General features: G+C 47.9%; 1 protein-coding gene across 2 annotated transcripts; it reads left to right on the top strand.

Moving 5' to 3' along the window:
• Positions 1 to 19736: 19736 nt before the first annotated feature.
• Positions 19737 to 54060, top strand: LOC149308616 (BTB/POZ domain-containing protein KCTD12-like). Of its 2 annotated transcripts, XM_089536114.1 has the most exons (5): positions 19737 to 19929; positions 25456 to 26353; positions 42898 to 42954; positions 48547 to 48672; positions 52675 to 54060. In XM_089536114.1, exons 2-5 carry the CDS (start codon positions 25480 to 25482, stop codon positions 53256 to 53258), a joined length of 1641 nt encoding a protein of 546 aa, XP_089392240.1. In that variant the 5' UTR covers positions 19737 to 19929; positions 25456 to 25479; the 3' UTR covers positions 53259 to 54060. The 2 variants fall into 2 exon arrangements, with proteins under 2 accessions (XP_089392240.1, XP_089392241.1); XM_089536115.1 differs by lacking the exons at positions 42898 to 42954; positions 48547 to 48672; positions 52675 to 54060 and having other exon boundaries at positions 25456 to 30228.
• Positions 54061 to 70958: the final 16898 nt, after the last annotated feature.

The following is a 70958-nucleotide window of genomic DNA, read 5'->3' as shown; positions in this document are numbered from 1 at the left end:
TCTTTTGTGTTCGAACACATTTTCCTTCTAAAGCAGAGGTGGGGAACCAGTTTTTAAAGGTCTGCGCATGGAAACCAGTCTCCCGATGTCCTTCAGCAGCAGCATCAAAGTCCCTTTAGTGGTCCTGCCTTGGCTGCATGGCTTTGGGTCCTATTTCTCAACCCTAACCCTAGCCTTAATCCTAACCCCACCTTTACCTCAACCTTAACTTTAACCTTAATCTTAACCCTAACCCTAAACTTACCTCAACCCTAAACTTATCCTTAAGCTTAACCCTAGCCTTACCCTGACCCTAACGCTATTGGTACTTCTAACTAGAGTAAGCACCACTGCATCCATGGCATTTACTTAAGAGCTGATCCACGCTTTAACAGTTGATTCAGTGGAATTGAACCTCAGTCATATTAGTTGCGATTACTAGTAGGATCCAGGCTTTGGGTCGGAGCAAATCAAGCCTGTTATGGAAACTTCCCATCCCTTGGTATGTGATTATGGGCCACAGCATGTTCACAAACACTCACAGCCCATTTTACACTTGAGAGATCTGGCCTTTGGCGATGGCAAGGAGAGCCATTGCTTTCCTATTAGAACAGGAAACCACAGAGAGATGGCCAAGGTTTCTCCTGCCAAGGGAAACGGAGGCTAAATAATGTTCTGGGGATAATAATAACCTTATGAGATGCTGAAAATAGCCACAGCCTGGAACCAGCTTGACCCACCAAATTCACCGCCATAAACAGCCCCAAGGAAGGGGTCCCTTGTCTTGCGTCCCACAGCAAATGGAGATTGCCTTCCCAGATGTTTCCTTCCTTGCAAGCAAGTCCAAGGCTTTGTAGGCCATTGCCTTTCTTCTGGCAGAAAGGTTTGGGCTGTGACTCTGGGGATCGAGTTCGAATTCCCGCTCGGCCGTGCAGACCCTCTGGGCGACACCTTGGGCAATGAATAAGCCACACTCTCGGCTGCGGGGGATGCAGTGGCAAACCTCCTCGGAACAAACCGTGCCAAGAAAACCCCATGGCAGCGGTCACCGTGGTCAGAAATGACCTCAAAGCACATAACAAAAGGGCAGCCAAAGTAATCCCAGACTTGACTGACCCCTCTATGGGAAAAAGATGGCAGCATTTGGGGCCGTTTGATTTAGGGGGGGAAAGGGAAAGTAAGGGAAACATGATAGAGGTGTATAAAATTGCGCAAGGCTTGGGGAAACTGAGACGCTTTTCTGACATGCAAACCCAGCGCAGTCATCAATGAAGCTGAATGGCAGGAGGAAAGGAAGGACCAATGGATCTTACTGCCCAAGATCTGACTGGCCTTGGGTTTCTAGGGCCTGGAAAAGTTACTTTTTTCATGGGGGAACGACAGCTCTGCTCACATTCCTTGTTGCCCCATAATGACTTGGCTCCTTTTCCCATACTTGCATGTTTCCCAAGATACTTATTTTATTAAAACATAATGGCCAGTTGCATTTGTATGTGGAATTCCCTCCATTGAGCTTGCATGGCTCTCTCCCTCCCTGAATTATCCTGACGCCAACCCTGCGAGGTCGCTTGGGCCGAAGGAGTCTGGGAGCTGTAGTGCCAAAAGGTAACTTTTCCAGACTCTGGGGGAAAGGCTCCACCTCTTCTTCCCCTGCATTAAACCCCTTGAGAAGATAGGATTCAAAGCTATAGCTGTGTTAGTCTGTAGGATCAGTATGTAGAGAATCTCAACATCAGTGAGATGGGAACTTAGCCTCACCCTCGCAGAGTTATCTGGCAGTTTCACAGTGTGGGCTCACTGCGCAACCCAGCGCCCATCAATGCGTCACGTCACGCAAAATGTGTGCAGCGGTTGCACACTGCTTTCTGTGCAACTCTGCAACCTTCAGCTCAACAATGCAATGCAACAGGCTGCTAAATATGTCAAAATAGGAGAGGTTTTATTCCTGGGGGTCTTGCGCTGATGCTAGAAAGGGGTCAGAGCCGCATGCAAGATGCGGGCTGCACTTCCCACACCCCTTTCTGTGTTGCAGAATTGATTTGTCTCCTTTTCTTGTTGCCTTCTTTAATAAAAAGTCTGTTTTCTCAATTGCCCTCGTGTGTGTGTGTGTGTGTGTGCTCAAAGCACAACCGGCTCTTTGCAATAGATTGAACCTAAGTCATTATCGATTTAAAAAGAGATACAGATAACAGGAGGTAAATAAGTTATCATGAGAAGCCACCCGAATCTTAAATTGCATCCTTCCAAATCCAACATCCTACTGTTTTCTGATACAGTCAACCTATTAACCATGCTGAATCAAAGTATAGTGTCATATGAGAAGAAAAAGCAAATGGTTTATGATGTTAAAACAACATTAGACGAGAAAGACGGTTTAAAACGTATTAGTTTTAAATGCGCCACTTCATTAAAAGCTCCTTTGTCAGCGGCCGGTCAATCGTAAAAACCCCTCTTGAATAGAGCGGTCTTGCTTTGCTGGAAGAAGATTGACACAGTGCTTTACATACTTTTTCGTCGATTTATTATTGTATGTACAGCACTGTGCAAATCTACAGTGCTATATAAATGAAGTTTAATAATAATAATAATAGAAGGACCCTGGCCTAGTAGTCTTCTTTGGCAATGACTTTTGAGGCCACCAAAAAGACCCTTTAGGATCCCAAAAGCCATGTATGTATATATGTCGTTTTGTGTCCTGCTCTGGGTACCAATTTTTGGAATAGCAGGAGGCAGAAGGTCACCCGAAGGAGGGTTCCTTTATTTCCGAACGCTTTGCACAGTGGGATCAATAGGCAGGACGCCCAAAATAGCAACGCCGGACAGACTCGGGGTGAATGGCACCGGCTTCCTTCCAAGCCGGCAATGCATAGACGGCACAACTGAGCCAAGAAACCCGAACCGTTCCCTGCAGAGAGCGCAGCTGCCATGGGGAACGCCACACCATCCGGTTTTTCCTCTGGGTCAAGAAAGGGCTGGGCATGAGCAGCGCATGGGGTCTCCGAGAGGCTGCAAAACACTTCAGACGGCTGCAAAAGCACCTTTCTTCTCTCTATCTCCTTCTTTCTCTTAATCCTTCTCTCTCATTCTTCTTCTCTGCCAGTCCCAACAAAATGAACCAGAGGAGTCTCTGCAACTGGACTGAACCCAAAGCCATTAAACTTGGCTCTCAGAAGCTGGGAAATGGTTAGCGCAGCAGTTGCTCTGCGTCGGTGTGTCTGTTTTTTGTGTGTCTCGCTATTAGATTTCCCAGCTCACAGCCATAAGTTATTGTATAAGTAAACTATAATGTTGTTTGCTGCTTAATTTGGCCTTTGCATTGCCATCCCAGCCTCCGCAGCGCGCCTTCCAACATTTCGTAGGTAAAAGACTGGGACACATTTTGCCAAGCTCCTTCAGATTGTGGTCAAGACGGCAACAGCTTTTCAGTGAGGAGGAATAACACACAACACAGGAAAGACCAAATGCACTTTGCATTTGGTTGAAGCTATATGGAAGGGTAAGGTTCAGCCTCCTCTTCTCCTCTCCTTCTATTGAATTACCTGACTATCAACCACTTTGGCATTTTGACCTCCATTTGCAGCAACTGGAGTAAGCTGGGGATAAAGGGAGAGGAAGGAAGGGAAACTGGGGCACGCTAAAATAGATCAACTGACCTGAAATGTGCCGCTTCGTTGCTTTCTCCACTCTCCCTCTTTTCTATGCTGTGGCATTAATGCAATTATTTCTTTGAAAGCACTTGCAAAATGTCATTTACACCACCGATAAGACACAACAGCATTGTGGATGTTGTTGTTGTTGCCCAAGACATTTCTGACTTATGGCAACCCTAAAGTGACCCTATCATGGCAAGGTTTGTTCAGAGGTGTTTTTGCCATTGCCTTCCCTTGAGGCAGAGTGTGACTTATTGCCTAAGGTCACCCAGTGGGTTTAATGGTCAAGCTGGGAACTGAATCCTGTTGAGTCCAACACTCAAACTACTATGCCATGATGGCTCTCCAAAGGTCCATGGGGTTTTCTTGGCATGATTTATTCAGAGGAGGTTTGCTATTGCCATCCTACGAGGCTGAGAGTATGTGACTTACCCAAGGTCTCCCAGTGGGTTTCATAGTTGAGCCAGGAATTGAACCCAGAGTCGTAGTCCAATGCTCAAACCATTGCGACATGCTGTCTGTAGTCAATCCAAAGGGAACGTTTGCAAGCGCTGGTGTGTTTGTGTGAAATCTGTGAAATATCATTGCATGATTCTATGAAATCTGCCAAAGGCACCTGGAACCATTTCAGAAAGAGAAGGACAAATGGGAGAAATGGAAGAGTTGGAACCTGGAAGCATGTCTCCTGGGTCCTGCGGCGGTGGAGACATCTCTGTGCATGTCTTGCCAAGCCATTAAACCTGCATGGCATTGACTCTTTGCTCTCCCTGCCCTTTACACCGATGCCATAAAGAAGAAGAAATGCTGCTTTTTTGCCATCTCCTCCACATCAATTTTATCTGGGACGGGAGGAGGATAGGTCAAAGACGTGTTTGAATCCCAGAAGGAAAGAACCAAAGGTTCAGTGTTGCTTAAAAGGAGGCAAAGCTGGATGCAAAAGTGCATCGCTTCTGAGGTATTTCGGTTCCAACTCTTTGCATTGTGTGGGTGTATCCGCACAATTATAGTAGTGCATAAAACCTTCTCTGGAAACTTCTGGATTAAAAGACTTGCAGCCCGTTTGCAACATTGCTGAGGAAGCAAAAGTCTTCCATTTATTTGACTTGTTGAACCTTCGCTTAACCTCTTGGCAAGGAACGGAGGCGGTTTCATTGCCTTGTCGTTAATGCAGGACCCTTATTAATAGGGGGAATAATGGGCAAGGGTTGCATTTAGCACCGAAAGAAATTATTCCCCGGGAAGCTGTTGCAACGAGGCAACTTTCTGGATTTATCTGTTTCAAGGTATTGATGAGATGCCTTCGTTTGTCGGTTGATTGATTGATATCCAGGCTTTCTGCCAAAGTGGGAGAAACGTTTTGGAAGCAATGAACACTTAACCCAATGAAAGCATTACTATAAAACAATTAAAGGATTACTATAGAAGACCTTAAGCACATGCGACATATTGCAAATGCAGAAAACCCCGTACGCAGCCTTCTATCCTAACTAGTTAAAGGCTTACCAAATTTGCAGATGACACCAAATTGGGAGAAGTGGCTAATACCCCAGGATAAGAATTCAAAAGGGCCTTACAAGATTAGAAAGCAGGGCCCAAATGAACAAAATGGATTTAAACAGGGAGAAATGTAGGATACTACACTTGGGCTGTAAAAAATGAAAGGCACAGACATAGCATGGCTTGGCGGGAGTCCATGCGAAAGGGACCCAGGAGCCCCGATAGTCCTAATCCTGCTCCGTATCCAAATATTTCAGAGCGCCACACCATAAAATGAATTTAAACCACCTTAAAATACGAAGTGAGAGAACAAGAGTCCTCAAATTATATCAAACACATTTTTTAAAGTGGTAGAATGCAATGATGCAGCCGTTGCAGAGATGGCCTTCTGATTAAAGAACAGCGCGAACAACAAAACTGGAATGTGCGAGTGAGATTATGCGCAGAGCCGCACTAAAAAAAACCCAAAGTTGACTTGGGTGCAAATGAAATTACAAGGACAGTGTCATCCGTCATTGACTCTGTGCATCTGCAATGGCCATGCGCTTCCCATGAGATTGCAGCATGCCAGTCGATGGCTGGAAGGGAAGGCACATAGATAGGTGGTGCTTCTAGTACTTTGCAGCCAGGTGTATCTGACGCCAGGCGATGCTGGCAGGGCTGCTGTGGGAGAGGCTCAGGTATCCCTTTGCTGCATCTGTCCATCCTGGATCCTGACTCTTCATCAGGCTTTGGGCCGCCTGCCGCAGTCTTGCACTGCGTCAAGGGAGGACTTCAAGCGCATGTTTATTGTTATCTGAACGATAAAAATATATATAACAGGGCTGGGCCTAAGGGCCACTTATTCACTCCTCCTCCGGCATTTTACGGCTCCTTGTCTCAACATCTCAAACCATCCATCATGCCACCGGTGCCACTTTATGGGCCGGGGAGCAAAGCCTTGGGCACGGCTTGGGCGAGGGATTTATGGCCGGCCTGTTTTATGGGATGCTTTATAGGGAGCCGTTAAGCGGATGGAGGACCCTGGAACCATCTTGTAAATATTCATGCAATTGAATTCTATGGAGGGAGGGAGACGGAGAGGTCCTCCTGGTTCTGCTGAGTCAGGAGCATGGAAATAATGAGATACTATTATTATTATCATCATCATCATCATCATCATCATCATCATCATCATTATCCTACTTTCCTCCCAGTATAGAGACTCAAGGCATATATCTTGGTGATGTTGCCGTTGTTCACCTTCAAGTTGTTTTCAGTGTATGGAGACCCTATCTGGGGCTGAGAATAAGTGACTTGCCCAGCATCACCCAATGGGTTTCCATGCCCAAGGAAGGATTCGAACCCGGGTCCCCAGAACGGTAGTCCGCCACTCAAGGCACCGCACCAGTCTGGCTCCACATAATGGGGATACTGGGAATCTTTCTCTGTGGACAGAAGCCCATGTGAGTATTTGGGAGCTGCTGGGGAGAAGTGGGTCTAAAGCTGGGGAGCAAAGCCACACTTCCAGAAAACTAGGGACACATTGCACAACAAATGCTCTTAAGCGCAACTAGTGGCTACAAACAAGGGTTTGACAAAGTTCCTTCTTCTTGCATTGCCTTCTAACTGTAGCTTTAAAGTAACTGGCAGCTAAAAAGGTCATTTCAAAGAGCGCAGCTATTTCGTTGGGATAACAAGTAAAGTGTGCTAGCTATTTTCAAAGGGCACTTAAAGACGCAAAGAAATGCTTCAAAGAGCATTTATTATTGTTGTTATTGTTATTGTTATTATTATGCTTTATATAGCGCCGTAGATTTACACAGCACTGTACATACAAACCATAAAATGAGTAGAGTAAATTTAGACATGCATTTGGCTCACCACGATGAGCAACAAAAAAGAGGTTGCTTTCTGGGCATTGTAATAAATAAGCAGAAGGGATTTAGGTTCCTTCTGAAGGAATTAGGAATCCAGTGTGCTCCCATTTAGTCCCAAAGGTACTGTCATGTCCTTTTGCTAGAAGATCCCTTGGCTTCCAGAGGTAGGTAGAGTAACATGGAAGGTCAGTGGTTCAGGTTTCACTGGTATCAGTATCTGGATTGCAGAAAATGGAAAGATGTGACCCCACTCCCTTGACTTATCCGGAAGCGGATTTTATTTTATATTGGGGTGCCCCACTTAGCGATAAAGCAAGAAAGAAGGATTGGAAGGGGAGAAAACTCACCCCCAAAATCTCTCTCCTGGCCTTTGTGTCCTCCATTTCTCTTTGTTCTGATCCAAATGTGATCCATTGGCCTGAGATCCAACATACTGGCTTCAGAAGCATAAATCTATATGTGCAGAGCTATGCGCAGGAGCCCTGGCAGCACAGTGGTTCAATGCCTGTCCTGCAGCCACTCACTCAAAACCATAAGGTTGCAGGTTCAAGACCAGCAAAAGGGCTCAAGCTCGACTCAGGCTGGCATCCTTCCTCCGTCGGTGGCTAAAAGGACTCCCCAGATTGTCTGTTGGGGGCAATGAGCTTACACTTTGTAAACCGCTGAGACACTGCTAGTTTGATATGAAGCAGTATATAAATGAAGCTGTTTGTTTGTTTGTGTGTTTGAATTATTTGTGCTACACAACCCTTGCTTCGGATGGCACACTTGTGCGACAAGATGTGGAAACCAAGCACGTCACCACATGCACAACCTAAGCTGCAATGCGCAATGCAAAAGCCCTTGTCAAAGGCTGCGTCCACACTGGAGACTTAACCCGCTTTGGCACCACTCCAACTTCCAGAACGCCATAGCCTTGAGCTTGAATAAAGAATCCCCATCTCTAGGTTCAAACCTTGACCAGAAAGAAGAAGAAGCAGAAGGCCAGGGATGGGAAGAAGGGCAGCTATGGAAGAACTGGGGAAGATCCTGAAGAGCAAAGACACACAACGGAGCCCTAAAGGCAGAATGGCCCAGGCCATTGCATTCCCCATCATCCCCATGAATGGATGTGAGAGCTGGACAGTGAAGGAAGCAGACATAAAGAAAAGCAACTCCTTTGAAAGCTGTGGTTTAGGATTTAGGATGATCCCATGGAGAGCCAAGAAGACCAACAAGTGGGTTCTTGAACAGATCAGAGTAAGGCTTTCCTTGGAAGCAAAGATGGCCAAGTTGAGACTATCGTTCTTTGGCCACAGAATAAGAAGGCAGGGATCACTAGAAAAACAATAATGCTAGGAAATGTAGAAGGTAGAAGAAAGAGAGAAAGACCACAAAGCAGATGGAGAGACTCAGTCAAGGGGTTGTTATGGGCAAAGGCTGATTGCAGGATCTGGGCAAGAATGCGGTGGAGGAGAGGGAGCCTTGGAGACATCTCTTCCATGGAGTCGCCATGCGTCAGAACTGACCCGAGGGCAGCTAACAACAACAAACAAATAAATCTCACAAAACTACAAATGCAAGAATTCTATTACATGGAGCCATGGCAGTTAAAGCAGCATCGCACTGGTTTAGTTCCGCAGTGTAGATGCAACCTCAGTGCCACTGCCTAATCTTGCTTTTTAAGTTCCCAGATTTCCAGGCCTGGCCTTGAGTTGCAAGGCCTGGCTCAACCTCTCCAGAGGACCATTCACACCATAAAATTATAGCACTAGGATTCCACTTTAACAGCCATGATTCTGCCCCATGGATTTAGGGAGGGGGGCATTGAAGAGTTCTCAGCCAGAGATAGCTATAGCACACATCCAGGGGAGCTGCGCTGGCCATGCAGCAAAGTACAATAACCCCCCAAAGCCACAAAATAGAGATATTTTTATTGGACCAACCCAAAAGAGGAAGAGGAGGGAGAAGAAGAGGTCGTCCCAGTCTCTCACAGCAGTTGTTTCCATGAAGTCCCAGCGATCCTGCCTTGTGTCAATGCGGGACAATGGAGAAGAGATACGTCCACGGCGGCCTCACGTTCTCTTTCAACATCCTCTTTGGTGGCTGATTAAGGGAATGACAAACGATTTTGCAAGTTCCAAAGGAGCAGCAGATGTTGCATGTGCTCCGCCTGGTTCCCGGGACGTGGCCCTCATTGAAAACCAGAGCACATAGGAAGGATATGGAGAGCGGAAACTGCAGGAGGAGATGAGCTGCCTGGCATGATTGTGGGCACATTTGGAAAGGCTGCAAAAAAGGCCCCTTAGGTCCTGCAAGGATCCAAGTTGCAGTCCTAGTGAAGAAGCACCATTTCATTTCAGAAAAAGAGTGGTTAGGTTTGCCAGGTGAAATAAGGAGCAGTCAGTCATAACTAGCTTTACCTTTACCTTTAGAAAGGTGATATCTAATGTAATTACCTTTAGAAGAGGGAATTGCAGCAGATGCTTGCAACCGAGCGCAAACTACTTTTACACTGTGAACTGGATTTGCAGCAGTTAAAGTAAGATGAAGGCAACAGGGAAAAGTGGGAGGAGGAGGAGAAGAGATAAACCGGGACATTTTTAAAAGCAGCGGAAAAAATGGAACGGTAGAGGATTAATCAGAGACAGAGACAGCGGCACAACAATATTGGCGAGGAATCACAATAGAGAAGGCGCCAGAAATGCCATGTATGAATGGTGTGAATAGAATCATGTATTCAAAACATACGCGACATATGATATATTTCCTGTATCGTCTCCTGCATCGAAATATAGCGCATTATGTGGCAGCCAAGGGGCATTGAAGATGCCATGCTGGTTACTCTTGCAAGGTCAAGATTGGTCAGGAAATAAGACAACGTAAAGGCAGTGCCTTTAAAATTCCCCAAATGTCACAAGAGAAGGGCTTCGTTGGCCATTTGGGCGCTGCCAAGGGTTGGCACGGTGCCGTCGGATTTGTTATAATCATGACTTAATTAGCAATATGAAAGTGCCCCGATGCCCTGGCAAGGGGCCATGTTTGTACAAAAGCAGATGTGGAAAGGGCTGGTCTTCTCCATTGAACCTCGGTTGCTCAGGTGCGCAGAGGATGCTCTGGAACGTGCACCTGCGCAGGTTTGCAAAGGTCCCTTCCTGAGCCTGTGGCTGCGTCCACACTGGAGAAATAACCCGGTTTGGCACTGCTTTATCTCCTTCTGGCTCTGCTCTGGGCCCCACAACATACTCCAACTCCCAGAATTCCATAGTCTTCAGCCAGATGCTGAAAAGTGGTGCCAAACCAGGTTATTTCTCCAGTGTGGATGCAGCCCCAGCCTGCCGCCTTACTTTCTTGTAATAGGCATGATGTGGGTTGGCATCAGTGGTGTGAATCAGAGCGTGTGATGCATGGAGTGCTAGGTGCGTCCTGCTCAGTGCGCTGGACAAACAATGTCTTTAGCTCACTAGCAGCATCCAGAGCATTGCATGTGCAGCAGAGTGTAAATTACTCCGTCCTGCAATGTCTCTTCCCCTCCTTCTCTGTGTGCAGCACAGGAATAATGCATTATTCCTTGTGTGATTTACTGCAACCGGAGCAAGGCAGCTGCCGCCGCCATTTCTGCAAAGCCTGCGGCTCCTCGCAGTTTAATCCCTTCTTCTCTCTCCAGTAAATCACTCCCTTTGGAGGAACTGAGGCTTTAGCACAGTCCCCTCTTAAGCCTTCTTCATGCACCCAATTTGTCTGGACTCGAAAGCAAGAGGGCATGGGGTTGTCGGGTCAAGAGTGTCCCAGGCCTTGGGATTTCGGGGCCCGGTCCCAAGCAATAGGGACAAACCTTTGCAATGTCACGGGGTGCAGGCCCACAGGTCTTTCCCCAAGCAGTGGGCAGCCAAACTCTGCAAAAATAACCAAACCCATTTTTGTTGGAAACGTTTGCATGGAAGTTGCTTGCTCCCTTCTCAGGAGGACTTGGATTCCAGCACTGGCTTGGTGTTGGAAAATTTGTTGTTTGGTGACCTTTCCAACTGTATGAGTCCATACCCTTTAACTGTCCCAATGTGGTATGATAATCCGGATTGCTCCTCTGCTGTCCCAGTTTTTAGCTGCTTTAAAAATGTCTTGGCTTTTCTCTCCTCCTCCCGCTTTCTCTGATCAGCCTCAGCTCACTTCAGTTGCTGCAAACTGAATTCAATGCGCAAAAGTCATTTGTACTCCATTTACTCAGCAGTTGGAAGAGGAGAAAGAAGAGAGGAAGGACCAAAATCCTGACCTTCCCTCTCAATTTGGGCAAAAGCAAAAACCCTCATTAATAACTTTTCCCATCTTGACCACATTCTGATGTTGCTTGACCACACATATCCTAGTGAAATGTTGCTGAGTCTGTTAGATGGCCTTTGGTGACCATTCCAGCTCTATGAGTTCCGTTCATCTGAAAACTGGACTTTCTTTGGCTTGTGCTGAATATTCTCCTGCAAACCTCTTTGAAATGTGAAGAAATGCCCCTTTTTGTCTGCAGAGTCCTCTGGTGCCATGCGCCTGCTGCCTGGCAAGTAGCTTAACCATCCACACATCCATAGACCAACCTGCTTGCAAACCTGCCATTCCCTCCAAGAAGGTGACCTAATTTCTTATGGCACATGTCAGAGGGGAGACCCATGGGACCGACCCTTCGCTTCGGTAGCCGAGTGAGAGCATCTTGATGAGGCTGTCAGAAAAAACACACAGCTGTCGGTGGCAAAATGCAAAAGCAGAGCTGGCAGCCCCCAAATTTGGCTGCAGATCCCCCAAAGCAGCTGGGGTTGCCCAGCAGACACCACTCTCCTTCCTTCGCAAGGCAGTTTTGTGGCTGCAATGAAATTACGAGGCAGGGATGCTGGAACTGGGGTGAAAGGGCCAGTATTGTGCATTGTGAGATGTGTGCAAAAGCCAAACCCATTGGCAAAGCCCTTGGGAAACGTTAGCCATCAGCTCAGGCCAGATGTTGAGTTTCTTGGGCACCGGCAAAGAGATGCCAGTTTACCGTTGCAAGAAAGATGTAGACTCCCAGGTCGAAGTCCATCTTGTGGCGATGGCTTTATTGGGCCAAGCGAAAGGAGCATAACACGCATCAGTGTGGTTTGTTTATGCTTTTAGATTGGTCCCAGTAAAGGCATTAGCAACACAAGATAGCATTGGGATGAACCTTATTTAGTGTGTGTGTGTCTGTGTGTGTTTGTGTTTTATGACCAATATGGCTGCCTTTACAGGGACTCCAAGTCTGGAAAGACAAACATCGCCATCTATTCTCACTCTTTTAGCAGCCCATAAGCATTCATTTTTTATAGACGCTCGATTTCAAGGAAACATATTTTTGGAAATACGGTCATCTCATATTAATGTGTCTGCCTGGCCCACATCCTTATCCTATGTTCTTCTCCTTCCTTTTTTCTCCTTTATTTCTTCTTCTCCACCCTCATTGTTTTCTAAGTCTTTGTTCCTTTTTTGTTGTTGTTGTTTAAATCCTACGTTGGAGATCCAAACCAAGAAACAGCCAAGGAGGGATCACGCACCATGCTCATGGCTCCCTGCTGAAACAATGAAGGTTACAAAGTGCACCTCATGGTGATTGATGCGTCAGGGATGAGGTCTGCAATGGGAAAACCTGTTTAAAGGAAGGGCTGATGTAGCTCAATGGGGCGCATGTGCCAACGTTGTGCGGAGGCACAACTGACTTACATCCCATTTACTGGATTAGTGTAACATGTGTTACGTGGGGCTGCCTTCGAAACGTGTTCGGAAACATCGCCTGTCCCAAAAGGATGTGGCCATCAGATGCTTGACAGGGCCCAGTGGCTGGGAACATGTGGCTTTTCTGGTACAACTGCTTCAGTAGTGGTTTCCAGGCATTAATTGAGGTACCGTTTATTATGACCTCTGGAGCTCTATGTGGCTTGAGCCAAAGCTACTTGAAGGGCTGTGTTCTCCTGTGCAAACCTACCTGGGTTGTGGGATCTTCAGGAGAGGCCTTTCTCAAAGTCATGCGTACCATATGCAAAGGCATGCTTAGAGATGCTGCACATGAGAGAGGGACTTATGGGTGGCTGCTCCCAGGCTCTGGAACTCCTTGCTTCTCTGGCTCTGTTCTCCTTTGTGACCAAGAGATCCCTCCCGGATTCAGTCACAGGTATCTCTTTGACTAGATGTCAGGGAGCCAGGGATGCTGAGGATTTTGAGAGAATTTTGAAGTTTCTCTGAAGATGCCAAAGCCATAGATGCAGCAGGCGAAACGTCAGGAATAAACTCTTCTAGAACATGGCCACAGACCCACAAAACACTTTTGAAAGAGTGTCTGTGAGGTAGAGGAAACCATCCTGGATAAGGTGGATAAAAAGGCCAGGGTCCTAGGTTGCCTGATATAAGGTACTTCCATCAGAGTTACACCTGGGTTGTATGACGCAGACCTTGGCTATGGCTGTGCAGCGGAACCCACGAACCAAATACGTAACTGAATGTGCAACCAAATGCTCAAGAGCGCTGCAAGCTCGCCTCCGATTTTGCAACCTCGAGATGAAGTCGGATGTCCCACTGCTTTTCTCGGGGAATGTATGCCTATGCCAGGCTTAGAAAAGGTTTCTGGCCATTGTGCACAAGGCGGCTTTTGATGATCCTCCACCAGGATCATCTCCTTTTGCTCCCAAAGAGATCTCTGCAAGGAATGGCTGAGAACTGGGTCCCAACAGGTGATGCCCAGCGACTCTTTCCTCCTGTTGCCATCCTGGCCCTGGCTTGCTCTCTCTGCCTCCCCCTTACTCTGGGTTTGTGTTCGGTGGATGAGTCTCGCATGCCCCAGATAATTCGCTCAGCGTAATCCTCTTTCCTCCTCCTCTTCCTCCTCCCTTCTTCCCTCATCCTCCATTTTTCATAAGGGCTTTCCATCGCGCTCGGCTAACCTCCTCTCGGTTGCAATGGAAAATCAAGGAGACTGGAGATGCTGCTGAGTCTCTCTCTAGTGTTTGCTCATGGGCAGAAAACTCACAGACACTATTCCTGCCAAAAGAAACGCACCATCCAACACACAACCCCCAACTCAGAGACACACACACACAGCTGTGCTAGATGCCAAAGGTGCGAGGAAGAGGAAGAGGATGCTGGTTTTGCGCCACCCCAGTGACAGATGGCACCTAATTCTAGGAACAGATTGTGCTGCTTGCCGCTTGGAGGGTCATCTGTCCAGTCTTTCTTTGGACTCTGGCCGTTGGACGGCAAAGGGAACGGAAGCCCAGCTCCAACAAGCAATGGGCAGAACCTTTGCTTGCTTCCAAAGTGTTGGGCCAAAAGATCACCCAACGCTGTGTGTTACGTTGTGCCACTGGAAATCCAACCCTGGTGGGTTGTGCAACTTCACCTGGAGGGATTTCTATTGGGAAAGGGAAAGAACACACACCTTGGACCCAAAGCTTGAAGGTTCTTTGGGAGCTAAGTGAACAAACTGAAAAAAGCACACATTAATTGTGATCCTACATCACTTCAGCACAGTGTAGATATTTGCAAGCAGAGCTACATTATGCAGCCTCTGTACTGAATGCCAATGGAGCGCAGCATCTGTGGGTCAATGGCCAAGCAATGACTGAGAAGCCATTCTGAGATTGCAGTCCACAATGCGTAAAGGCAATGCGTAGAAGCAATGCACATTCACACATTGCTCGGTGCACTTAATTTGCATTGCCCCAGTGGTCCCACATGAGCAACAAAATGAGTTGGATGCAACCTACCCACATGGCTCCCCCCAAAAATCAGTTATGGCTGCATGCGCCATTAACAGGATGTCAGCCTTTTTGTGCAGAAAACTGCATTTTCTATGCAACAACAACAACAATAATAATATTTTTCTGTTCAGAAATGTGATTTTTATGTGCCAAAAAGCATGTGGAGAAAATGCAGTTTTCTGTGCCTAACTAAATAAATAAGCAAATTCATACTTTTTTGCACAAAATTAGTCCTAAACTGCAAGATTCCTGTCTTTCTGAGATTCTTCTCTTTGGGGTTTCCCAGCTTTTGGGCATTTTGCATCTATTGTCCCAGTATTTTGAAATATTATTTGCATCCCTTGCCTGTGTACACACAAACACACACAAACACAAATCGTGGACCCACAGAGCCCCAAATGAGAACAGGGCATCCATTTAAATCCCCCTGGTTATTAAAACGGAGCAGGAGGCACCCAGCATGTGGCATCTTTTTGCGATCGGAGCACAATCTTGTGATATCTCCCAAACGATGGCATGGGACTCATGTACAAAACCAGCTTTTGTTCACCTAATGCGCATAGCTCCAGAATTTCACAACTGCTGTCCACGCATAAGGAGTGGAACAAGACTGACCTTTGCGCTCTCGTCATCGGGATCCGAATGCGAAGTCTTGATGGCTTTGTTTTTGAGAAACACTGACGAATGGCCCTGAAATGAAGGGAAATTTCACTTAATGCAATCGATTCACACAGATCCAGATATTGCGAGGGGAAAGAGAGCATTGTATCGATGACGTTTCCCATGTTTATCCCAGTTTGGCTTGCAAGGTTGGGGAATGGCGGGCCAGTTTGATCGTTCTTCTTCTAAAATGTCAACCATGTGGTTGGACTGCAACTCCCATCAGTCCTTTCTACTGGCTGTGCTGGCTAGGACTGCTGGGACTTGCAATCCATCAACGCCATCCGTTTTGTATCAAAACAGACTGAATAGGGCTATTCCTTTGCATGGTAAATCCATGACATCCATCATGGCTGGTCTGTGTCTGTGTCTTCAGGTTGATTCTGACTTATGCTATTCCTGTCTAAGGGGTCTTCTTGGTGGGATTTATTCGGGGCAAGGTTTGCCATTGCTGAGGCTGAGAGAGTGTGACCTGCCTCCCCATGGGTTTCTATGGCCAAGCGGGGATTTGAACCCTGGTTTTCTGGACAGTCAAGCTGCAGAACCACATTGGCTCTAAACAATACAGTTTTCCTGGCTTGATTTCATCCAAGGAGGTTTGCCACCTTTGCCTTCCTCTGAGGCTGAGAGAGTGTGGCCCAATGGGTTTCCATGGCTGAGCTGGGATTTGGACCCTGGTCTTCTGGATGAGTCCCTGTCCGGCATTTAAACCACTGGTTCAGTTATGTACATACAGCCCAATAGTCAAGGCTCAGATATGTATATGTATATATCTGAGCCTTGGTCAAGCCACAGTTCCCAGGATGCCGTGGCACTTAAAAGGCTGCATCCACACTGGGGGAATAACCTGGTTTGGCACCACTTTGATTGCCTTGGCTCTCGGCTATGGAATTCTGGGAGTTGGAGTTTGTTGACTTGACCATCCAGAAAATCAGGGTTCATGACAAGATGCCAACCCTATATATATGAGCCTCTGCGATCGTTTTAGGGGGACACAGCCAGATGGTCATCTGATCCTGCCCATTCCCCATGAAACATGGAATTGTTGTTATTGTCGTTGTTGTTGTCTCCAGAGACTGTATAGTAATCCTGGTGGTGCTGCTCAGAGTAGCCTCGGTTCGCGTGCAGAGCTGAATTGCAGCCATGCAGTGTCTCTAGTGTGCAGAGATCCTTTTAAAAACGCCTCTTCACCCTCAATCTTCCTGTTGCAGAGCAATGCCTGGCCTCCTCCTGCATTAGGTTGGTTTGCCTTCATTGCACCTTTTCTCCAAAGCATCTGAAGCCAGAGGTGTCTGCAGAAGGCTGGATGGATCTCTTCCCTTTTTATTTTTGGAAGCATTTCTATCTCGCTCTATCTCTCTTTCTTTTTGCAATGTTCTGGAAGCCATCTGCATTCTTAGGCCCTGGGGATTAATCGCTTTTTGGTGGAGCCGGCTGCGTTTATTGAGACGCATGGCAAGGCCTTAAAAGGATTGAGAGAAGGCAGATGTTCCAGGGAGGGAAAAGGAGAAAAAGGAGAAGAGCTGGGATGCACATTGCAGAAGTAGCTTGGTTTGGCACCGCTTTGATTGCTTTGGCTCACGGCTATGGAATTCTGGGAGTTGGAGTTTGTTGTGGGCCCAGAGCGGAGCTCCGCTCTGGGCCCCACAACAAACTCCAACTCCCAGAATTCCATAGCCGTGAGCCAAGGCAATCAAAGCGGTGACAAAACGGGTTATTTCTCCAGTGTGGATACAAAGGCAAAAGCAAATGGATGGTAGAAGCGGAAGCCAAAGGTCTCTCACTGACAATTAGCCCTAACAGGGGAATGGATCCTCCATGTTGAAGAGCACTGCACCTCCGAAGTCTGGGGTAAACAAGAAGGGAACGGTCCTCCTTCTCAGGCCCTGTTTGTAAGCATCCTGGCGCCTGGTTAATCCGGCCCTTGAGTCGTTTCATTCTTGGTACTCCAGATGCCAGCTCCCACAACATATAAAATATGGAGGCAACTTGAGGCCCATGTTGAGGTCTTTAAACAGAGGCTGGATGGCCATCTGTCAATGGGGATGTTTTGACTGAGAGTTCCTGCATGGCAGAAAGGGGTCAGACTAAGTCTGGCACCTTGGATGTTCCTTTACTGGTCAAATCTAACACATGGAGTTGATGCATTGCCTTACTCACATGGAAACCATCGTCCGCCACATGCTCACCTTTGTCATTTGTTGAGTCAACCCAACTCATGGCGACCCTGTGAATGAGACACTTCCAAGACTCCCATTCGCCATTGTTCTGCTTAGGTCCTATAGGTTCAGGCCTCTTGTTGTTGTTGTTGTATGCCTTCAAGTTGTTTCCCACTTATGGTGACCCTAAGGCGAACCACCTATTCTGGGTTTGCCATGGCCATCTTCTGATGCTGAGAGAGCATGGCTTGCCCAAGTTTACATGGCTGGTTTACGTGGCCCAGCCAGAATTCAAACCCAGGTCTCCAGAGTCCTGGCCCAATGCTCTAACCACTATGCCATGCTGGCTGCCAGACTGAGTCCAGCCGTCATGTTCTTTCTTTCTTTCTTTCTTTCTTTCTTTCTTTCTTTCTTTCTCCTTCCTTCTCTCTGCCTGCAGTGAAACATGTCTGTGCTCCCAACAAACTTGCCATTCAGCAAATCAAAATGGAGCCTGGAAGAAGACCAAGACTTGAAATTAAGGAAGGAAGTAGATCAGATCCTGAAGTGGAAAGTGTATATCTTTGAATGCCAAAGTCAGGAACATCTGTGCCGCTTTATTTCCAGATTCCTTGTATAGCAGTGAAAGTTGGGCAGCAAAGAAAGCGGACAGGAATTAATGCAATTGAAAAGTGTTGCCGGAAGAGGGTTCTATGGATGCTGTGGATTGCCAACAAGACAAACATGGGTTCTAGAGCAGATCCAGAGCGCCAGCATGGTTTAGTGGTTTGGGAGCTGGACTATGCCCCTGGAGAGCATGGTTTTATCCTGTTAAAATCCAGCTTTCATAGCCTCACGTGGCTGAGTTCCCCCCAAATTCCTTCCTCCATTGTTTGCTCTTTTAGGCCCAGCTGGGGATCTTTTCACAGACTTGCAGCCGAAATGCCATCTCAGGAAGAAAAGTGGGTTGCTGTTTTCTTGCATCAGATCAGAGAGGTTTTGGAGTTCTCTGTCCTGATCCTGAAGGAGACAAAAAAGAGAGACGGCTTGAAGGGCTCCTCAATCCTCACCAAAAGGGAAAGCCAGGTGTCCTCCATTCCAGACTGGCCAGAGAGTGTGACCTCCCAGGAAAGCCATGGCGAAGGGGGCCAGAGGATGTGCCAGATTCAGAGCCACGCATGACGACTTAGTGCTCCTCGACCAAGGACTGAACTTCCGAACTGCTCCCAGTAGTAAGAATGATAATAATAGAAGTAAAAAAAGTGCTCCGGGTGAATATGACGCTGGGATGACGCAGTGGGCAAACTTCTGACTTGGTCCTGACAAGAGTCTTGTTTTCATGTGGATCTAACTCAGGGCTGGACCAAGGGTGGCCAGAGGCCATGGGTCTGGACCCGCAGAGGCTCTTTTCTCGGCCACCTTGACCGTCATGGCTGCCCATGGCACAAGGTCTGTGGTGCTACATCTCCCAGCCCAGGTTCTCCAAAGGTCATGGAGTGGCCCAGCAGTGGCCAGCTGTGTCCCCACATCGAGAAAATGCCCTCCTCCTGGACCTTGGCAGAACCTCCTTCAGCCCTTTCTTCGCCTGCTTGCTCCTTCACCCCTTTCCTCCAGAGACTATAAACCCAGGCTAGAGGGACATCTCTCCCAGGAGTGCTTTGAGGGTGAGTTCCTGCATGGCAGAAGAAGGGGCTGGGCTGGGGCTGGGCCCTTCTTGGGATCTCTCCCAACTCTGGGAGGCTGTGGTCCTAAATGTCTCAGTGAAGGAGCGTTTGGCTGGAAGGGGAACAGTTCTGGGTCAATGGACCATTGCACAAGACACTGGGGATCCTTGGCCTATAGAGGGTCATTGCAGGACACTTGCCCATAGGGAATCATTGGGGAAGAGTTGCCCATAGAGAATTGCTGGGGAATGCTTGCCCATAGGGAAGCATAGGGAATCCTTGCCTATAGGGATACATTGGGGAAGAGTTGCCCATAGAGAACCATAGGGGATGCTTGGGCCAAAGGTGCCCAGTGCTGCTCTCTGTGCCAGCCCTGCTGCCCTGGGCCTGGGTCCATCCCCTCCTCCTCCTCCTCCTCCTAGTCTTTCTCCTCCCGAAGGAGAAGGAGGGAAGGGGGGAAGGCAGGAGGAGGAGGAGGAGGAGGAGGAGGCAGGCAGGGCTCCTCCTCGGATAAAAGCCCGGCAGCGAAGGGCTGGAGGAGCAGCAGCTGCAGGGGCCTCTCTCTCTCTCTCTCTCTCGCCCGGAGGAAGGAAGCAAGGAAGGACGGAGGGGTCGGAGCCCTTGGCCCTTGGATGCCCGGCAGCAGCAGCAGCAGCAGCAGCAGGAGGAGGAGGCAGGGGAAGAAGGGGGCCCCGCTGGGCCTGGGCATCCTCCGCCTGGCATGAGAGCCAGCTGCTGAGCCCTCCATCGGCGGAAAGGTAGGAGCCCGGGGGGGGGGCTGGGAAGACCACTCCCGTCTCAAAGGGGGGCTCCAGAGAGGCGGAATTGGAGGGCGACCCCCCTTGTGCCCCCCTCTCTTTTGGCCCCGATCCCTAAAGAGAGCGAGGCAGGCAGGGAGGGAGGGAGGGAGGGAGGGAGGGGGCTTCTTCAGGGCTTGAGCTGCCCCCTCCAGCCCCCCCCCCCGATCCATCCCAGGCGTCGGCACCAGGAGGGACTGAGGCGGGGTGGGCTCCCATTGCCAGGGGCTCCTTCCTCCAAATCCCCAGCCAGCCCCCGAAACTCTGGAGGAGACCCACCCGCCCTAGCTTTGCCTTTCCTCGCCCTGCACCCTCCTCCGTCCCCTTCCTTTCTTCAAACGGTGCTCGGGAGCCATGTCTTGCCTTCCTCCTCCTCCTCCTCCGGAGCCTTTCCTTTCTCAGCCTCGGAGCCTGGCCCCCTCCCGGCCCTGGAAGGAAGCCCTTCTTCTCCCCAAAGATCCAGGGCCTGGGTCTATCGGGGGTCTCTTTTGGGGGGCAGGAGGGGTCTCCAGGGGGGATCGGGTCCCCAGGTTGAGTTGGGGTCCATGAACTGGAGGTTTGGATCTGGGCCCTTTGCCAGCCCCTTGCCATCTTTGCAGAAAGAGGGTTGGGTGCCCAAGAGGAAGGCAAGGCAGAGAGGGCACTGGGGGCATGTTGGGGGGGAGGACAGGGAGACCCATAGCAGACCCAAAGGGTCCCAGAGGGAGACCTTTCTAGGGCCAAAAGGCAGGAGGGGTCTCCTTTGGGTCCCCCCAGGTTTCCTGGGCCCTACAGAGGCCTCCCTATGGGGCCCTTGGGCTTCTCTTCTTGCAGGGGTGGCATCTCCTTCCTCCTTCTCTTGCCCAAAGGCTTGGAAGATGCAGGGTCTGGGTTTGTTGCGGGCCTTCAAGTGGTTTTCAGCTTATGGCCAACCTTAAGGCAAACCTATCCGGGGTTTTACCTGGCCAGGATTGCTCAGAGGAGGCTGAGAGAGTGTGACTTCTTGCCCAAGGTCACTCAATGGGTTTCAATGGCTGAGCTGGGAATCAAGCCCTGGCCTCCGGAGTCATAGTCCAAGACTCAGAGCCACTACAGCCACAATGGCCCTAGAGAGCCCAGACGGGGCCAGAAGAAACCCCTCGTTTTTGCACACCTCAAAGCCCCTTCCTTGGGTTGTGGACTTTGGGGCCAGAGATCTGCCTCCAGCCAATGATGCCCCATAGCTCTTGCCCAGAGAAAGGGCCAGGGTCACTACTTCTAGGTGGACCGACTGGCATGGCTCCAGAGGGCAAGAGAGAGTGACCTCTGGAAGCAATTTGCAGCCCTAGAGAAGCTCCTTACTACTCGGTGGATGTGTTTGTGTGTGTGTGGCCTCTTACTTAAAAAGTGCTTTTGCTGTCTAGCCATCTGGCACCGTCTCCGTTGTTGGAGTGACCCAGAGCATACTATATATGAGAGAGGAGTCTTGGTTTGTGCCACCCAAGGGTCCGGGTCCAGAGAGTGTGACCTTTAAAGACCCCTCTGTGCTTCTCTTCCAAGAGCAGACCCTCTCCTCCTCTTCCTCCTCCTTTTCTTCTTCTTCCTTCCATGCCAAAAGCCGCTTTCCTTTTGTTTTCATTTCTGGGAGATATATTTCTATCGATTTTGTCAAACCGTTTTTCCAATAGCAGTCGCAGGCCGCGTCTCACGGACAATAAAAAACAGCCCCCAGAAATCATAAGCGCCAAACAGCTTAAGGACAACAAGCGAAAGATGGACGGCGTTGCGACTCTTGGCCATTTTTGTGGCCCTGAGCCAACGCATTTGGAGAGACAGAGAAAAGCAGGGTGCTTGGAAAGGAAGGCTTGGCTCCCTCAAAGAATCATTCTTCCCCAACCCAAAGAATTCATAAATTCCTGGCATTGCAGGAGTCGAGACGTTGAAAATCATCCGCGTCTTGAACTTTGATATTTGTTGTCTTCCAAGGGTGCTAACTTTGCCTTTTGCCCCTTTCCTCTGGTTGCCTGGACTCCATTTCTAAAGGCTCGGCTGGTAGTTTTCAGTTGCAGCAATGCTTGAAATTTGGGAACTGGAGGAATAATTTATTGGGGGGCAGGATCCTTATTTGCAAGGGTCCTCATTTTGTTGCTCCACCGCGGTCATATCCCTGGCATTCGCCCAAGGAATTTGGACTTGGGATTTGGGTTCCCTGGATCTTGGGTTTTTGGAAAAGGGGCAGATTTGGGGAAGGAAGGAGGGTACTCCTTTTGAATATGGTTACATTGCTATGGCAGCTGTTGGTTAGATCCTCATGGGCGAATGTGGAGGCATCACTAATTTTAGGTAACCACCATTTGCAGAAATGGGCATTTTCTGTCTTTCTTGATGCTAAGGCCTCCAGAAAGGCTGCGCAGTACAAACCGAGTCTCCTTTATCCAGAATGACAAAATCTTAATATCCCGAAATCCAGCGTTCTCCACTTGGGTGGCTGAGATAGTGCCAGCTTTGCTTTCTGATGCTCCGATGTACACACACTTTGTTTCATGCACAGAATGATGAAAAGTATTGTGTATCAGATTAACTTCAGGCTCTGTGCATAAGGTTTATCTGAAACAGAGATGAACGTCCTGTTGAGACTCGGGTGCCATGCCTCTCTAAGACCTCTCATTATATCTATGCAAAGATTGCAAAATCTGAAAACGCTCCAAAGTCCCAAACACTTCTGGCCCCAAGCGTTTCGGATAAAGTCAAGTCTAGGAAAGCATGGTCAAGATTTGCAGCCCTATAGGACTCCTTCTGCAGGCAAAGTAGAAAGGCCGTTAAGGCTATATCCGCACTGCAGAAATGATCCAGTTTGACACCACGTTAATTGCCCTGGCTCAATGCTATACAATTTTGGGAATTGTAGTTTTGTGAAACATTTAGCCTTCTCTGTCAGGGAGCTTTGGTGCCGCAACAAACTACAGTTCCCATAATCCCATAGCATTGAGCCATGGTGGTTAAAGTGACACCAAACTGGATTATTTCTGCAGTGCGGATGTGGCTGTATAGTGAAACAGCAGAAGGGAGCGCATTTGATAATTCCCATAGGGTTCCATTCTGCATTATTAGGGGAGCACTTTCTTTAGTTGCAGAAACTAATTCTGGATTTTGCAGGCCCTCTTGAGCCCACATTTTCCAGCATTGTTCGAAGGGCTTGCAACTGATCTGTATATCGTTTCTTGTGGGTTTTTCAGGCTATGTGGCCATGCTCTGGACACTCTTTCTAAGCATTCCTTAAAACTAAGGAAACACAGCTTTTTGAGGCTTCATGTTTTGAAGGTCTGGCTGAAAACAAAACATTTCTGCTGCTCTTGCACGCCCCTCTAGTTACACTTTTGGTTGCTGCTGAAACAGCGTCCCTTAATCCCTTTGCAAAAACACCCGCAAGGGACACCGGGCGCATGATCCCTGTCTCTGCGCTGAGGCCAAAGTCCAGGGGGTTGTGTCCATCCCTGGCTGACCACTGCTCTGCTTTTGGCTTGGCTTGGGCCATTGTTCGGGTGGGGAATGGCTGCGTCTGCCCAAAGTGTGGAATTTGCACTTCACAGCATTTCCTTCCATGCTGCAAATCCTGGCTTCTCCTCTTGGCTTGGCTGGACTTAGTTATTGGATATTTTGAGGATAAAATGCCACATCCTGCAACTATTCCCATTTGGCATCCTGCATCCTAATGCCTGTGGCATTTACACAAGAGGAGTAAATCACTGCCTTGTCTGTTTGTTAATCGGGCAAGTTCTGAGTTGTTAGCAGTGAACGCTGTAGTACTAATAGGATGAGATCATGCCCTCCCTTGTTATGAGACATCAACTTAACTCTGACTCAGGGCAAGCCTTTCCCCATTGGTTTCTTGGCCAGATTTCTCCAGAGGAAGATAGTCATTGTCTCCTTCTGAGGCTGGGTTTCCACAACTGAGTAGGGATTTGAACCCAAAGTCCTAGTCCAGCCATTAGACCATACGGACTCTATTAGGGAAAAGGTGTTCTCTAGGTAATGCTTGTTTTTCCCCTGGGGATATTTGCCACTGCCTTCCTCTGAGGCCAAAGGGTGGACCTACCCAAAGTCACCCAGACAGTTTCAGGGGTTGTCTTGAGTGGAGATTCGAACCTTGGTCTCCTGAAGTCCTGGTCTGGCATGCAATCTATTATATCTGACTGGCTCTCTTAAGCCTTCACATGGACTCTAATTTATGGTGACGCAACCCTAGGATTTTCTCGGCCGGAGGAGGGTTGCCATTGCTTTCCTCTGAGGCAGAGAGTGTGTGACTTGCCAAAGGTCAGCCAGTGGGTTTCATTGTCGAGCCAGGAATTGAACCCAGAGTCCTAGTCCAATACTCAAACCATTCAACTCCATTTGCTCTTTTGATGCTGTCTGTGCTGTGAGCTCATGGCATGCTGCCTTCAGAGGTGAGCCAGAGAAGGGAAAGGACCCCAAATCCTTTGGGGGTGCAGGATGGAGCAGGCTGCAACGGTCTTTGCTCCGGCCGTACTGCAAATCCTGCTCTGATTCAGCCAGAATGCAAAGCACCTGGCTCTCCCTCTGCAGTGGTTTCGGCGCATGGGATGCAAAGGGAGGGAAACATCGAAGTAGTATCTCTTCCCAAGGCTTCCTCTTAGTGGCTGCACCCAGGTTTTGTTGACCATGCAGGTCCCAATCTGGAAACAGTAATAAGATGTTGTGATGGTGGGTTGGGTTGGTGGGGGAGAGATGTGTCCACGTTTCCAGGAGACTGGCGCTACTTTAATCCTTTTGTTATGGCTAGTAAATGAGGAGGGCAACGGCAAACCCCCTCCAGACAAACCTTTCCAAGAAAACCCCCATGAGAGGCTCACCTTAGCGTTGCCATAAGTCGCAAAGGACTTGAAGGCACACCACAGAAACCACCGACTAAATCAGAGGCTGCTTCAGGGTGGTCCTAAACCTTGCAGAGCTGCTTGATATTTAAAAATGGAATTGCCAAAAATGAGCAGGAGCCTTTCGTTTGAAAAAGAGTTTTTTTCAAAATAAAATAAAATAAAATACAGATTGCTATATTAAATTGCAAATGGCAGCTATATTGCAGCACGTTAACAGAGGCATTCTCCCTTCTCTCATGATGATGGAGGCAAATTCAGTTTACTAGAGCCTGGGGAAGTTACCTTTATGGACTACAACCCCCATAATCATCTTGACCATCTGTTATGATGCCTTGACATCCTGGGAGTTGTAGTACCAGTAGCCTTCAGAGGACATGGGCAGCTTGGATCTCGAGGAGAGTTACTCCTCTGTTGCTAATGGATCTGAAATGTGATCAGGTGGGTTTTACAACCTTGTTTCCAAGTCCCCACATAGACTCTGCCAGCATTGCTTTTCCTCTGACCGTCTTAACTGACAATCAAAACAACATCCCAAAGCAAAATGTAGGCCTGTGACTCTTGCATCATTGTTTTGTGCTTTCTAAAAATTGCTGTCGTGAGGTTAACATCTCCTTGGCTCTTCTTTCTCTCACAGGTGGTGAGGAGGAAGGGACCAACAATGGCCTTGGCGGACAACGCAGGTTGTGCCAAACCCACGGAGGACATGGTCTTCCCGGAGATCGTGGAGCTGAATGTGGGCGGCCAGGTCTACATCACGCGCCACAGCACCCTGGTCAGCATCCCTGGCTCCTTGCTCTGGGAGATGTTCACCCAGAAGAGCAGCCGGTCCTTGGCCCGGGACAGCCGGGGGCGCTTCTTCGTGGACCGGGACGGCTTCCTCTTCCGCTATATCCTAGACTTCATGCGAGACCAAGAGCTTGTCCTTCCAGAACACTTTCCCGAACGGGGCCGGCTCCAGCGGGAGGCGGAATACTTCAAGCTGCCGGAGCTGGTCAAGTCCTTGGCCCCGAAGATCAGCAAGCAGAACTCCATTGGGGACGAGCCTTGCCAGAGCGACCCTGAGGAGCTCTCCCCGAGCATCGACACGGCTCGAAACCTGGTGGCGGTCGGGGCGGCCCTCGGGGGCCAAGCAGGAGGCTCCGCAGCCCCCATGGTGGCAGGCAGCTCCGGCCAAGACCTCCGGCGGTCGGGCTTCATCACCATTGGCTACCGGGGCTCCTACACCTTGGGCCGAGACAGCCAAACGGACGCCAAATTCCGCCGTGTGGCCCGGATTATGGTGTGCGGCAAGACCTCCCTGGCCAAAGAAGTCTTTGGGGAGACCTTGAATGAGAGCAGGGACCCCGACCGGCCGCCAGAGCGCTACACATCCCGCTACTACCTCAAATTCACCTTCCTGGAGCAGGCCTTTGACAAACTGGCCGACGCAGGCTTCCACATGGTGGCTTGCAACTCCACGGGGACCTGCGCATTTGCCCACGAACAGACGGACGACAAGATCTGGACCTCTTACACCGAATATGTTTTCTACCGTGAGTGACACTTTAAACCAAAAACAACCCACCCATCCCTTGAACAAAACCTTGCCCTGAAAGGCAGTTTCCCCTTCAACCGATCCTCTCTCTAGAACCCAGGCACCGTTGAACCCTCGAAACTTGGACCTCCTCTCCTCCCTCGCTTTCCAAACTGTGAACCCTCTTGGCTTCTCCTGAACCACACCGGCCCTTCCTCCCAACAGTAGTGCGCAGCTTTTCCCTGGATCATGGATGCGGACGCTGTTTTGTGTGTCTCTGTCGGGATCCGGCAGTGGCGGGGAGATTTCTGTCCTGGGTTGTGTGGGGAGGGATAATCTGCCAGTATTAACCAGGAATGCAACATTTTGGGGTGCATTGGGATGGGATGGGCACTCATGCTGTGCAGCTGTCGCTTGTTGCTCTTTGCCTGCGCGGGCCGCATTTGCTTAGGCCTGCGCTAAGGGATTTGGGGGGGAAGGATCTTGCTTGGTGGAGTTGGCAGGAGTTGACCAAAAGAGCAAAAAGTTTAGAGATCCTCCCTAGATATTCCCAACAGCCTCAGTTAAGCAGCTTAGTGCATAGACTGCCAGGACGCGAGAGCACATGCTTTCTTCCCGTGTGATTGTTGCCCCATCTCTCCTGTCATATGCAATGGCATCCCACCCTTTCCACCTGAACTAGATCTCCCTGGTTTGGAAAATCCCATCGTCCTGGGTATGGTGGTCCTGCATTGCACCCAGACGGTCCCAGATTGGGCGGCCTGCTCTCTCTTGTTCAAAGGATTCTAGGTAGGATAGTGTGCATGTGTCTGAGGAAGAACCTTTGGGTCCTGGGAGGCAGTAGTGACCAGTGGCTTACCTGTCTGTGGGATGCTGAATTGGCTTTGGGTCTTAGTAGGAACTATCCAAGGTGGAATGAACCCTCTCCTCCCAAATAGGCTGAGAACGTCTTATAGCTTCTCTTAAGTTCATACTAAACTGCAGAGTGGCTTCACACAAACACACATACACATGCCATCGAGACGGAAGCTATCAGCTGCAATTGTTGGGTTGGTGGTGTAAGTGCAAAGAATACTGAACTAAGTGTGCCTGTGGCCTGACACCATAGAAAATGGAATATGCAGAAGATGGTGGGGATACCCAGCAGAGCCAGACATGGCGAAATGAGCCAACTGCAACTTCTGGTATCTCTGATTTGGAAAGAGAAGGATTTGGGGTGTTTCAAGATACATAGGATTGCATTCTCCCTTCTCTTGTGTCAGGCTCATTGAAGAGGTGGCCAGGAGGGAGAGGTCCTTAGCCGTTCACCCAACAACCACTTCTCCCTAGAGCCCGGAGGCATTACTATTTGGGACTACTGTGCCCAGATTCTGCCAGCCATCATGGTCTCATGTATCTCATGACTGCTGACCCAGATGAAAAGGGCTGAAGCCATGGGGAGGGAGGTTTCATAGGTAGTCCTGTTCCTCTGCAAGATGCAGTTTCTCTGTCTTATGAACCGACACATGAAGATCTCACCTGGAAACCATGCGAGGGCTGATGTTACTGGCCACTGAGAGAGCCAGAGTTTTTGGATGCTGGTCCAAAGGGCAAATGCAATCCTGTGTAGGAGACTCACTGGCCTCTCCTTCCAGCTCTTGCATAACCTTCCTATCCCAAAGAAGGGAAAGCAGGAGCCAGACACCATTAACTGGGATTAGCATTGTTACCCAGTCTTTGATTGATTATCAGTTTATGGGGAGTCGGGGAAGAGGAGGAATCCACTTGCATTTGTCTGATCGTTGGCCCCCAGATGTGATGTTGGGTTGGCCGTTCCTGCATTCATCCTCCTTTGGAACTCTCAGCTATTTTAGCCGGGGGAATTCAGGAGTTTTGGACCCCTAAAAGCCGGTCTCCAGAGACCACCTTCCATGTCAATAGGGCAGTCAATCCATTCCAGGTTCCAGTCCAAACCTTAAAGAAGCTATAACCTGTTGCAAGGCTAGGGTTCCGTAACCTGGAGAACTGGCCCTATAATAACCATCATTAGAGGCAAGTAAGGAAAAAGCTGATTTGGGGATGTGGGAGAGGTACACAAGTGTGTGTGTGTGTGTGTGGGAGAGAGAGAGAGAGATCTGAAGGGGCCAAGACCCTCATGCCTGCTATGTCTTTGTAATGCAGACCTTCCAGGTCTTTCTGGGTGCTTAGCAAATGAAAGAGGATCTCTGAAGCTCTTGCGATCCTCCTTGTCTGGTACCCCACTTATCACTGTGGCCATGTGCCTCTTGGGATGCCCTTGTGCAGAAGGGAAAGGAGCACCAGACCGCCTCCAATGCCACCATCATGGCTTCCCTGATGGTTTTCAATGGTCCAGTGCCTCTGAACATGGAGGTCCTACACAATCATTATCGGGAAATGGATCACAATGGGGGTGGCTTCCCAGATGCGGTTTTGTAACGCAGAACATCTCCCTGGGTGGCTCTTAAGAAAAAGCCATCTTTGCTTTTTGTTCGGGGTGAGAAGAGGGATTTGGGGTCATGTACAGAAGTGGGCGCATAGCTCCGCATCCACGCAGGTGGGCTGTGGGGATGTACCTGGGGTGGGTTTTGGGGAACATGAGCGGCCCCTTGGAGAGCCCTTCCCCTGAGATGTAAGCATTAGCGCCTTTTAGGTAGTTTTCACTGTAGAGTAGGAAGGAAAGGCCATACATACCGAGTGATGCAGAAGTCCCTGGCTTTTCACAAAAACTGGCTTGCGTTTTGCAGCAGTAAGCGGCGTTTCCAGCATTAGGACGACTTCTTTTTTTGAATTCACAAGAAGGGCAGGGAGGGTTTTTAAAAAAGCCATTTTGCCCCCCAAACTTTGGCAGCAACTTTTTCGAAACAGACTCTTTCTTATCTGTATAGCACCGCACTGTGTATTTATGGACTGGAGGGTGGGATCGGGGAGGGGGAGATAGCGCTGGCCGGCTGATGCTTTCGCAAGCCTTGGGAGACGCCATGTAATAAAGGAACGACAAAACAAGAGCCACATTCTCTCCTCTTGCTTTTCCCCTCTTTGGGGGTGAGGAAAAGAGAAAGAAAACCCCTTCTCCTCACCCCCACATTGTGGCTTTAGCATCCCTGCATAAACTGTTGCCATCTTTGTGAGATGGAAACCACTGAGCCAGAAATGCTTTGCAGGAATGACTGGCATGCGGACACTCCCCTCCCTCGCCTTGCAAAATATTTGCAGAGATGGTGCTCTTCTCCTTCCAAAGTAGACCGAAAAGCCTTGCATAAACCAAAGCTTAGGGCATGATGTTCTGGAAGGCCCATAAGAAGCGTTCTGCCACATGCGCAAAAGTGTACCATTTGTCTTCATTTTCAGGCTGGCAGAGATTAAATGGTCACAGATGCCTCAGAGGAAGGAGATTTCGGCAAGAGAGGCCAGGTGAAGGACTGGATGGCTTGGCAAATAGAGAAGCCCTAGGAAGGTGGTGCCATTCAAAGCATTAAAATGGAGGGTGGGGAAAACGCTATTAATAATACTTAGTGTTCCCGCCGTACCTTTTGGACTAAAGGGACTACAAGTACAAGTTAAATACAAGTATTTAACACGAAAAGAAAAGCGTATTCAATGAAGCAGCCTAATTGAAAAACGATCGACCAACTGAGCAGTTCTCTTAAAAGCAAACAGCAAGGAGAAGCGACGTAGGAGCTAAGTCTCTCCTTGGCCTCATTCCCACTTAACAAAGAAAGCAGTTTGTGATCCGAATCAATGGATCGATTCGACAACGGAGTGTGGTTCACACTACATTTGCCCCGGTCGCATTTTCCCCCTTCAAAAATAACCCACTTGTGGTTCAGATTCATGAATGAATTGGTTCAAAATGGACCTGCTCCGGCTGAGAGAAGGGTGGTTCTGCAGCCTTGAACTGAATAAAGATCTCCTGCATCAGACAAAAGTGTCCAGCCGCTTCCATAGGGAATGTGTGTCAGCAAAAGACGCTTCCAAGCTCTTGGCCCAAGTGTTTCCTGTGCCCCTGAGCAGCAACAGAGCGCCTTTCCTTTTATGATTACCAAACGATGGATTGCAAGCGGCCCCACCTTCCCAAGCCAGAAAGAAGGGCGAGGGGCAGGTTTGCCAAGTTCATAGCTCTTTCCACACAAGAATCCAGAAGGTTGAAGGGACAGGTCTGCTTATGCCATGGAGCCCAGCCATGGCTGGTGGAAGCGAGGTTGGGGTGGCCCCAAGATTTAATGCCAAGGGTGCAAGTTGCAATGGCTCCATGAACAGGTCCAGGCCAATGCATGGGGTGCGGATCTGGGGGGCAGCTTTCTCGATCCTGGACCCCTTCCTTTCAACCAAGGTAAAGCTGAGGTTATTATGTTGGCCCAAGTTTCCATTTAGCAACAGTCAAAGCAACTCACATAACACAATGCACTCGATACTAGGGCACCATATATAAAAACCAAGGCAGTTGGTTAAGCCCACCAATTTTTAAGAATTGTAAAGCAGGAAGTCCACTTGTCTGGTTACCATTTTTCAGACACTTTGGCAGAATGGGTGAAATATACTGGGGCAAGAATGCAACCAGATGCCATTTGGAGTGCATCTCCCATCAGCTCAAGCCATCTTCAGTAGTTATGGGAGGTGTAGTCCAGCAACATCGGGAGAGACGTGTGTTCTGCTGTAATGACAAAAATACATCACTAGAAAGAACTACACCAACTCCGCTTGCAAAGTAAGCCAAGCTCTCATGCTGAATGAATCACACTAATCCAAACAGTTTCCACACGCTGCCTATCGCCATCTCTCTCGTTCTCAGTTGCCACTTTTGGAGAAGGGCTGGGAGTCATGCAGAACGCCAAAACTCTCCCAGCTTTTGGAAGAAGGGCCTGGTTCACACTAGCCGTCTCCGAAGCTTATGTGAGGCATTGACTGAGATCCTGTTGGGGTCTTATGCATCCATGGACATTTTTGTCTCATGCAGAGCCACCATACTCAGCTATAGTCGTGAAAGTAGAGTTGAGCATGAGGCACATAGGACTACACATGCACATTGTGTTGTGCACTGAGCTTTACACTGTTGCTATTCAACAAAAGGATTGCACAAATCAGGGTGTAGCTCCTCATGTAAAGACTGAACGAAGTCAAGCAGCTCCGGTTTAGTCTCTTGGCCACATCTGTATGTCTCTGTTCCAGAGAAGATGCCAGCCACAGATGCAGGCAAAATATCAGGAATAAACTCTTCCAGAACGCAGCCACATAACCCAAAAACCCACAAAAAACAATGCTTTGTTAGATTATCTTGCAGGGCTTTTTTTTGGGGGGGGGGAATGCTGCCCCCTTATCCCCCAGATAGTTTGAATTAGCTTGGGACAGTGGTCCCCAAACCTTGGTCCTCCAGCTGCTTTGGACTCCAGTTGCCAGAAGCCCCAGCCAGTTTGGCCCACGGTCAAGGATTCTTGGAACTGAAGTCCAAAACACCCGGAGGACCAAAATTTGAGGACCACTGGTTTGGGAATAATAACACACAAGGATGTTTCTGCAATCCAGTGACCAGAAGGGACACTGAATTGTGCTGGAAAAGAATGAGAGTCTTTTCTAAGAAAGACTCCACCCAAAAGAGGCACCATCCAAGAATAAGTCACCGTCTCTGTGGTTACACTTTGCAGAACTCCATTTGTGAAACTATGAGCTCAGCGTCTCTGTTGTGCAATGTGTAAAAAAGCATAACTGTCTGCAGAAGGGGACTTGTGTGTGTTGTGACACCGACATGGATATATGGCCAATACTTGCAGCCAGGGCCATCTATTTAAAGGCGATGCTTTTGCCAGCTGGAACAGCCCAGACATCTTGAATTTTGGGTATGGCAGGTGGTGGCGGTGGCACCATGCTTGGAACAAAATTGTTCCCAAATTTCATCCCCTCCTGGGTCACTGTTCAGTTTGGCCCTCCTGGCAAGGTGAGTCTGGATAGAGATGCAACTCAGTGTTGAGTGATGCTCCACCAGGCACCAGATGGGAGACCTTTGGTCCTCCATGCATGCAAAACTAGCACTCCTTTGCCATTGGCCATGCTGGGAGATGAAGCTGAGCCACATCTGGAGGAACAAAGCTTCCCCGCCGCAGACATCATGCAACAACCACATAGTTATTCTGTGATCCATGGTTCCATTTTGGACAGGAGCAAAAGGAAAAGAGATGCAGGAGCAGAACAAAACAAGTGTAGGCACCAATGGACCTTCCTGCCTGGCCTCCAGAGGAAACACCATTCATGCAAAGCACCCAGCCATTTGATCATTTGGGAACTGTGAAGTCAAGGGCTTCCATGACTGGCATAGTTTTTTGTGGGTTTGGGACATTTGGGGACTAATGGATTAGCTGCCCAAAAGACGAACCTCTCCATGTTCTGGGAGAGAGACAGTTGCTGGACGCAAGCCCTCCCCAGGTGACTTTTTGTGGTCAGGGAAGGAAGAAAGCTTGCATTCATTCCCATGCCATCACCCCCTTCCCCCTCCGCCCGCCTGGACCTTCTCTTCCTAATATATGGCCTGTCCATCAGGACTCCTCCATCGGATGCAGGAACAGACAGAAAAGACTGAATCTGGAGCCCAGCTGTGCTTCAACCTCCTGAAGGCCTTTCCTGCCACTAATTCCTCCCAGCTGCAAAGAGCTGGCTGCATTCCCTGCTTGGAGTGGCCTTCAATGCATTTAAATGCATTCCGCAGCAGCCTGGAAGCTATCTGCCCTTCCTTCATTTCATCTTCCAAAATGGGATCCATTTTTCTCCCCATCCATTTATAGTTCTTGAGTGCCAGGAACAAGGGAACACAGAGGGATTCGAGAAGAACGCAGCCCCACACTTCACAGGCCCAATGCACAACTTGGGTGTGGGCACCAACGGACCTTCCTGCCTGGCCTCCGGAGGAAACACCATTCATGCAAACCATTAGATCACTTGGCAATCCATATCAAAGCATGACTTTCACTGGGCCAAGGAATGGGTTACTAGTAAAAACATGCGCAAAGTTAAGAAATCCTCATCATACAAAACTCAGGAGGAAGGAAATTGTGGGAAGGAGGAGGAGAAGGGAGAGGCAGTGTTGTGTAGTGGTTTGGATACTGGACTAGGACCCCTGAGACCAGGGTTCAGATCTCTGTTCATCCATAGAAAACCACTGGGAGACCTTGGGCAAGTCACACTCTCTCAGCCTTAGAGGGAGGCAATGGCAGCAAACCTGCTAAGAAAACCCTCAGATAGGGTTGCCATAACATGGAGATAACTGGGAAGTTCACAACAGCAATAACAACAACTTTTCACTAATTTTCAAAAGAACGTGCAAATATTAATATATAAATGCAGTGCAGAAATATCTGCCACCTCCATAGTGGGGAGAGAAGGATAGAGAGCACTCTTCTTTGCATGCGGAGATAAAATCTTTGCAAATTTGCAGCCTTCCTCCCAAATAACCTTTACTGTCAGATGCTGGCCTGAGCCGCTGAAAAGGGAAGCCAAAAGACAGAGCTCAGCGTTTTGAGCCCCTGGCTGTGGGTTTGGGGCTTCCTTTTTGGAGCAGAAGTTGCAGCACATCCTCCGCCCAGATCAATGGGGAAAGCAAGTTGCATGCCCCAACAAGCCCTCTCTTTCTCCCCTTCAAAATGCTCCAGAGCAAGCCAGGCTTGTGACCCACGCATGACAACCAATGCACAGCATGTACAAGAAGAAGGGAGCTCTAGAAAACGGAAGTTTCATTTGCAAGGAAATGCTCTTTTTGGAAGGTCTTCTGCATTCAGAAGGATCCCTCTGCAGAATAATTTCTCCACCACATTTCAGGATGCATGAATATTGGGACAGTACTGCGGGAGAGCACACATTTGCCTCTGCTTGTTGCCGTTGTTGTTGTTGTTGTTGTTGTTGTGTGCCTCCAAGTCATTTCTGACTCATGCCGACCCTAAGGCAATCCTATCCTGGGGTTTTCTTGGCAAGAATAGTTCAGAGAAGGTTTGCCATTGACTCCTCCTGAATCTGAGAGTATGTGACTTGCCCAAGGAAAGCCCAGTGGGTTTTATGGCTGAGATGGGAATTGAACCCTGGCCTCCAAAGCCATAATCCAACACTCAAACCAACACATCACACTGGAAATGCTTCACCCTTTGCATGTGTGGGCAACACAAATGAGCAGATGTGTCCCTGCTCCAAGTTTTGGCTCGCAAGGCAGGTGATTTTGGCTTGCATTGTGGCAAGTCTGATGCTCCAGGGCTCCCTGTTTTGCAAAAGGACCGCTCCAAAGGACGGGTTGTGAACACACCACAATTTGGAGGCCAATTTGGCCAGATCTTGCTTCTTGCAAGGAGGAGGAGGTTCCTGGTGTCAGGCATTTCCTAGCTAAACCAGGGCCTCTGTTTTACGTCAAAGAAACTGGGGCCATGGGGGTGAGCCAGAGTTCATCTGTCGCCCGTGATTCACTTTCGGATCCTGCGTCCCAGACAAGGAGCCAAGCAGGAGAACGCTCACTTGTTTGCATTGGCTGCGGCCTAGCCTTTCTTTTCATTTATCCTACTTGTTGGAACATTTTGGGCTCAGACTGGGGTCACAGAATGAAAGGCGTTTTGTGTGCAACCTGGCTTTGCAAAGATGTCTGAAAATGGATGGCAGACAAAGAGCTGCTGGAGAGTTTGGACTTCTCTGTTTATCCAAGGATTGCGCAGAAGAAACCGCTTTCTGTCTGGAAGAGCAGTTGTGGCTTGGGAGCATCTTTTCCTTTGCAAACAGTGGGATCTTTGGAGAGGAGAGGATGGCTTATTTCTTCTCTGTGGGGCTCAGCAAGGAGGAAAGGGAAATGGTTGCCCCACCTTTGGGTCTTCACTTAAGCCTTTCCACTTTCTAATGGGGTACAACTGGCAAGGCAAATGCACAGCTTAGCATCAGGCAGAGTATTTTTGCCAACAAAAGCCAGGTACTGTCAGTGATATTTCAGAGGAAGGGACTGCCAAAAAACACCTCCGAGGGTTCAAAAAAGCTCTCTGAAATTCATTCCAGGAGTCGCCATAAGTCAACAGGCAGCTTGAAAAGACATACAAAGCAAACGTATTCCCTCTACTATTGCCATGATTGTGAATGCATAGGGGTCACTTGCAGATTCACAACTGTGTAAATTCCAGCCGTTGTTTCTTGTGAAAGAAAGATGATTTCTGCACATGAAACATGCTGCCCCTGCAAAAACAAACAGACTAATAACAAATGTTTTACTCCGCACAGTAATTCCTTAAGCATACTTTGGGACGTTTGAATGAGACAGTGCAATGTAGTGGTTTGAGTGTTGGGCTGCAACTCTGGAGGCCAGGGTTAGATTCCCAGCTCAGCCATGAAATCCAATGGACAGATCACACTCTCTCAGCCTCAGCAGAAGACAATGGCAAACCTCCTCTGAGCAAATCTTGCCAAGAAAACCCCATGATAGGTTAGCCATAAGTCAGAAATGATGTGAAGGCACACAGCAACAGCTACAGCCATTATTTCACCTTGTATTTGAGGATGAAACATCCTTAAGACACACTCTGTGGCCAAGGCATTGGGTCGAGTTTGGGAACTTGTATTTCCCTGTGTCCCCTAATTTTCCTTCAATCACGTGGGATGCAAAAATATGTTGAACTCAGAAGCTAGCACCACTTCGGGTCCACTTTTGTCACATTTTTAATGGTCCGAAGGAAAGGTATTGCCCACCACTACATTTAGTTTTTGCATATGGACCGCATGGCTTCTTCTACTAACTACTACCCTTCACCCTTTGCATGCAAGTTAATTTTGGGGAGTTAGAGCAAACTGTTAGGAGACCAAAGTCATCCTCTCCTATAAACACCTCCAAAGAGGCAGAAGCTGGCTGACTTTCTTGCAAAGTCAAAGCTTTTTGGATGTGCTGCGGAAGCCCTGGCTACAGCCGCGATCGTAATGACATGTTAAGCGGAAGCACAGGATGTGTAGATTCTTTGCAGATAAACAGTGGTGTGTTCTTTTGCTCAGATGCCAAATTTAACCTTTAAAAAAGAAGATGAAACATTGAGATAAACAGGAGCTGCAGCCTTTGGATCTTCCCCGGCGGTTGCTGCAAAAGCCCCCGAATGATCATAACCATTGCGACTGCTGAAGAGGCCAGCCCTCCCCATAAAGCACTTATGGGGTCAAAAGGGTTTGTGAGCCATCGGGAGGAACGCTGATGCATCCTGGGCACCTATGGCTCAGAATAACAAAGCAGAAAAGGAGAGACGTTTCTAAAAAATACACTATTCTTAGCTTTGGTGGCCGCAAGCAATTAGAATAGTTTGCATTAATGAATAGAATTTGAGTGCATTGCAGGACATCAGTGGATTGGTGGATCTGCTTTGGGATCTCTCCAAGGGGCTGAACCTATTGTGGGAGAGGTTTTAGCACCCTGAGGACTCCTTTAAGGCAAAGGTGGTGGTTGTTGTCTGGCTTACTCTGAGCCTAAGGCGAAATTATCATGGGGTTTTCTTGGCAAGATTTGTTCAGAACGGGTTTGCCATTGCCTTTCCTTGAGCCGAGAGAGTGTGACTTGACCAAGGTCACCCAATGAGTTTCCATGGTCGAGACAAGATTTGAACCCTGGTCTCCAGAGTTGTAGTCCAACGCACAAATCACTAAGGCTAAATTCAAAGGGGATCTGGAAAATGCAGCCAGATTCTTGTAGGTGCCTTACAAATGTCTGTACCTTCCTCGACAGAAGCAGTTGGACATTTTTGTCCAATGCAGAACAGCCACATTCATTTCAATGTTGCAAAAGTGTCAGTGCCTATGCTGTCCTATTGCGCATGAATTGCTCATGGAAAGGTCAGTAGGCCCACACATTCAGTTGTCTGTGTGGTTGTGCATTCAGCTGTGCAATATGTCCATTCACTGCAAGGGCTGGAAAGCAAAATCAGTGTGCAGCTCCGTGCGCAAAGGTGTACATGACCTGATTTTGCATCTTGTCCAATAGCTGAAATTTCTCGGGTCCCATTTCACTCCTCCACCTCACAGCCTTGGATGTCGCCAAATCTCACTTAAAGTCAGAATCTGAGGCGCATTAAACAGATGCTGTCAAGATGGTACATCACATCTATGGGCGTTCTGAGAGGACCCCAAGTTCTGATTGCTGATTTTATTTGTCTTAAAACAGCATTGCTCAGGGGTCCCCAAATCCCCTGGGGCTAACAGGGGCCTCAATCCCACTACCCTTTAAACCGGATCGCAAATCAGTTTGAACCATTTTAAATTACCATGGTTTGCACTTGAACTGAATTTGAAGCAATTTGGAGAGGGGAGGCCATGCGCTAGACCCATTTGACCCGCGTCTTTTTGATGCTGATTTTTCCCTGCGTCTTTTTGGATAAACCGATTCCACGCAAGTGTGAACCAGGTGTGGATTGGAATCGATTTAAACTTGCCCTTTGGCTGACTGGAGCGGGTCCCTTTTGAATCGATTCGTTCGTGAATGTGAACCACAAGAGGGTTATTTTATTTTTCAGCAAGAAAATGTGATCGGGAGAAATGTAATGTGAACCATGCTCCGATGTTGAACTGATCCATTGATTCGTATTGCAAAGTGATTTACTTGTAAGTGGGAACGTGGCCGTTGTGTTTTATCTGAGGAGGACAGCATGTGCACAATCGGCTTCCTTCTCTGACTCCCATCTCTTTGGGGCGACAGGTGGCCAAGGGCTATGGGCCCATGGCATCCTTGGGTGCCTCCGCCATTCTTCCTTGTCGCTTGCCATGCTCCTTGCAAAACGCCTGCCAGCCCAGGTGGGCCCTTTGCCAAACCACAGAGGAGGCAAATGGAATTACACAAAGGTTGCGCGGAGAGAGAGATGTAAGGAGAGCTAAATTTATACCTTAAATACCGAAATGGCAGCCGCTCCATCGGAAACGCTTGGCTCCTGGGAGGGAAGCCGAATGCCGTCGCCGCCATCGCCACCGTCACCACAAAACGTTCCCAGGATTTGGAGCTTTCCCCATGGCAACCAAACAAGGATAGCCGCCCCAAAGGGATGTGGTTTGGGTGGCACTTTGGGGACAGGGACACAACCACAAAAATCTATTTCTGGGGGTTATTTTAAGCACCGAGGCCACTGTAGGGCAGGCTGGCTGTGTCCCTCTTTGCATCATGGCTCTTCTGTTCATGAAAACCTAGCCAGAAGGTCAGGCTTTAAGAAGGCTCAGAAAGGAGAATGCTGAGCAAACGTAACCACCCCATAAAACTACTACTAATAGATAAGGGTCTAAATACACTAAAGGCACCAGGTTCCCTCTTATATTGGGACCTATGCAGGGTCAGCCCCGGTTAGGACTTGGATGGGAGGCCACCAATGAATCCCAGGTGATTCTTTCAAAGGAAGGAAATTGCAAAACTCACCTCTGAGTATTCCTTACCCAAGAAAACCCTATGAAGTTAAAAGGGTCTCCATAAGTGGACAGAGGACCTGAAGGCACATATGCACACAAAGGACATAGCCATCTTCATCATATACAGCTTGAGTCTCCCATATCCATAATGTTTGGGACCAGAAGTGTTTTGAATATCGGAGAGGGTTTTTTGGGGGATTTTGCAATAATTACACACAAATAATAGTGAGAAATCTTGGAGATGGGACCGAGTCTAAACACAAAATTCATTTGTCCTTGCTTGCACCTTATATACATATAGCCTGAAGGTAATTTCATACACAGTATTTTAAACACAATGTTTGTATGTACAATGGCTCCAGAAAATCCATTCCAAAGTATAGGTTGAGTCTCCCTTGCCCAGAATTCTGAAACCTGAGATATTTCAAAACCTGAGATATTTCAAAATCCAAAATTGCCCACAATTTTGTCCATGAATGTACACAAACTGTAAAATGTACACTTAAAGTGTTGTCAAAAATGCATTATTTCCACAGTGTGGATGCACCCCTAGATTCATTTTTGCCACTGGGATCCAAATTGGACTCCAGGTCTCAGAGTGCTTGGCTTCATGTTAGACTGGTGCACCAGTTACAGACTATCCTGAACACGGATCAATTACTGGGAACTTCCCAGTTAGGCTACTGTGATGCACTGCATGTGGATCTGCCCTTGAAGATGACTGCTAGTGCAAAAAGCAAAATGCAAGATTATGAGTATCATGATCCTATAGATGTGTATTATGTAAATGAGAACCAGCATGGTTTCAGCATTGGACTAGGACTCTGGGAGACTAGAGTTCGAATCCCTGCTCAGCCATGGAAGCCCATTGCATGGCCTTAGGAAGTCACAGTTTCTCAGCCTCAGAGGAAGAAGGAAGCTTTAAAGCTTTAATTAAAAAGCATCCCCAACCTGCCTCCAAATAGAGAACCATGTTCTTTTTTGCAAGTGCTTCAAGCCTGAAGACAGATCCCTGAATGCCAAAGCCAAGGCGGTCCACTTAACCATAAAAATTTAAGGCTTTAATAAAAAGAAGGGTTTAGTTTTATTTTAAAGCGAACCGCCTTGGCTTTGGTCTTCAGGGATCTACCTTCGCACTCGGTGCACTTGCAAAAAAGGAACATGGCTCTCTATTTGGCAGCAGGTTGGGGATAGGAGCATTTTGCCTTTGTTGCAAAGAGGAATCCTGTTCTCCTAGTGCATAAAACCTGCCATTGACTTGGCTTAGGGCCAGGCATGTTGCTGTTCTGCATCCCAGATATAAGTCCGACCCCCAGGTTATAATCCAAAGACCGCTTGGCTCCCATGATTAATATTACTAGGGCCAAATCCAGGAGCGCTGCAACCTAGAAAATCCTACAATGACAACAGAGCCATTAGGAAAGTAATCACCGCTCATTGGAGCATTATGATCCTCTCCTGCCTTAAGCCCAAGGGCCTTGCTCTTTACTGATGAGTTTCTCTCCAAAGGATGGCAGAGACCCAAGAAGAAGAGCCCTTTCCCAACAGGTTTCGGACCGTCCAAAGCTGCCAGGAAGGCTTGGGATTTTGCTCCAGGTGGGAATGGGGATGCTTTATCTATTTCTCTGTTATCTATTTTGTCTATTTTACCCTTCCATGCAAGAGAAAGTCATTTCTGTAGTTGCAGAGAACTACCAAGTTGCAGAGGAAAAGAACTATTATTCCCCCCCCCCCCAGTTTTGACCCAGTATTCACCAAGTATTTTGGGAAATCCTTTTATGCAGAAATACATATCTCTGGAAGGGTCTTTAATAAATAATAATAATAAAGAAATTAATCAAATTCCTGGGATTCTGGGGAATTCCCTGGAAATTGGCAAAATAATAATAATAATAATAATAATAATAACAATAGCAGCAGCTTTATTTTAACCCTGCCGCTCTGTCAAAAGACAATCGAGGCAGCTTATAACTGAAAATCCATCCAATACACAATATGCATAGTATCCCGATTATTCCCTCCCTCCCTTAAAACATCAATTAAACTCATTAAGAGCTAAAATCATCCATTAAAATAACCATAGTCGGGCAAAAGGGGCTGCAAGAGACTTAATAATATCCTGTATTGCATACATTCACTGTTCTTCTGTTATAACAAACATGCTTTTAATTGGTTTTCATTCTAGTGATCGTCTAAATACATTTTAAATTGCATATGCTCTGTAAAGTCAGTTTAATGTAGTGGTTGGAGTGTTGGGTCGGGACACTGGGAGACCTGGGTTCGAATCCCTGTTCAGCCATTGAAACCCATTGGGTGACCTTCGCCAAGTCACCCTCTCTCAGCCTCAGAGGAAAGCAAGGGCAAGAAAAGCCCATGTCAAGATCACCTTAGGATTGTCCTAAGTTGGAAACACCTTGGAGAAACACAGCAACAGCAAAGGTGTGTACTTTTGGCTGTATCTGTTTTAGACGCAGGAGTTGGTTTTGTGCAACAATGCTTTTAGTGCAAAACCCACCATTTTTGCAGAAGAAAAAGTGTCCTGGAAGCCTTGGTTTTTTACAAGTTAGAGCTCAGCTTTAGAGGCAGAAGAGGCCCAAGGAGTAGCCCAAGGAGGCTTTCAGGTAGCCACCTCCTCCCTACTTTCAGAATAGAGGTCTTGACATCCCCCCAAATCTCCCCCAAATCACTCTTCCTCCCCAAACAGTTGTCGTTGTGGGCCTTCCAGACATTTCCAGCTTTTGGAGAACTTTTCATAGGGTTTCTTGGGAAGATTTGCCTTCGTCTTCTTCTGAGGCTGAGAGAGTGTGACTTTCCTAAAGTGGCCCAGTGGGTTTCCAAGGCCGAGTGCGGAATCATACCTTGGTCTCCAGAGCCGTAGGCCAATGCTGAAACCACTCCACCCCACTGCTACCCATCCTTGAATTAACACTCCCCCGAAATGTGGATGTGCCACTATCAGATCCTCCTGGCTGCGTGCGCATAGGCAAGTGGCGAAAGGAAGAGCCTTCCCACACAGTTAATTAAACCAAAAGCAATTAAGCAGCTCAAACGAGCAGAGAAAGGATGCAAACGGCAAACAATTACCCAACAGCATGAGAAAAAACAACATGGGATGGGAGCCAGGAGCAGCTGGGGAGGAAGGTGCGCCATGAAAGGCTGCTATGCGCACCATCACCAAGGGTCCAAATTGCCTGAGAGAGAAAAGGGCCATGATCCTGCTCAGTATGGAGATGCCAGGGAGAAGATACAAGACCTTTCTCCCATAGTAGAACCACAGAAACCTCAGCGCATAGGTCCTAATTCACGTTGCCCCACGTTTTAAAGCCCTGCTGACATTTTTGGTTGCCGCATCCCAACAGCAGCTCTCCCAGGGCATTTTGCACCATCTGCAGCATCATCCTTTTAATGGGAGAAGATGGGGATCAAACGCAGGACCTTCCACCTGTGATGCACATGTCCTTCACTCATGCGCTGTGTCTCTTCCAACTTGCTTGGATTGCACTGGATATCTGCGCTTTTTCAGGGCCTTTTCCAACAAGTTTGTCCCAAGTTCCTTGGCTGAGTTGGGGTATTTTGGACTTTAGCTCCCAGAAGCCTCTGTCATCTTGACCATTGGCCAAGATGACTTCATTGTTGGACCTCTCTCATGGCCGCTTTTCGGTATCCTGGCTGAAGGCTATGGAATTCTGGGAGTTGGAGTATGTTGTGGGGTCCAGAGCAGAGCTCTGCTCTGCTCTGGGCCTACAACAAACTCCAACTCCCAGAATTCCATAGCCTTCATTTAAAGCGGTGCCAAACCAGGGTTATTGCTCCAATGTGGATGCAGTTTCCACATCATACTCTTCAAGACCTTTGGTGCCTTTGCTTGGCTTCGCTTGGAAATAATTTCCATTGGTAATAAGCAGCAAGTAATGTCAATCATTCAAACAAACAGGCGAGAATTAATCTGCGCACAATGCGCCCAAGATCAGGGCATTCTTCCTAACTAGCAGCTGGGTCCAGTTTGTCTCATGTGTGCTGAAGTTTATAAATGCAGGAAGGCTATTTAAGGTTTGGGAGAAATGAGGAAAACACATTTCATGAAGGGAATGCAGGTTTTGAACATATATTTTCCCACTTGGTCATTTGTTGCGGCTGGCATTTACACACGGGAATGAGCATAGAAAATGAATGGCATCTTTTGGCTTCCTTCCGTAGGTCCCTCATCTTGCAGCCAGGAGTCACAGAAGGAATCAGGACACCCAGGTTTCCCAGGTAAAGCAAATGCAAAAAGTGGATGATGATGATGATGATGATGATGATGATGATGATGATAATGACAACAACAATTATGCATTTTGCCACAAGACGGAGCATAGCTGGAATCTTGTTGGTGTTTTACACATGCGCAAGCGATCCTGTGGAAATAGTTGGACATTTTTGTCTGATCCAAATCAAGGTTGCAGAAGCAGAATTGCACCTACTTTGCCTCTGCGCATGGATGTGCATGCATTACACAGGGATAGGTGTGGACATGGAACACAGATGCACATGCGCATTTGGTCATGCATTCATTTGCACTTTTGTGATCCCGATTCAGTTGCATGGGGCTGCCATTCGATGCAAGGGGTTTGTAGCACAATTAATGTACAACTCTGTACACAGGGAACTCAGTTACACAACCCCGAGGGAGGATCTGGGCCCAGAACTGGCAGAAACCGTGTAGCGTTGTGTATCTGGAGCTGGCAGATTGCTAAATGTCAGCATGTTACTGGGGTTATAAAAACTGTGCCCCAGACTTTCCAAACTTCCAAAGCCCTGGGTTAGAGTTTTTGGACTTGGTTTGGGAAGAGAGATCCCCATAGAGACACACAGTTCACTAGGCAACACTGGGACACTCATGGTCTTTGCATCTCCTTGGCCATGAAAACACCAGCCTTTTGTCTGATCCAGAAATTCCACAGCTCTCCTTAGGTCCATCCTGACGCTTTCCTCCCTTGGAGAACATGGGAAAAAAGGCCTTATGTTTCCTAACTGAGAGCATGAGGGTCCCATCCCTGGTCTGGAAATGCTCTTAATGCCAAAGGTTTGCAGCAGCCACAGTCTGGCATCTGTCTTTTGGATTTTGATGGAAGCATATAAAACAATGTTCAGGCCATAGTCTCCAAAAGTCACTTGCCCCAAACTCTGCTCTTTATAGTGTGTGGGTTTATTGTGGTTTTGGACACCAGTGGTGCATGTCAAGGGGGTGATCTCACAAGCTTGTGAAGCACAGAATGGCACATGTCTGGGCATGCAGGAGCATGACCAAATGTGAGCCAGCGATGGAAAGGCCAGTCCTAGGACCACAGCTGTATGGTCCTTGCATCCCTCTTTCCATCCCTCACCTGCCATGGCCCCTACCTAGACCAAGGGATGGAGAAGGAGAGGAGGCTTCCCAGATGGCCCCCGATGTGCGGCACCCATTTGCCACTCTGCCCTAGAGAAAAGGAAGAGCCCCCCACTGCTCTTAGTAGGTCACCTCGGCTTCTTCGTCTGTGGGGCCAGCGCTCTCCTCCTCCCTGTAATCCTAAGATTAGCCTAAGAAAACGGAGAGAGCTAAAAGAGGAAAAAAGCCCCCCTCTTAGCGGTGGGGCTGGCAGCTTGCCTTTTAAATCTTTAATAAGCATTAGCTCCTCCATCGTCGCCTCCAAAAGCAGAAGCAACAGCAACAGCTTGGATCCAAAGGAGAGAAGGAAGGAAGGAAGGAAGGAAGGAAGGAAGGAAGGAAGGAAGGTTACCTGCTGGTCCTGCTAGGTAGCCATTCAAATCAGAAGAGCCGCCAGCCAGAAACTGGGAGAAACTGGTGACTCCAGTCCCAGCAGGAAGGAGGAGGATCTGTTCCTGCTTTCAGTCCGAACTTTAAAGACACCATCCTAGGATCAACTTGACAAAGGAGGTTTTGCCATTGCCTTCCTCTTAGGTTGCTGAGGGAGTGTGGCTTGCCCATCTTCACAGGGTGGGTTCCTACGACTGACAGGGATTCGAACCCTGGTTTCCCAGAGAATCATCGTAGACCCATCGTAGCTGGAAGAGAACCCAAGGGCCACCCAGTTTGAACCCATTCTGCCATGCAGGAATACACAATCATAAGCACCCCCCCGACTCCCAACTGGCCATCCAGACTCTGTTTAAAAAACCTCCAAATAGGAATATCTCACAACACTGTTCTAGTGCCGTCATTCCACTTTTACTGCTGTGGCTGCCTCCAGTGGCATTCTGGGGCTTGTAGTTTATTGAGGCCTAAGAGTCCTCTGGCCGAGAATTCCAAGGACCTGTCCCTAAACTGCAAATCCCAGGATGCAGACATAGCAGTAAAGTGGAATAATAGCACTATAACAGCGCTGTTTCAACACTCAGGCCACAGTGCCACACCGGTCTGTATCTGCCTTGCAAAAGAAGAGGGAGCTTTCCTGGGGGGCAAAAGGTGTTTGCAAACCACTTTTTCTCTGGAGGGTCTTTCCAAGTTGGAAGGGGGAGAATCGGTTGCGATGGCCACTCCGTCACAAGTGTTGCTGCAACACATTTCTTATGGAATCCCACTAACAGGAGTGCCATAAACCCAGGCACTGGAGGAATCGAGGCACCAACCCTGCCACCGCAGCACATGGCCCCAGCGTGGCACAAGGCTCATTAACCTGCGCAGCCGGAGCCCTGGCCCTTCAGGCTGGACCCATCATTGGCTGCTAATTGGCCAAGGAGCCCTCCTGCGCCAATTAGCCACAAGGGAAAAGGGGGCCTTGCTGTGCCGCAACCCAAGAGAGCGGCTGCTGTCTGCATTGGAAGGGGCATCATGCGTGAAAAAGTACTACAGAAGCCACAAAGGCCCAACATTTGGACTACCACCCCACAAATCCCCAGCCAGCATGACCACTGACCAGCATGCGGTGGATTCTGGGAGCCGTGGTCCAAAAAACTATTTATTCATTTATTTAATATTCTGCCTTTCTCCCAGGAAGGTATTCAGAGTTGCATACATTTTGGTTCCAGGATGCGCCGCGGATACCAAAATCTGTGCATCCTCAAGTCCCATTAAATACAATGGCATCGCATGATAGTGTCCCTGGCATAAAATGTCAAAAACAAGGTTTGCTTTTTGGAATTTATATACATTTTTAAAATATTTTCAAACCGTGGATGATCAAATCCATGGATAAAAAAATCCATGGCTATGAAGAGCTCACTGTACAGTTAAAATAACCTCTTAGGACAAAACATATCCAGGAGTAGCCATGTTGGCCATCTAGCAAAGTTACAATATCATCCAGACTGCACCAAACAGTGATACCTTTATGGGACCAACCAAAATGCACATTGTTATACACGTTGCAAACTCAGTTAAAGCTTGCCATATGTATAATGTGCATTTTGCCTGGCCTCATAAAGTTATCATTGTTTTGTGGATTTTGGATGAAACCGTTCTTAGGACGAAAGTTAAAAACACAATTACACTAATCTTCGGTTTAAGAGAACGACAACCACAAGTTCAAAACAGCCTCAAAGTGGCTGTGGGTTTCCATGGCTGAGTGGAATTGCAACCTTGGCCTCCCAGACTCTGACTTCAGCACTCAAACCACTAGACCTCACTGCCAATGACCTGACTATGACTGCAACTGTTCAATGATAAAGCCAAAAGCTTCTCCATTTTCTTTAACCAATGGCAATCTATTGGGGTTTCCAGCGCTGGATAGCAACGTGTGCCATTTGCAGCCAAGAGTTCGCAGTCATTCCCAAGGTATTGGTGAACTGATGATGGGGTTTTCTTGGCAAGGTTTGTTCAGGGGAGGTTGCCATTGCCTTCCCTGAGGCTGAGAGAGTGTGGCTTATTGCGCATGGCCAACCCCAATGGGGTTTTATGGCCAAGATGGGTATCAAACCTTAGTCTTCAGATTCGTAGCCCAGTACTCAAACCACCATGCGCTGCAAGCGATGGAATACAGTGCTCCAAAGGCTGCTGCTCTATCAATACAAAGCTTCATTTCAAATGAATTTTTATTGATTTCTAAGGGATTATTACATATACATAAAAAGGACAAATAAACAGTCCAATGTACAAGCAAATAAACCACCACCACCACTAAAAAAGCCCCATATGTTCTCTATGTATACCTTTCTGTAACCTATTATTCCAAAGATTTCCTCTCAACGTAAAATCCCATTTATTTGTTCAAATCTCTTCTAATCCCACAATTTAGATCTCTTCCCTCCTTTTCTTTCATATCGTTGATGCGTTTTCCCTGCAATAGACATGGACAGTCTATCCATAACCGGGAAGCCCTTAATTTGCATTATCCAATCCTCCATAGATGTTAACAGATTAGGTTTCCAATATTTAGCGCATACCGTTGCCATGTACAAAGTTGCGCTTTTCTCATCCTGACTCGTTCCGTCTTGTACAGTATCGATTATATTTAACCAAAATGGTTGGAATGGAATATTGTTTTTTGCAATACTTTCCGCATTGCATTATGTATCTTTTTCCAGAATAATTTCATCTTTTCAGATTGCCACCACATCATATCTTCATTTTTAATTTATGAAAGCCATGCGTCTTCTCCTCCTTTTGCTGCGCTTGATGCACTCACCATAAATGTAGCATTTCCCCCTTTTTTGCACATACCTCTCCCTCTGGCGCATAGGTTTCCACCCACCCGTCCACTCCTGTACATCAAGCCAGCACATGGCTCTCATTTCTGCTGACAGACGCACATTGGGAGTTTGCAACCTCAGGTGTTGAGATGGAGGTCCTTTGCCTTCTTGCGATATCCTCGTCTCAGCGCATGCTGGGTAATGTTCATCCCGGCTTTGAAGTCTTCTTATCAGGATCATTCACAACCTCGAAGGAAGCAGCTGGCTGCAGATGTTGGCAGATTATTTTTCGCTCCGCTTTGATGTGGAGAAGAGCCTCTTTAAAACATAACCTGAGGTTGTGTTGTGTGTTGTGTGTGTTTTCCTGGATGCTGATTCTCTATGGAACAAGGTTTGGGTCAGGAGAAAATCCTTACCTCCTCCCCAAGCTTTTCTTTAATGCAAATCTCCTCCGGACACACTGGAGGGATGCTTCACATGTTCTGCAAAGGAGTTACTCCATGTAGGGATTTTCTCTGACTTTGCATGGAAATGTGCAATGATGTTCAGGTTTTTTTTTCTTGCGCGCTTTCAAGTCATTTCTAAGGCAGCTTTCCTGGCCAGATTCATTCGGAAAAGATTTGCCGCCATCGCTTTCCTCTGAGGCTCTGAGCGCATATTTTTGCAAGAATGTATTTTTAGATATATGCATGGAGGAACAACCCTTTTGAACCACAGTTGCTAGACTCCCTTCGCCAGCATGGCTAGTGGGTAGCGCCATCCTCCTCCCTGTGGCTATCCAAAAATCCCAGTAACATTTCCAAGGATGCATGGGCGCATGGGTTTGCAGAGGTGAGATGATCATGATTCTCAGGGTGCTTTAGTCGTGTGTTCCTGCATGGCCAGAGATCGGACTAGCTGGCCCTTGAGGCGCCTTCTAACTCTATGGGAATTTAGCACATGAAGGAGATTGGGAGTTTATCCCATGAATATCCTGGAAAAATTGTGTAATTACATGAAACTATTTTGCACGATGTCACACAAAACCTACCATTAAAGTGGTCACAAAGAAGCACTAACGCACAATGCATTTCCAATACCACTTGTGTGTGATCATCATTCACGCAATTACGCACCACTCTTGCTTTATCTGCGGGATGCTTTAAATGTGCTTTAATGCTGAAATTCGTCCCAGTGTGATAAACTCCACCGGATCTTATGGTTTTCTTTGTCCTTATGTCCTTCTGCCTTTGGTTCCAGGAAGCCTCTGGCTGAGCGTTGCAGCTCCTTCCCAGGAAGAAACGGAAGGAAAGGTCCGGAAAAACCTCGCTTCTTCTTCGGAGCCGATCCTGGATGTCAAGACAGAAGCAGCTGCTGTGCTTTTAGGTAAAGAGGGTGGTCTTTTGGGGGCGGAAAAGTGTTCATGTTTGCAATTCACATTTGGACCCACCGTTAAAAGTAAAACATTTGCAAATGTTTTCTTGCAAATTCAGGTTTGATACCTTTGGATTTCGAAATGGTTTTTCAAATTGAGTCTGAGGACTTTTTATACAGAAAAAACATGCAAGCCCAAACCTAGCTCTCAACTAACTCTTGTCGATATGGATTTAAGGCGAGATCCAAAGCCCACGTTTGATGTGGCGATGATGATAATAATAATAATAATAATAATAATAATAATAATAATGTTATGAGTTTGCCCCAAAGGTGCAAAATATTTTATGCTAGCCTCTGACACTGAAGGGCTTCTTCATCCACAAAAATGGTTTAAAAAACATGCAGGAGAAGGACAACTGCATCTATATGTATTATTATTATTATTATGGATGATGTAGTGATGTTGTAGAAGAAGGTTGTGTGGAGACAAAATGGTGAGGATACACACACATGCACCATTGGTCATGGGTCTAAAGACAAGTGATAAACTTTTGCTTCTCTATAGTTATCAATCAATCAATCAGGGTTTTCCCCCTAATCTTTTCTCCAAGAAAGGGACTCAAGGCAGTTTAAAGAATAAAAAGAAATGGAAGTAAAAGCATGCATCTGTGGTAGTAGAGCAAGCCCATGAAAGCGCATGCTACAACTTCTTTTGCTCAGTTAGCCATAGGGTTGGACCGCATGGCCCTTGGGGTTCCTTCCAGCTCTATGGTTCTATAGTTCTATATTTCAAAAGTAATCAACTTATGTTTTTAAAGCCATTTCCTACTCTGCAACATCTGGTTTCCCTGCCACAAGAAAATTCCATCTGCAAAAGTGTCTGAAATCTGTTCTTAGGTTGCAATTGGGGTGGAAATGGGATCCAACCCTGGACTGACCCCTCCGGGAAGCATATCTTTGCTCCTTTGGGGCCTTTGCAGAGGTCACCTGCAAGGACACTGCAGAATGACTGGCTCCACCTTTCCCTCCCTGGACACTCTGTTAGAAGCTCTGGCCCTTGCCTTTGCTGACCAAGGCTGCTGTGTGTGATTTCAATGCCACCGGATGACGCCTGGCCCTTGACCCTCCTGAGCTTCCAAAGGCTCCCCATGCGCCCCATTGACAGCAAAGGACAAGCTGAATGCACAGGATCATTTAAGCTCAGCATCGCTTCCTCTTCCAAGGACTCCGGCTTTTGATGCTTGGGTGCAAACTGTCAGCCAGCTCTCTGTTTGGTGCTTCTTTTTGTTTCTGTTTTTTGGCATGCTGTCTTTTTTGGAGACTTGGGGGAAAATGTACAGTTGGAAAACTGATCATGTGAAGATGGAAACATGGGAGGGAAATTAAACACATGGGGCTTATTAAACATTTATTAAGCACGACAGTAAAAGGGACTGTGTGTATATGAATTAGCACTCAGCTTCAAAACAGTTGTTGTTGTTGTTGTTGTTGTTAATTGCCAACTCATGACTTCTCCAAGATCCCCCGATCCTCCGCTGCTCTTCTTAGGTCTTGCAAATGTAGGACCAAGGCATCTCATCCCTCCATCTCGCATGCACTCTTCCTCTCTTTCTTCTACCTTCTACCTTTCCCAGCATTATTGCCTTTTCCAATGCTTCTTGCCTTCTCATGATGTGGCCAAAGTACGACAGTTTTGTCATCTTGACTTCCAGGGAAGTTTCAGGCTTGATCTGTTCAAAGACCCATTTGTTTGTCTTTTTGGCTGTCCATGGCCTTCTTAGCACTCTTCTCCAGCATCGCATCTCAAAACAATTGGTTTTCTTCCCATCCGCTTTCTCAAGTGTCCAGCTCTCGCATCTGTACATAGTGATGGGGCATACGACAGCTTGGATGGTTATAATTTTGACGCTCAGTTGTATATTTTAGCATCTCTTCTAGTACTTTCATGGCTACTCTTCCCATTGCTAGCCTTATCCTGATTTTCTTGGCCGCAGTCTCCTTCCTGAGCGATGTTTGATCCAAGGTCCAGGAACTAGATTGAATGTACCTATGTCCTTTGTGGTCATTACTTTGGTTTTATTTATGTTCCGCAGTAAGTTATGCCTGCTGGAATTTTGTTAAGTTCTTTGGCCTCATTTTTCCTTTGCTTCATCCTATAGATTCTTTGTCACATGCCCCGAAATTTTACCTTTGACTTATACATGGGTCATATCAAAATCCATAATTCTAGCCCCCAAAACCTTATTAGCACCCAACTTATACATGAGGTCGACATACAGTTGAGTAGAAACAGTAGGCCCTTAGTGGTCATTGTTTTTGTTTTTCATAGAATCCTAGAGCTGGAAGAGATCCCAAAAAGGGCCCTGATCCAGTCCAACCCCATTCTGCCATGCAGGAACTCCCAATCAAAGCACCCCCATTGACAGATGGCCATCCAGCCTTTTATGTTCAGCAGTAAGCTTGCCTTTCCATTTTCTTCTTTGGCTTTCCTTAATAATTGTTCCAAATGCCAGATGGATAGACTCAATTGGGGAGACCTGCAGTATCGGGGGGCTTGGAGGGGTCTCATTCACAGGGTCTCCATCAGTCGAGGTCGACTCAAAGGCAGCTAACAAAAATAATGGCAACATAGCAGTATGGTGCCAATTGCACAGCACCTATTTGCAGAGCTAATAGGAAAAGTTACTTATTTGGGGTTACCCAAATTTGGGGTCATGCTTAGCACTGGTCTTGCAGTTCAGAGGATTTCTGGGACTTGTAGTCCAAAAAATATCTCTTTTCTGAAATCCAGATATCTTCTTATGTGTGGCTCTTTGCAGTGTAACTTCAAGGAGCAAACTCGCCTTTCCTGTGAAAACCTTGGGCTCCTTCCCAGGCCTCCAGTGTTTCCAAATGGCCCTGAGCAGAGAGGCAAGCCCAAATCAATCTGGAAATTCAGTCTCAAACAGCAAAATGACCCCTTAATCAATCGGAAGGAATGGCGTTGCTCCCCAACTCGAGCGGAGAGACCTCAGCCAGGAAGATTGATTGATTTTGCCAAGGAGAGTTATGTCCCTACCTCTCCATTAAAAATCAAATCAAATCAAAAGTGTCTAAGGTGGCTAACAAAGACGGAGCAGAAAGCAAACAGCGCAGCACAGCTTCAAATTTATGGGTTTGGCTTTGCCGCATTAGCATTCAGGTTTAGTTTAGGCTTAATGTGGTTTGCGGGAATTCAAGGAGCATCCAGTCCTTGCTCCTGGAGGGAAAGGGAGGCTTGGGATGGCAGCCGGGATCCAAGGGACACATCTCCACCTGATTTGGGAATTACACAGAGGTAAATCCCATTGATTCCATGGGTCTCCCGTAGTTGGGAATAACAGAAGGTTTAGTGAACATTTTAAAATATATATATACTAAAAGTATATCCTGCCCTCGGTCCAAAGATTTCAGAGTGGCGTGCAATTCAAGCTACCCAACCAATTTAAACAATGTGAAAATAAAATAACGTTGAAGGCTGAAAGCATAGCAAAAAGTTTAACAAGTAAGAAAAATGAATTAAAACTGGCTAAAATAGTTTGAAATAGTTCAGGACTTGTTCTGTGCAAAATTCTGGATCTGCTTTCTTTCTGCAGAAACCAGGATTTAATGCACAGAAAATAAAATAAAGTAAGAACACTGTTTTCTGCACAGAAAAGGTGTGAACCCTATCCCTAAGCCTAACCCTACCCCTAACCATACCCTAACTCTACTCCTACCCCTACCCTAAACCTAACCCAAATCCTAACAGTACCCTACTTCTACTCCTACTCCTACTCTAAACCTAACCCTAACTTTACCCTACCCCTACCCCTATTCCTACCCCAACCCTAACCACTACTTCTACCCCTAATCCTAACTACAAAGATTCTCATTTGTCCTCATCAGTTTCCCAACATTCAAGAACCATGCTTTCTTACCACTTTCCAAATACAGTATATGTGAGTATTCCTCCCATTCCTGCTATTTATTGTCTCTTCTTATTTCTTCCAGTGGATGGGTCCCCAGCGGGCACCATTGAAATCGCCCCACTGGCCACCATGGTGTGTGCCCCAACGGCCACGGTCGAGAGGGGCCCCATGCCTCCACCTGAGGCTGCCCTTCTGGGAACCCCAGAGCCACCCCAAAGCCCAGGAGCCGCCAAGGAGAGACCCATCCTGCTCCGGAGCTCTGATTTTGGCCCCTCGGATGACTACAATGACCAGGACTTGGACCTGCCTCCTCCACCGGATAAGGACCCCCCTTCGGAAGCTGGCTCTTCGGGGTCCCTGCCATGGCCAGAAGCCCCCGAGGAATGCGTCCCCTCGCGGCCCACCACCTTGGACTTCTCCAAGCCCCTGAAGAAACTGGAGGAGGTGAAGCAGGTGGGGCAGAGGAGGAACAGTGACCACACCAGCATCAAGGAGAACGGACTGGAGAGCTGCCCAGAGGCCCCAAGGGTCAGCGAGGAGCGGAGAGCCCTGCAGTCCGAACTGGGCAAGTGCATCGAAGAGTTCAGGAGGATCAAAATCCCCTCCGCTTTCCCTAACCGAAAGCGGCAGTGGCAAAATGAGCTGCTGAAGAAATACCAGCTTTGAGGGTGATGCCCAGCCCAGGTGCCACCATGGAGAGGTCCCCGTCCTTCGTGCTGCTCAATGGGTCTTAATGGAGGATCTCGCCCAGAGCAAGGACCCTCTGAATGAAGATCTCGGGGGGCACAGGGGCTGGGCTCAGCTTTGCTCTGGAACCATAGAATGGGGCATGGGCAGAACATGTGGGTCAAGGCTGAAAGGAGCATTTGTCATGGATTCGGCCAGTGTGCTGGTTTGACCAACAAAATGGGAAGAGCCACGATGGTCTAATCTGGTCGGCCACAGTAGGTTCAGAACTTGGAAAAGTCACATTTTAGAGCTCACGGATTTTCACAGCCAAGATGGTCATTGTTGGCTGTGGGATTGTGTCACACTCCAAAAAAGCAAGGAAGTGGGGTGCAGGGCTGGGTTTGGTCTGATACATTTGACTCTGGCCCTTTGGTTCTTTTGGGCAGCATTTATGAATCCCAGTCGGCCTTTTGCCTTTGCCTTTGGTCCTGTACACCCCTGGATCACAGACCTCAAAAACTGCTCTGAAATTGAATTTGGCCCTTGGACTGGAGGGTGGAAGCTACCTCCCTTCTCCATGGGTGGGAATGAACATGGGGGCTGCTTGCCCCCCAGAACATCTAGGATAGTGCGAGGAGCCAACAGTGTGGGCATGGAGGGTTTATGCATGTGCTCAGCATGGGTGACGTGTGCACCTCCAACCAGGACATGGCTATTTAACCTGTCACTTTTTCTGGAACTGCCTTTTTGCTATGTACCTCTGCAAGAGCAGTGTACAAAATGACATAATAAAGGACTACAAGGGAAGAAACAGGGCATTGTTGGCAGATGATGGCTTGTATCACCTTGGAGGATGAGCAAGCGGAAGTCCCTCTAATATTGTGGGGGTGCGATCAGGTCCTGTGATGATGACATTTCCCGGGTAGATGTATTAGCACAGGTGGTTTGTGGCAAGGTCTCCACACATCTGTGTTGTTGTGTGTCCCCCTGCAAATAAGCAACTGTTTTGAGATGGGGAGGTGGTCTGTAGGCAAGCAGAGACCTCCCACCAAGAGCCTTGAGAAGGCAGCATTCTTGTCCAAAATCGGTTGCATTTCAGTGGTGATAGGTCTGAGTGATCTCACTTGGGAACTGCATGGAGGCCCCATAATCGGTTATAAGCAAACAAAGCAAAAAAGCTATGGCAGGCAAGCAAAGGGGTTCAGCTCCTTCCTTCCTTCTTTCCTTCCTGTCGCATTTTCCCTCCTTGGCCCAGAGGTATCCTGTCCATGCTTGTGGAAAAGTGAATACAATTGGCCCTCCATATCTATGGATTTTGTATCCATGAATTCAACCATGCACGGCTTGAAAATATTTTTAAAATGTATAAATTCCCAAAATCAAACCTCAATTTTACCATTTTATATAAGGGACGCCATTTTACTGTGCCATTATATTTAATGAGACTTGAGCATCCAGGGATTTTAGTATCCGCAGGGGGGTCCTGGAACCAAGCCCCAGCAGATACCAAGGACCCCCACTATATTTTGTACAATACCTCCAAGACTGTGGCCAATGCTGGCCGAAGGGTTTGGGGAGTTGCGGTCCCTGAAGCGTTCCCCCACAACTTTTCCAAAGTCTGTGTCAGGGAAGTACTGTGCCAAAGGACCCAGATAAGCAGCTCAGGGATCTGGATCTGGGATCTGGCGCACATGGATTATCTCTCTTTCTCTGTTTCTCTTTGCTCATGTTATGTGTCTCTGAGCTCCAGACAGAGCCATAGCTCCAAGGATGGGGCCAGGGCAGCCAGACGCATCTGCTCCTCTGCCTCTTAATCCATCTTCATGAAAAGTTTGGAGGAAGGTGCCAGGCAAGCTCCTCAAGGAGATGCTCTGTAAGAGAGAGAGGAGCACTTTGCAAACTTTATCCGAAGGAGAGGAAGGACTCCTCGCTCTGCAAAAGCTGGTGTCCAAGGTGGCGCAAGTGGCAACCGGCCAGGCCAGGGTGACTCCGGCTGCCAGCTTTGCAAAAGCCGAGCATTTTGCTTGTCTGCTGCCAGCGTCTCCCTTGAGCACCAGCCAGTTCTGCGCATAAGCAGAGACAAATGAGATGCTCTCACCTGGCCTGACTCACCTCTCCATCTTGTCCATTCCTCACCTTCTCCCTCCAATGCCCACCGCCTTCCTTGGAAAAGTACCAGCAATGCCAGCTCAGGTCACATCGGCGGGAGGGCAAGGGATCCAGTGTACACTCAGTTGGTCACAGATTCAGAAGAGGAGGCTTTTGGAGGCCGAGAGACAGAAGGCAGGTAGAAGGGGGAGGAGGGAGAGCCACTGGGAGTCAATCTGCTCTGGATTTTAGTCCAAATTTTAAAGGAGCTAGGTTGCTGAGAGCCAGTGTGATGCAGTAGTTTGAGTGTTGGCCTATGACTCCGGAGAGCAGGGTTCAATTCCTGCTCAGCCACAAAACTCACTGGGTGACCTTTGGGCAAGACACACTTTCTCAGCCTCAAAGGAAGGCAATGGCAAACCTCCTCTCAGTAAATCTAGCCAAGAATGTTAGGTTTGCTTTAGGGCAGGGTGGCCATCTGTCCTTTTGCAAGACATGTTCTACACTTCAGTCTTCTGTCCAGGAGGAATTTCAAAATGTCCTCTGACTCAGAAGCATGCACTTACCTTTCAGCTGTTATTTGGCAATACCCTACATTTTTCTTGCATGTCCTGCATTTTGTGATGCCTTGTCCTCCTTTGTGGTTATTAGGACATCCGGTCACCCTGCCTTAGGGCCTCCATACATTGGAAACGACTTGAAAGCACACAACAACAACAAGAACTAGGGTGCTGAACCCACTGGATAGGTTCAGTATCCTGGATATGATCCTTTGCACTTTGGACTGCAATCCAGAGCGGACCCACAGCTCCATTGACCACTGGTTCATGCAACCCGATTGGAACATTTACAGGGAAGGAACCACTTCCACAACCCACCGTCAGGAATGGGACACACATGGGGCAAAGGGAATGAGTGGAGCAATGTTCAATATTTGAGGGAAAACGCATGCTGCCCATGGCACAAAAATGGTACCTGTCTATCTGTCTGACTGATTGATGTTCCACTTTTCCCAAGGTAGCGCACAGTTTGATTCAAAACCAAACAGCAGCAGAAAGTGCGATGCAATTAGAAGAGAGTGCAATTAAACCAAATCATCACATTAAAACAGACACCGGATTAAAAACCAATTTAAAAGCACATCGCACAACGCAGCGCATGGAAAGGCCTTCCCTCAGCAGCTAGGCTTGAAAACACTGAAACATCAGAGAAACCACAACAGCCAGGTTTGGGCATCCATCCCATGGGGCTTTGAGGGCTTCGGCCGGAGTGGACAGTGGTCAGAGGATGGAGGAGCCCCCCTTGGTCCCCTGACTTGGAGGGCTGCATGATGCATTCCATACCATTAAGAACAAGAGAAGGTTGCATTTCTTGTGTGGGTTGTGTGTGTATGGCGTGGGGTGCAGCCTTCCAAGTCGGGGGACCAAGGGGGTCCTCCAACTTCTGACCACAACCCACAAAAGAAATGCAATCTCCTCTTGCTCCTAAATGCCCTTTGGGGGGCTGTTGTCATGTTTTGGGGTGGAAATTGCCTTCCAGAGCCCCTTGCCATCTGTCTTGGCCTGTGCTAGACCTGAGCCCTGGCCTTTTAAGCCTGGCATCCCTTTCAACATCAGGTCTGAAGACTGCAGAGGAGCAGAAGGGCCTCCCCCCACAATCCCCCTTCGCTTCATCCCCATAAATTAATCATCTTCCTGCACAGAAACGGCGGCCTGCATTGAATGAGCTTTTAATTTCCAGCAGAGCGCTGGGGAGGGGCCCCTGCCATTGCCCCCCACCCAGAACGGCTCCTGCATATTTCATAGCATGCCTTCTGCCTCCAGGAGCCAAACCCTGTTAATTAAAGGGCGGATGGCATCATCATTGCCAGGGACCTTGGGCGCCAGCTGTTTCCCCCATTGGCAAGGAACTCTGGGGAACCTTTTCTCTCTTTGGGGGTGGGTTGTCCTCATTTTTGTTAGTCGGAGTTGCTTTAAAGGATCTCTCAAGGTGCTGATCTTAATCTAGGGAGCCAACGTGGCATAATGGTTTGAGCATTGGTCTATGACTCTAGAAACCAGGGTTCGAATCCTCACTCAACCATGAAACCCATTGGGGAAGTCACAGTCTCTCTTAGAGGATGGCAATGGCAAACCCTCTCTGAAGACGCTTGCCCAGAAAACCCCTATGATGGATTCACTTTTGGGTTCATCTGAAATGACTTGAAGGCAAGCAACACACACATAATACACAAATCTTGTGTAGTGGTTTGAGTGCAGGACTTGCTGGCCCCTGCATTCCCAGAGAGAAGAGCACAAGGCATACAACTTGGCTGCAGAATGCAAAAATGTTCCTTGTTTCAGACTACAACTCCCAGAATCCCCCATCTAGCACAGCCAGTGGGAGCGATTCTGCCCAAGTTTGCTGCCAACAGGGTCTCAGTCCATAACAAACACAAAGATGGCACTGACACAGGATTGCCAGAGGCAAGAAATGAAGGTGGATGCCCACTGCCTTTTGCCATCTCAACCCCATCATCTTGGCCAGGCCAGGCCAATCTTGCTCCTGTCCTATTAAAGCCCAAATCAGGAGTGAGGAGTCACGATTGTGAGAGCTGCTTCATGGAACATGTGCACCGAAGTCTCATAATTGAACCCGCCATTTGTCATGGGCACATTGAGACTCCTCCCTCGTCAAAACTGGGGAAATGAAGTGCCACTTCATTTTGTTTAAATGCCTTTTCCATGCTCCCTCATTATGGATAAATGGCTTTGCTCTCTCCAGGGGCCCCTCAGTGGGAAGAAAAAGCCTTTGACTTATTCATGCGCGGACAGCACACTTGCTTGCGCATCACCTCATCCTTTTTGGTGTATCTCTGCTGCGAAGGGGGAGGCCTTTCTTTGCTCCCACTCCATTGAGTTTCCACAACTGAGCCATATTCCTTCCAAGATTTTGGAGCAGAAGGAAAGGTAATACGGCAAGAGGCAAAAAGATGCCCTGTCAACTGCTTTGGCTGGTATTGGGGGCACCATGGCAAATGGCAATAGAGATGAGAGAGAAATCTCTGCAGTCAACATGAAGCCAAAGGCAGAAGCATGGATAGAGTCGGACCACCTCCCCAAATCTGATCCTAGATGTGACTTTCCTCGCCACACACAAGACATCAGTACAACTGTGGGCCAATATTTTGGAGGAGACTTTTGGGGCCCAAGATCCTGGACCAGGGTTGCTTGGCGTAAACCTCTGCATGCAGAGAGCTACGCACTAATTGTGCCATGCGACTCTTGCATTGGTTGGTAGCATTGTGCAACTGAACCTCAGATGTGAAACTGGGTGCACAAAGAATGTACATGCACATCTATGCTTGGTGTCTACACACATCCATGTGTGGTGCACACCTATGCCCCCTATGCCCCCTCATTATGCCCCCACATGTGACAGTTTGCTTCCACTACCTTGAATTGAATCTGGATGTCAACATGAGACAAAAAACGGCCAACCACTTTCAAAGGGGAACTTACACAGATGTAAGACTCCAACAGGATCCTGGCCACTCCTTGCATTAGTGAAGCATCTCTATTTAACAGTGCATCAGCCACTTATCTTTCTCGAACGAGGGTCTCACATGCAAGCGCATTGTTCTCAGCAACGCAGTAAATGCTGCACAGTTCGAGGAAAGGGAAGGCGGCATACTTGGAAATGACAGCTTGCAAAAAGAAAAGAGAAAAAACCCAAATGAGGAAACGGTGCAAGAAAGGATGACAAGCGAGCCTTTGTTGGGAATGTCTTGGGAAAGATATCCAACAGCTTTCCTCACAGTTTATTTTTTTGGAGGAAAAAGAAAATGTCAAAATCAATTGTTCGCTAGAGAGCAAACAGTTGGAGCTTCTTGTTGGCAGCAAAGGAAGAGTTTCCTAGCAAAGCGAATTTGGGGAAAATAGCAGTTTTCAGAGCCAAGGACAAAAAGGAGACTGTTAAAGCCAAGGCTGTGCAATTGATGTGGATGATGGGGGATTTAACCCCAAAACATGCCAGTTAGAAAGCATGGGCTTCTAGAGAAGAGGGCCAGAGAGGCACATCCCTGCGTCCCTGCAAAGCCAGTGGCCCGAATCCTGTTGGTGAGTCCCAGCTAGAGGAGACCCATTCAATCCATTGCTGAACAGTGAGTCAACCTATAGGTAAACCCCACTGATCCTATGGGTCTGCTCTGGTCAGGACTACCAGCGAGACTTAGGGATGTAATGGCTTTATGTCCGCATGCTGAAAAAGCCACAAGTTCTCCAGCCACTGGATGCTTTTTAGTTATCTCCTGTTTTCCTTTCCTCATTAACAGATTCTTATACACAGACAAATAAGGGGAAAACATCCTGAAATGTGTTTATCCCATCCCTAAAATATTTATATCCTGCTCCTATAACTAACAGGGCCTGCAATATAACATGCAAAACAATCAATGGATACATAATGGATTAAATGAAGCAATGAGAGGCTGAAAACAAAGAAGCAGCGAGAGGAGACCCAAAGTGGGCCCAGGATGGAAGAAGCCCTTCCCATTTTTCCCCCTTCCCTCCTTCTTTCCCTCTGTCCCCACTTCCTGATGGAGAGGTGGGATAATAATAATAATAATAATAATAATAATAATAATAATAATTCCTTCCTTCTTACTTTCCCCACTTCCTTCCTTCCTTCCTTCCTTCCTTCCTTCCTTCCTCTCGTTTCCTCCCCCCTTCCTTCCTTCCTTCCTTCCTTCCTTCCTTCCTTCCTTCCTTCCTTCCCTTCCTTCCTTCCCCACTTCCTTCCTGCTTTGTTTCCTTCCAGCTGACAACAGTGACTCATTTTCTGCTTTTTCCACCTGTCTCTGGGCTTTATTCTGGAGAAGAGGAACCACTTGGGGCCCCATTTTGATGCTCCCTCTTCCCACAAGTTGTCAGAAAGTGTGGAAGCCACAGCCCCTCTCTTTCCCTTCCAGCCTTTCTCTTTCTTGCGCTTCCAAGAACCTGGATGGAGCCACACTGTGAGCATGTCAGCCTCCGCCTTTCTCTGAGGCGCACAGCAGACCCTTGGCTCTAAAGGTCTCCCTTCTTCATCAACCGTATTTATGGGGGTGGCTGCTTTTATTGCTAGCTGGCATTTGGGCTCTAACAAGACCGAGACAGAGCAGGCTCCTTTCACAACAAGAACATTTTTGATTGTGTTATTCGTGGTGCACGGGCGTTTCTGAAAAGAAGTCCCATGGTGCTGCAAGGGAGCAGAAACACCAATGAGACCCATGCCATACGTTGGCCTGGTATTTGGGGGACAGTGTGGTGGCAGAGGAGGACTGGGAGAGAAAAGACATAGGAACCGGGGACCATCATGGACACCATTCCCCCTCCAAACCAGTGCTTGACTATGTTACTCTTTTGAACTGCATATCCCCAAATCCCCCAACCAGCAGGGGATGGAAATCAGAAACTGGGGAGGAAACACAATTGTCCAGGAGAGGGAATAGTTCCAGAGACATTTTGGTGTTGTCGTCGTGTGCCTTCAAGTCTTTTCTGACTTATGGCAATCCTAAGGCAAACCGACCACAAGGTTTTCTCGGCAAGATTTGTCCAGACAGGGTTTGGACGAGAGAGTGTGACTTTGCCAAAGGCACCCAATGGCTTTCCATGGCTGAGCAGAGATTTGAACCCTGGTCTCCAGGGACATACTCCAATACTCAAACCACTATACTATGCTGGGTCTCATTTTGGAATACAGTGGGCCCTTGGTATCCGTTGGGGTTTGGTTCCAGGACAAAACAAAATCTGTGGATGCTCAAGTCCCATTAAATAGAATGACAAAGCAAAAGAGTCTCCCTTATATAAAATGGAAAGTCAATGTTTGATATTTGGAATTTAACTTTTTTTGGACATTTTCAAACAGTGGATGCTTGAATCCATGGATAAAAAAAACCGTGGATAAGGAGGGCCAACTGTACTTTGGTTTTAATGCATTCCCACATCCAAAGGACATCCTTTACACACACTTGTTGTTGCCACTAGCAATTCAGTTTGGGGCACATTTGAAAAACCAAAGGATGAGGACAGTTTGTTCTACTTACAACTTGCTCCGATGCTCCAAACCATCAGAAAAGTATGATAACTGTTTCATTTTAACAAGGCTTTGGAGAACTCAGAAGAAGATCTATTTCTCAGGAACAACACCTTCCTCTTTTGAGACTTTGACAAATGCAAACAAATACCCAAAACAGGAGTGGAAATCTACCAAAGACGTCTTCCTGCAGCAATTTTGGCAAACTCTTAAGAGTCCGTTGCAAAGGGGCTGTGAAAATCCTTGCCTTGTTGTCAATGCGGGGCCATAGATTTTGATAATGCCATTGCAGCGCAGATGAAATGCCAAGGTCTTGGGAGCGCGAGGATATTCTGGGCCATCGCTTTGACCGCTTGACAGCTTCATATTGGACAATAAAAGCCATTCTGCAAAGGCACACAGAATAAAACAAAACCATCAGCATGGCAGGGAGGTGTGTGTCTGTTGTGTTGGGGAAGCACCGATATTTTGTTTTGGGGAGATGGGCATGAAATTGCGCATGGAGTCTTCTGGCCATGGCCACAGGGGCCTGGATCTCATTGCAATATCACTCCAGAGAAAGATTCACAACACAATACCTCTGCAGGAGAGGAGCATTACTTCGCCCGTCCAAAAGTGTGATTCATTTTCTATGTTTGCCTTTCTAGCACAGCAGCACAAATCTTCCAAAACATCCTTTCATAACACATCTTTCCGCAAATGAAAACATCCTTTGTACAGACGTATTTATGTCAGGGCTTAGAACTGGGGCAGTTTCCAGCAGATACAAGAGGAGGTTGTGTGTGTCTCAGTGTGTGTCTCCATCCTGGCCTGAGGCCTCACAAACACACATGTGCACATCCACGGAGAAGGCTGTTTTGCAGGCCATTGCTTGGGAAGGGAAGGTTTGTTGGGCAAGGGAGAGTTGTGCGGGATTTGCTAAGGCCTAAGATGAGATTAAACGGACCCTCAAGTCAAGGCAAAGTGGACCCTGGCCTGGACCTAATAGTGCACATAGTGGTCCCATCTATGGTGGCTTTGTTCAGATGTTGTGTTGTTCCCTTTGGAGTGGTTCCCAGAGCACAACCATAGTTGTTGTTTTCCCCCCACAGGTACTGAATCTCCATTTGGAGACCTCAATATTTCAACATCTTTTACTTAAGGTTGATCTCCAATTCTGCTGCTTCCTGGGATGATGATGATGATGATGATGATGATGATGATGATGATGATGATGATGATGATGATATCCCACTCTACATCAAAGGTTCTCAGGGTGGTGGACAATTAAATCAATTTTAGCCATTTCAAAACACCAAACAAGGCACACAAGCAACAAAGAAAGACAGTCTGGAGCAGTGATTTGAGTGTTGGGACTCTGGGAGAAAAGTGTTCAATTCCCTGCTTAGCCATGGAAACCCATTGGGTAAGCTTGGGCAAGTCACACTCTCTCAGCCTCAAAACAAAGGGAATGGTGGCGAAACTCCTTGGGACAAATCTTTCCGTAAACCCTTGTGAGAGGCAGTGTGGTCTAATGGTTTGAGCGTTGGACTCTGGAGTACAGGGTTTGAATGCTCCACTCCACCATTAAACCCACCACGGGTGACCCACACTCAGAGGAAGGCAATGGCAAACCCACTCAGAACAAACCTTGCCAAGGAAACCCTGTGACAGGTCCACCTTGCACACGTTTTGTGTGCCGTCAGGTCATTCCCGACTCAGGGCGACCCGAAAGCAAACCTAGCGTGTGACGGTCAGTGGTTTTCCATGGCCAAGGGAAGAACTGGTCTCCAGAATCACTATCGGGATGCCATAAATTAGAAACGATGCAAAGACGCACAACAGTCCCACCCCAAAAAATTGTGTTGAACAACCTGGGGGGGGAGTCAATAAGCACTGGGCGCAAGGGAAGAGCTTCCCATATGGATGCATTACTCACTTCTCTCCCCACTGGGATGAGGGTCTGGGGATGCATGGTGCATCCACATTGGAGAAGTAACCCAGTTTGGCACCGCTTTAAGTGCCTTGGCTGAAGGCTATGGAATTCTGAGAGTTGGAGTTTGTTGTGGGGCTGGAACGGAGCTCTGCTCCATTCCGGGCCCATAACAAACTCCAACTCCCAGAATTCCATAGCCTTCAGCCAGGATACTTTCCCTCATTGGCCACAAAGCTCCTCCGCTGGCAAAGTCTGGCCCTTTCCATCTATTTGTCAGTTAGAGGCATATTAAAAGTCAGCCTCCAGCCAAAGGCAGGGAATTGGAGTTGGGCTTTTTTGAAAACGAGCTCTTTAATTTTGTTCCCCCCCCCAAATAAATAAAATAATAATGCAATATCTTGATTACGGCCCATTTGTGCCTTGAAGAATGTTCTTCCAAGACTTCATTACCATTGCAGAAAAAAGGAGGAGGAGGAGAGGAAAACAAGTCAAATTATAGCCGTGCCGAAAGGAGGGAGGCTGCTTCTAGCATCTGCTTTGCAATCGTAAGCCTTAAAGGGAGTTTGCAGGCTCAGTGCAATGAGTTTCAAGGGGGTTTGTTTGCTTCTTCCATTGCTCTGCACAAAAGGCAAATATTTTTGTTGCTATATATGCACAGCTATGTCAGTCATGGAGCAGAGTCTGGTGAACGTCCCACACTTTTGCAAAACCTATCCTCCAGAAGTGTTTTGATGCGTTTGTCCGATGTGGAACGTTTGCATCCATTTCGAGGCTGCATGCCTTTGGACATGCAGATGTGTGCTAATGCTAAATATGAGATCTGGCAGCCTTAAAAAACCAATGCAATTCTATGCAGTATCAATGGAACCACAATGTCAAAGCGAAGGGAAGTCGTGGCATCTTGGCTTGGATCAGACCTCACCTGGAATCCAGTTTTGGGACACCACAATTCAAGAAGGTTATTGCAGTCAAGAAATCATGAGAAGGTTAAGAATGGGGAGGGCAGCTATGAAAGAACTGGAAAAGATCCTAAAATGTAATGGTATAGAACCGAGGACCAAAGTTAGAATCCTATTGCAAGCCATTGTTTCCCCTATTGCCAAGTATGGATGCAAGAACTGGACAGCAAGGAGATAAATTCATTTGAAATGTGTTGCTGGAGAAGAGTGCCGAGGATCCCATGGACATCCAAGGAGCCAAATAAATGGGTCCTAGAATACGAACTCAAAGGCTTCACATGGATCCTAGAATTGATCAAACCAGAAATCTCTTTGGAAGCCAAGAGGACAAAACTGTGGCTGTTATACTTTGGCCACATCATGAGAAGGCAAGAGGAGTTACTAGAAAAGACAAACAATGCTAGGAAAGGTGGAAGGAAGGAAGGAAGGAAGGAAGGAAGGAAGGAAGGAAGGAGGGAGGGAGGGAGGACCAGATGCTGGATGGAAGGTCTTTATAAAAGGATATGGATTTGCAAGACCTGAGTAGAGCAGTGGAGGACAGGAGTTTTGGAGATGTCTCATGGGTCAAGATTGACTCAAGGGTGGATAACAACAACAACAACAACAACAACAACAACAAATTGCTAAGTTGGAGTATGTCCAGATGAGGGTGAATGCAATGGCCAAAGGTCTGGAAACCATCAAGACGTATGACCAACAGCCTATGAAGATTGAAAGGTGATGTGACAGCCATCTTGAAAGACGTTCGCTGGTGTTTGGGGTGCAGGACCTCTATAAAAGTGGGGAAACCATAGATTTAAAAAACCCTCTTTTTAACCTGAGAAAACACTTCTCCAGGCATTTGTAGGTCCTCCAGCACAACTCAATGGTCAACATGTTGACCACAGAAGTGCATGGAGGACCTACAAATCGCATATTCAGGAGTACACTCATTTGCACAACATTGTCCTTTGACGCAAGGGTTGCTTAGTGCCATCAAGGCTTAACTCCACATGGGGGGATTTACACCATACAACTTCAATGTTGTATCATGGCCACCGTGTGCCTGGGTCCCTCATTGCATTTAAAGATGTCGCAAGGGTCTTCAAAATGGTGTGAACAGGAACTGGGAGAAAGTGGAGAGACTTCATCTTTCCAAAACGTTGCAAGCGAAGCCAAATCAGGCTTTGCAGAACTAAGGCAGCTTAACACTCATTAATTGATTTTCTTTTTTGAAACTTTCGTGTAGGCACTTTGTGTTTAATTCCACTTCTCCAGGGTTTGATTAATGATAGCCATAAATTAAGTCTTTTTGTTGCGGTTGGTACACACCGTTATTCTCCTGTGGGTTGGAGAAAGGTACATTGCTACACTTTGTGAAAGGGAGGGGAGGTGTGCAGCTATGTGCCAAATTGGGGTCCACACACACACACTGACATTGCCAACATTTTCAAGAATCGATCAACAGATTCAGCGCAATTTATCCTTTGCATTGCTGCACTGCCCAGTTGCTATTCCTGAGAGCTCCTTGTTTTGGGATCACTGTTCTTCTGCCCCCCCCCCACTTTGCAGTCAAGACAGGAGAAAAGGAACCTGTTTTGGGGTTGCAGATCCCACCTGTGGCTCTCTCAAGAGTGTGCAATAGTGGCCTGGCTCCAGAATGAGATTTGCTCCCGCTTCCAGTGTCCTTCCATTTTGAAAGACCGGTGGAGCAACTGGGGCGGGAGGCTGCAGCCCCACAGGGGGATATGGGAAGCTTACAAGCATCCCCAAAAGGTCTCTGCCAAAGAAAATGCCAAACCTAGGCAGTTCAGCCTTACCAAGGGACTCCACTGGGAAAGACCTTTGGAAACCAGCAGGAGGGACAGTTAGTGGAGGAGGAGATGGAAGGGCCTGCTGTTGCTGGCATTTCGCTCCCCTGGGCTCCTCTGCCGGAATGGAAAGGGCAGTGACTCCTGCTGTCTCTCTGTCCTTCTGGACCCTCTCTGCCCCCAACAACGGGGCACCTTCCTTCAGTGCCAAAAGGCCTCCTTGACCTTCTGCCCAGCTGTCTTTCCAGGAACACAGTCTAAGATGGGGAGGAATGGGGGGCAGTGGGTTCGAAAGCAGTCCGCCTGCAAAGGCCCACAGCACTTGAGGGGTGCAGACTGGGCTTAGGGTCTGCAACGATGCCCTCCATCAGGGATGGAGACCTCTACCTGCTTCATCTTTTTGCCTCTGTTGACCTGCAAGGATGAATCATTCCTGACGTTTTTCCCTCACTGCAGAAGAAAATGATTTTGCACAGTGCTCTCCTTGTGTTCACCTATCCCAAATATTCCAGGGGATTATTCTGAGTGCGCACACACACTGCTTTTCAGTGAAAAACCAACAATGTTGTGTTATTTGTGCAGAATTTATGTGGCAGGGGGAAAACCCATATAATTCTGTGCAGAATATTTCCTCAGAATGCTTTAGGATACTGGGAGAAACTGCATGAGAGTCTGATTGTTGTGTTACTATTCTGCACAACGTTGTATTATTCTGCACAATGCTACTCTTCCCTATGAGGAAAGCCTTTCTCTTCTTTTGGGGAGTGCAATGATGTGCTTTTCCTCCCTGGTCCTCATGCTCTGGACGGAGTGCTCCGCATCCCATTCAGGCTCTCTTTCACTTGCCTCTGGGCATGTGCAGAGAGCTGCTCTGAGTACCACCATCAGCTGGGATTTTTAGGAAGCCCTTCTTGGTTTTGGCAAATCCAATCCTGGACACACTTTTAGTGAAAGGGTTGTTTTGCAAAGGGAGGGCTGAAAACCCAGGCAGGCGCCTTTGCCAGTCAAACTCATGTTGACACCCAGATCTGGGATATTTTCAATGCGTCCTCCCACTCTTTTCCAGAAATGGAAAGACTTGTTTATTGATGTTTCGGGTATTTTGGTGCACCCATCTTGCAAGACGTGAACTCAGCAGCAGAGCCAGGCAAGAACAGCTTTGCAAATATGGAGGAAAGAAACAGGACAGCGGAGCTAGGAGGAACAACAGGACTGGCAACACAAGTCCTGGAGGAAAACATCAGGAGTGTAAAAATCGGAGAGAAATGTCCTCTCAGCCCATCCCAGCCTCAGCTCTGGTTTCCAAAAGGAAGGCAATGCAAGGGGCCTGACCTTCTCCAGTCGCTGAGATTCTGCAAACTGATCCAGCCTTGCAATGATGGCTCTCCAGCAAGAAAGCAAGGTGGCCTTCACGTTCTCCTTCGTGGTGACATTCCCCGGCCGACGTGCCGGGCTTGAGATTCGGCTTGCTGTGGGCTCATAGGCAATGAATGCAAGCATGGCTTCCTTCCAGAATATAAACACACACACACATAAATATATAAAAAGAAAGGACTGGCAGTTCTTGGAAACCGGCAATTATCTGGCAATTCTCTTGCTCAGCCCCTTCCTCTTTCTTCCTGCTCTGAGTAAAGCAATGTGGCAAGAGGGAAATGTGCGCAATGATAAATGTACCTTCTCCTTCTATGGCATGCAGGGAATGGAGAGGGTAAGTGGTGTGTGTGTGTGTGGAACATGAGGCTATGCTGTTTAAGGCTGATGGGAGTTGCAGTCCATGAACAACCGGAGGGAAATATGATTCCCATCCTTGCAGTTAACCTATTCAAGCCTAAATGCAACTGTAGAGAGGATGCATTGGATGAATGCAAGCCTGGCACGTCAACACTTATGCACGTTCCATTGACTAAATGGATTTCATCCAGGAGTAGGAATCAGGCAGCCTCCCCAATGTTGTTGAATTCCAAGCCCCAGAATGCCTCGCCATTGAGTATGCCGGCCTGGAGCTGATGGGAGTTGCAGCCCAACAAGATCCACCCCCTGTTTAGGTATTAGTGGCTGGGAGAAGAGTTCTGGGAGTTGTAGTCCCCCCCCCCCAAAAAAGTAACTTCTCTGAATGTATGCCCATAATAAGGGGAAGCATTTGGATGTGGGTAAGCCAAAAAACCCATCTCTTCCCAGTTATGTAGGGAGATGTGCTTTAGTCGTGAATCTCTGCATGGCAGGGGGTTGGACTGGATTGTCCTTGCAGGACCCTCCAAGTCTATGGTTCCAGAAGACTCTTTTGGGGTCCCTCCCTTTTGACCTAGGCTAAGAGCGACCCCTGGTGGCCAGGGAAGGGCGAGGCACCCTGGCTCTTTTTCCCATCAGGTTCCGCAAGGCAGAGCACCAGCACAGCAGCCTTCTGCCAGCTTAAAGGTGATTAATGGCAGCCTGTCTCCCCAGAAGGAGGTGGCAAATGGCAAATGGCAGGGCACAGGCCTCCTCCGAGCAGCCGCCATGCATCTTCCTGGAGGAAAGCTGGCACAGCACCCCAGGACCCATCCTTCCTCATGGACTCAGGCAGAAGGATGCCTGCCAGCTGCCCTTGTGCCACGCTGCAGTACAACTGCAAAGGGAAGGGTCTCTGTGTGCTACTTAGGCACAAACGGTGTGTGGTATGGAATGTGAGGGAGGGGGACCAAGATGGCTGGGTGGGGTAAAATATCATCATCATTTACAGCGCTTTATAAATAAAGGTTAATAACAACAACAACAATAATAATCACCATTATTATCACCACCATCACCATCGTCATCCTCATCCTCACTGTCACCATCATCACCACCAGCACCATCCTCATCCTCATTGTCACCATCATCATCATCTTGGTCTCACAGTCTTCCAGATGTTGCTGAGTGGAGTTCTGGCCCATCAATGATTTGTATTCTATCCAAGAACCTAGGAATCTGGGAGGCATCCTGCTGCCTTTGTGTTGGTTATTTCCTGGCCAATATATATTGTTTCTTGGGGGGGGGGGGTTGCCAGACCCAACAACAAATACAGAGAATAGACCACATTTCTGAGAGCCCTTCGCTGAGCTATTGGCAAACCACCCAGCTTCAATATTCAATAGGTAGGAAGAAAAAATATGGGCCAAATGCAAAGAGAGCATACTTAGAGGTTGCTGGCTGTGACAGTGTCACTCCTGGGGAAACCTGACCCATGGCAAATTCATCACCAGCTGAGCATCACGCTAGATGGCGCAGGAGGCCAGGGAAATCTACATCTACATAGAAACAGCAGGCAGAGAGCCCAGCCTGAAACACCTTTCGAAGGACAGAATGTGGGACTCCTGCAAGCTGTGCACAGCACCAGCCCTCCCCAATGCAGCAGCACCCTCCAGGCGCATTGAACTACAACTTCCATCAATTCCAGCTAGCCGGCGTGTCCATTCCCTGCCAGGGTTTCAAAAGATCTCTGGGCTTAATTTGTGCAAGCATTCCCCAGAGTCCCAATTTTTGGGGAAAGATGAGATAGGATAGATAGGATAGGATAGATAGTTGAGAGACAGTCCTGTGCTCCAACCACTACACCATGCTGACTTTCATTATTATAGGTGTGCAATGTGGTGCAGTGGTTTGAGCACTGGACTATGACTCTGGAGATCAGGGTTCAGGTCCCACCTTGGTCTACCCATTGGGTAACATAGTTTTTTGTGGGGTTTTCAGGCTATGTGGCCATGTTCTAGAAGAATTTATTCAGAGGATGCCAGCCACAGATGCAGGCAAAAGATCAGGAATAAAGTCTTCTAGAACATGGCTCCATAACCTGAAAAACCCACAAAAACCTATGGATCCCGGCCACGAAAGCCTTCATCTTCCCACTGGGAAACCCTGGGCAAGTCACACTCTCACCCATCAAGGTCTTTTTCTGAGGCAGAGAGTGCCTTGCCCTAGGTCACCCAGCAAGTTCCCATGGCCTAAGGTGGATTCGAACCCCAGTCTCTCCAGAGTCATAGAAGAAGAAGGCTTTCTCTGCAAAACTACAGCATCGGTGGGCCGTGCTTTCAGCTGTGGCTCGACTGGCCATGGCCACCTCTGAGAAGGCACTCTCTTTCCCTGACATGTGCGCAGCCCCCCAAAAGGCTTGCTCTTTTCCTGCCATATCTGCTCCCTTTTGAACCCAATTGACTCAAAAGCCTGGATCCAAAAAGGAGGAGAACTTTGCACTGGAAACAGGAACCGGTTTATCAGCTTGTGGCTCCCTTTCCTCCTTCTTCTATGTTAGCAGGTAAGGCCACGGCTGGAGTCTCCTTAGCAACGGCTTACGGGGGGATTAGAGGTTTGGTGTGTGTTGTTGCATGAGTGTGTGTGTGTATTTTAGTTACTAGAGAGATGAGCCCTTGGTCTCTCATGACATGACATAAGGCATGGGCCATCTTGGGGCACCCAAGGTCTTGTGTTGCACTGCACTGTGCACTGGACTTGTGTGACGTTTTGTCAGCCATGCGCAGCTAGCAGTGATCCTGCAATGTAGTTGTGTTTAAGGACTGCACAATGCAAGTGGAACATAACTCCGCTGGCAGTAATTTGCCATATATTGCATTGGCATGGGATCTTGGCTCCTCTCTGATGGTGCCCTGGAGCTGCTGGATGTGTGCACATGTATTGCTATGTCCAGATCTAGCAAGAGGTTGTGCCATCCATAGCCTCCTTTGGCTGAGCTCATATCAAATGCACTCAGCATTTCCACTCCAGATGTTTCCTGGCATCTCTTCTCCAGATGTCTGGGAGCTTCTTCTACCCCAAATGGCCTCCAACCTGTGCAAATTTGAAGTGCAATCCATCCTACAAAATCTTCTACCCTTTTATCTACTACTGCTTCCTCTGGCTGCAGCATCCTGGGAGTTGT

This window comes from Sceloporus occidentalis, unplaced genomic scaffold (genome assembly GCF_023333645.1).
Source record: "Sceloporus occidentalis isolate IW3139 unplaced genomic scaffold, rSceOcc1.0.p SCAF_8, whole genome shotgun sequence".
Taxonomy (NCBI): domain Eukaryota; kingdom Metazoa; phylum Chordata; class Lepidosauria; order Squamata; family Phrynosomatidae; genus Sceloporus; species Sceloporus occidentalis.
Note: the sequence above shows the minus strand (reverse complement) of the source record. Positions and strands in the feature narration are given on the sequence as shown.

What these genes read in the sequence shown, in the direction of transcription:
- LOC149308616 (XM_089536114.1), top strand. Translation starts at nt 25,480, where the DNA reads ATGGCCTTGGCGGACAACGCAGGTTGTGCCAAACCCACGGAGGACATG. An exon ending in CACCGAATATGTTTTCTACC is followed by an intron (nt 26,354 to 42,897) that starts GTGAGTGACACT and finishes TTCCTTCCGTAG; the next exon opens with GTCCCTCATCTTGCAGCCAG. An exon ending in AGGACACCCAGGTTTCCCAG is followed by an intron (nt 42,955 to 48,546) that starts GTAAAGCAAATG and finishes CTTTGGTTCCAG; the next exon opens with GAAGCCTCTGGCTGAGCGTT.